Source organism: Medicago sativa, chromosome 3 (genome assembly GCF_051527215.1).
Source record: "Medicago sativa cultivar Bolivia chromosome 3, Bolivia_mono, whole genome shotgun sequence".
In the NCBI taxonomy this organism is placed as follows: Eukaryota; Viridiplantae; Streptophyta; class Magnoliopsida; order Fabales; family Fabaceae; genus Medicago; species Medicago sativa.
This window is the reverse complement of record NC_140751.1, coordinates 62,788,622-62,859,648: the sequence shown is the minus strand read 5'-3', so window position 1 is coordinate 62,859,648 and position 71,027 is coordinate 62,788,622. Positions and strand designations below refer to the sequence as shown.

At 36.3% G+C, this 71,027-nt stretch overlaps 3 protein-coding genes and 2 long non-coding RNA genes across 5 annotated transcripts; 2 read left to right on the top strand and 3 right to left on the bottom strand.

The window, feature by feature from the left end:
- Positions 1-10,466: 10,466 nt before the first annotated feature.
- Positions 10,467-11,587, bottom strand: LOC146939007 (uncharacterized). The gene is given in 1 exon segment (XM_085757889.1): positions 10,467-11,587. A coding segment is annotated over 1 exon segment (750 nt). The 5' UTR covers positions 11,366-11,587; the 3' UTR covers positions 10,467-10,615.
- A 1,217-nt stretch (positions 11,588-12,804) lies between these two features.
- LOC146939006 (uncharacterized) lies at positions 12,805-13,728 on the top strand. The gene is made up of 3 exons (XM_085749718.1): positions 12,805-13,317; positions 13,410-13,552; positions 13,638-13,728. The coding sequence occupies exons 1-3, from the start codon at positions 12,805-12,807 to the stop codon at positions 13,726-13,728; spliced, it is 747 nt and encodes a 248-aa protein (XP_085605844.1).
- A 27,932-nt stretch (positions 13,729-41,660) lies between these two features.
- On the bottom strand, positions 41,661-42,898 carry LOC146939005 (uncharacterized). The gene is made up of 2 exons (XR_015031516.1): positions 42,761-42,898; positions 41,661-42,092 (listed from the first exon to the last, which is right to left on the bottom strand). It is a non-coding gene; the product is annotated as an uncharacterized LOC146939005 (long non-coding RNA).
- Positions 42,899-42,989: 91 nt separating this feature from the next.
- LOC146939004 (uncharacterized) lies at positions 42,990-43,916 on the bottom strand. Its single transcript, XR_015031515.1, has 4 exons — positions 43,819-43,916; positions 43,661-43,717; positions 43,235-43,302; positions 42,990-43,077 (listed from the first exon to the last, which is right to left on the bottom strand). It is a non-coding gene; the product is annotated as an uncharacterized LOC146939004 (long non-coding RNA).
- A 3,351-nt stretch (positions 43,917-47,267) lies between these two features.
- LOC146939003 (uncharacterized) lies at positions 47,268-49,944 on the top strand. Its single transcript, XM_085749717.1, has 2 exons — positions 47,268-49,862; positions 49,933-49,944. Exons 1-2 carry the CDS (start codon positions 47,268-47,270, stop codon positions 49,942-49,944), a joined length of 2,607 nt encoding a protein of 868 aa, XP_085605843.1.
- Positions 49,945-71,027: the final 21,083 nt, after the last annotated feature.

Below are 71,027 nucleotides of genomic sequence, written 5' to 3'. Positions count from 1 at the left end.
TAAAATGAGTTGAATGCAGGAAATGACTAAAATACCCTTTTATATGAATTTCGCAAGTAATATTGAAATAAAATGCAGAGAAAGATGCAATTGATCAGAGACAGTTCAAATGACTTATAATGCAAGAAAAGAAGAATTGAGCTAGTATTTTTAGGTCCAAAATTAGGGTATAACAGCTGCCCCTATTTAAGTTTCTTTGTCCGGAGGGTCAAGAGACGAGGTCTTTGACTTGACGGGACGAAGATACTTAAATATTAACATTTGCACTGCTTTTGGACATAAAAATACGTTTTCAGATTTTCAAAAGTATGAATGCCATGCAGCATTTTGATTATGAATGCAAGACAAACGACTGGAGCCTATGGAACATGTCATGCCACTGGGGATTCAGGTGGACATTGACAGGGTAGGCGAACCAGGGGATAGAAAATAAGGTACAAGCTGTTCTTTGGATCGAAACAGCCACTTGACCAAGGGATACAAAACAAGAGATAGGTGCAAGCTGTTCTTGGGATCGAACTTGGCACTTGACCGGAAACATAGACATATAGGCAGATACAAGCTGTTCTTTGGATCAAACTTGACACTTGATTGAAGATACAAACAGATAGACAGGTACAAACTGTTCTTTGGATCGAACTGGCTGTTTGGCAGGAGATATAGACAAAAGGGTAGATACAAACTGTTCTTTGGATCGAACTTGCCGTTGGATTATCACCACATCATGTGGGTAGGTGCAAACTGTTCTTTTAGATCGAACTTGCCGTTTGACCAATAACAAAGCGTAAGCTGGGTACAAACTGTTCTTCAGATCGAACTTGTCGTTTGTCCGGAAGCATAGGTATATAAGCAGGTACAAGTGGTTCTTTTTGGATCGAACCTGGCACTTGACCAGTAACAAGATACAAATTGAAAGTCTGGTTTAACAAGATACCAATCGAGGGTAGATTGTCATTGACTTGATTTGAAAATAGACATGACCATTTTTGTTGGCCCAAGAGTAAATTGAGAGTGAATTGTCATTGATTTGAATTGAATTGAAAGTTGACATTGGCAGAGGGATTGAAAGTTGAGATTGAACAGAGACATAGACGTTGAATTGTTGAAATTGGCAGAGATATTGGAAATTGAAATTGTATTGAGACATAGACATTGACATTGAATTGGAGAGTTGCAATTGACATTGAGATTGGATTGAAATTGGAGATTGACATTGACATTGACATTGACATTGACATTGACATTGACATTGAGATTGGATTGAAATTGGAGATTGACATTGAAATTGAGATTGGATTGAAATTGGAGATTGACATTGAAATTGAAATTGAGATTGCTTCGAATTGACATTGAATTGAAATTGAGATTGCTTCGAATTTGACATTGAATTGAAATTGAAATTGAGATTTCTTCGAATTTGACAGTTGACATGATTTGGAATTGAGATTGGGAATTGAGAGTTGAGGTTGCATCGAACTTGACAGTTGAAATTGAAATGAATTTGACAGTTGGATTTGAAATTGAAATTGAAATTGAGTTTGACAGTTGGAATTTGGATTGAATTGCAATTGAAATTGGATTGAAATTGGAAATCGGATTGAATTTGACAGGATATGCAACATGTATGTATGGTATAACAAGATTATTAAATGTATGAGCACATAAAATGCATGATTATGCATGTATGAATGCTTGAAATGCATGATTGGTTTGTAATTTGGCAGAGAAGCTTCGCAGAGATAGACAAAACATTGGAAGATTGGGTACGTAGTGGCTCGTGCTGCAACATATTCACAGGGGAAAACCTCTTTGGAGAGATCGTCGTTGGGAGACGTATCGAAACCATGGCTGAGGGCAATAAAACTTGTAAAGGAGGGATCCTTGGATAGTTCTTGGATACAGGTCGCCGTTGCTAGGCGTGTCAGTGCTGGGTAAACATTGGATATTCGCATCTGTGGTCAATGCTTTTCAATATTTCATTCTTTCATTTTTCATTTTCAAACCCCATTTTTGCCTGAACCGCCCTTTCGGGTTTTCGATTCACCGGGGAATAGATTCTTTTTATTGCCCCATTTTTTGCCTGAATTGCCTTCATAGGTTGTCAATCAGCGGGGTGCTCCCTTTTGCCTAAGCTGCCCTTTCGGGTTTTCAACTTAGCGAGCTTTTCATTTGTATTTTTTCATTTTTCTTTTTTCATTTTCATTCTGTTTTTTCATTCTTGCCATTGACCACAGATCATCCTGGGGAGTAACCTGCTTGTAACATGTATTGAAATAGACATTGACACTCATTCATTCATGCATGTTTCATTGGAATGTACCCTATTGCTCAGGTTCGCTTTCAAAATAGACAGAAAAAGATTTTTTTAAATTTTCAAAAATGTTTGTTTCAGACATTGACATTATCAAATAGAAAAGAAATATTTTGTATATAGCATTGAAAGTAGAAAGAAGAATAGAGTTTCAAACAATAGCACAGGCTCAAATTGATGTAGAAGAGTGAAAGTCAGCCAAAGGCATGACTTCACGGATTTACAAAGCTTGGAAAATGGTAATTTTATTGGTTGGTGATACATTGAACATGATGACCGCTACATTTCATAGAAATTTTGAATTCACAAGTACAGAAGCCTCTGATGAAGAAAATCATTGACAGTTGTAGATGCCTCAAGGGGTGATGGTGATTTGCCAGATATAGTTACTTGTCTTTTATTGTCAACCTCATTTTTGCATGAACCGCCCTTTCGGGTTTTCGGCTCATCGAGGCGCTCATTCTTGCCTGAGTTGCGTACAATCTCAGCGAGCTCTTTCACATTCATTTTTTTTGTCCCTAACTTTTGCCTGGATCGCCCTTTCGGGTTTTCGATCCACCGGGAAGCGCATTTTTGCCTAGGCCGCCCTTTCGGGTTTTCGACCTACCACGTTGTTCTTTTCTTTTTAGACAAAGTATTTCTTGACTATATCGGCATTAACAGGATTTGGGAGTTCAACACCATCCATGTGTGTAAGAATCAAAGCACCACCAGAGAAAGCCTTCTTGACAACATAAGAACCTTCATAGTTAGGTGTCCACTTGCCCCTTGGGTCGGGTTGCTGACTTATCCTTCTTTTCAATACAAGTTCGCCTTCCTTGAATTCTCGAGGTCGGACTTTCTTGTCAAAAGCATTCTTCATTCGCACTTGATACAACTGTCCATGAGCCATAACATCCATACGTTTCTCTTCAATCAGATTCATTTGATCGTACCGACTTTGACACCATTCAGCCTCAGTTAATTTTGCTTCCATGATTACCCGAAGAGATGGAATCTCCACTTCCAGAGGGAGAACTGCTTCCATGCCATACACAAGAGAGAAAGGAGTTGCCCCGGTTGAACTGCGCACTGTAGTACGGTAACCATGCAAGGCAAATGGTAGCATTTCATGCCAGTCTTTGTAAGTAGTGACCATCTTCTGAACAATCTTCTTGATGTTCTTGTTAGCGGCCTCAACTGCACCATTCATCTGAGGTCTATAAGGAGAAGAGTTGTGATGCTCAATCTTGAATTCTTCACATAAAGCCTGCATCATGCTATTGTTCAGATTGGAACCATTGTCAGTGATGATCTTGTTGGGAACACCATATCGACAGATGATGTTATTCTTGATAAACTTGACGACCACTTGCTTGGTCACATTTGCATGGGAAGCAGCTTCAACCCACTTGGTGAAATAGTCAATTGCCACTAGAATGAAACGATGTCCATTGGAAATTCTTCCGATCATGTCAATGCCCCACATAGAGAAAGGCCATGGGGAAGAGATAACATTGAGAGCATGTGGAGGCACATGAATCTTGTCAGCATAAATTTGACACTTGTGGCATCTTTTAGCATGTTTGTGGCAGTCACGCTCTATAGTTATCCAGTAATAGCCGGCTCTTAACAGTTTTATTGACATGGTGTGACCCGAAGCATGGGTCCCAAAGGTACCGTCATGTACATCATGCATCAATTTCTCAGCTTCTTGTTTGTCAACACATCTCAACAAGACCATGTCGTAATTCCTCTTGTATAGGATTTCTCCGTCCAGAAGGAACTTACTAGCCCATCGTCTCAAAGTCTTTTTATCCCTGTTGGAAGCACCAGGTGGATATTCATGATTCTGCAAGAATTGTTTGATGTTGTAATACCAAGGCTTTTTATCATTCATATCTTCATCAGCCCGATCTGGTACATTTTCAATAGTAAACACATGAGCGGGTCTATCAAGACGCTGCACTTTGATTACGGGCACGTCATTCCAATGGTTCACACGAAACATGGAAGACAAAGTAGCAAGAGCATCAGCCATCTGATTCTCATCCCGAGGGATATGGTGCAGCACAACCTTGGTAAAATATGTCAATAGACGTCTTGCATAGTCACGGTATGGGATCAACTTCTCATGATGAGCTCCCATTCACCCTTTACCTGATTAATAACAAGTGCAGAATCTCCATAGATGTCAAGGTGCTTAATTCTCAAATCAAAGGCTTCTTCAATGCCCAAGATGCATGCTTCATATTCAGCTATGTTGTTTGTGCATTCAAAAGTTATTCGAGCAGTGAAAGGAATGTGGTGCCCCTGCGGAGTTACAATGATGGCTCCAATTCCTTTACCATAAGCATTAACAGCACCATCAAACACCAATCCCCATTTGCTATTGGGGTCCGGCCCTTCATTGATCAGTGGTTCTTCACAGTCTTTTGCTTTCAGATACATAATCTCTTCATCAGGGAAATCAAACTTAATTGGCTGGTAATCATCGAGAGGCTGACAAGCAAGATGCTCAGCAAGGATACTTCCTTTGATTGCTTTCTGAGCTTTGTACACAATATCATATTCAGACAACAACATTTGCCAACGTGCAATCTTTCCAGTAACAGCAGGCTTTTCAAAGATGTACTTGATTTCATCCATTCGGGATATCAACCAAGTTGTATGATTTACCATATAATGACGCAGGCGTTTGGCAGCCCAAGCTAATGCACAACAAGTCTTTTCAAGCATTGTATACCGAGTCTTACAGTCGGTGAACTTCTTGCTCAGATAGTAGATAGCATGCTCTTTCTTACCAGTCTCGTCTTGTTGACCGAGAACACAACCCACTGAATCATCTAACACTGACAGATACATAATCAAAGGCCTTCCTTCCACTGGTGGGACAAGGATAGGTGGTTCCAACAGGTATTCTTTAATGCTATCAAAAGCTTCCTGACATTCATCATTCCATACAACAGGCTGGTTCTTTCTGAGCAATTTGAAAATTGGTCCACAGGTAGTAGTCATGTGAGATATGAATCTTGAAATATAATTCAGACGTCCGAGGAAACCTCTGACTTGCTTTTCAGTTTGAGGGGCCGGCATCTCTCTGATGGCTCGGACTTTGTCAGGATCAACTTCAATGCCTCTTTGGCTGACAATGAAGCCTAGCAACTTTCCAGATCTTACACCAAATGTGCACTTGTTAGGATTCAACCGCAGCTTGTACTTTCTCAGTCTTTCAAACATCTTTTTCAAATACACAACATGCTGCTCTTCATCACTTGACTTCACAATCATATCATCAACATATACTTCGATCTCTTTGTGAATCATATCATGAAACAGAGTGGTCATACCTTTTTGATAGGTAGCACCGGCATTTATCAAGCCGAACGGCATCACTTTATAACAGAATGTTCCCCATGGAGTGATGAAAGACGTCTTTTCTCTATCTTCAGGAGACATTCGTATCTGGTTATAACCAGAGAAACCGTCCATAAAGGAGAATACTTTGGATTGAGCAGTACTGTCAACAAGCACATCAATATGAGGCAATGGGAAGTTATCTTTTGGACTGGCTTTGTTCAGATCTCTGTAATCAACACACATTCGAACTTTCCCATCTTTCTTTGGTACTGGTACGATGTTGGCAATCCACTCAAGATATTCAGCTGTCATGAGGAAACCCGCATCAATTTGCTTTTGTACTTCAGCCTTGATCTTAAGAGCCATGTCTGGGCGAGACCTCCTCAGTTTCTGTTTGACAGGAGGACATTCAGGCCTTGTCGGTATCCGATGTTCCACAATCTTGGGATCTAGACCCGGCATATCTTCATAGGACCATGCAAAGACATCTGGATAATCATGGAGAAGCTGGGTGATCTTCTTTTTCACTTCTGGCTCAAGTGTAGCACCGATCCTGATCTCTCGCTTGTTTTCTTCAGTACCCAGGTTGATAAGCTCAATCTCTTCCTGGTGAGGCTGAATGGCTCTTCTTTCTTGCTCAAGCAGTCGAGTGATCTCATACGGTATCTCTTCATCATCCTCCTCATCTTCAGCTTCATATACAGGGAATTCAAAATTTGGAGGAACCATAGGGTCACTGTGTTCAACGGGTTTATTATGGTTCAATCTGCATAATATGACTGGGATGATTTTTAGAAAAAGTTTTTCATGCAGATTTTTGAAATTAATAAGAAAACACAGATGTTTTGGTTTTTTCTGGCATTACCATTATTTCCAAGAAAAAGGCACTACAAAGTAAAAACAAAGAGTCGTGAGAAAAACGACAACTTTTATTGATAACGGCAATGCCGAAACAAACACGCCCTTACAATGACATCATCACTTTCGCCTTGGGCAGAGCGAAAGGATTGTTATTTTGAAAACAAAGAAAAACATGAGCAACAAGACACATTACATGGAAGCATGAATGACTAAAGGAACATCAATGGCCTCCCAATTTCTCACAGTGCCTCCTGGTATAACAAATGTAGGCACGTAACTACTTTCAGCAGCATCTTCAGTAATAGCATTAATAAACCCAGCACTGTAGAAAGTTCCTGTTGAAACACCAGAGGTTGGGGAGAATCCAAGGCCCTCTTTACGCTTGTTTTCCAGAATCTGAATCACTTTGCCCCAGCCAGCAGTTTGCCCTTCTTGAACAGCCTTCTGGGCATCTTTCAATGAAGCCATGCTAGTACCAGCCCTCCGGGGCTCTGCACCTTCAACAGTCAAACCTTGAAATGACGTCCCTTCAGCGGACCCTGCTTCAACACAAGAGAAAGATGACACTTGGCTAACCAGATATGCTTCTTCACCATGCACAGTGACAATCTTACCGTTCCTCATGAACTTGAGCTTCTGATGCAAAGTAGAAGTTACTGCTCCAGCGTCGTGAATCCACGGTCACCCGAGAAGGCAACTGTAAGAGGCATTGATGTCCATGACCTGGAAAGTGATCTGAAATGTCTCGGGACCAATGGTAATTGGCAAGTCTACTTCCCCAAGAACATCCTTGCGAGATCCGTCGAAAGCTTTAACCAGATAACTACTTCCCCTTAGAGAGATTCCATGATGACTCAACTGTCTTAGTGTAGATTCAGGCATTACATTCAAGGATGATCCAGTGTCCACCAGCACATTGGATATCATGTCAGACTTGCAGTGCACCGAGATATGTAAAGCCAAGTTGTGATGTTTCCCTGCTTCAGGGAGTTCATCATCACCAAACCCCAAGTTATTGCAAGCAGTGATATTACCCACTATTCCATCAAACTGATCCACAGAGACTTTATGATCAACATAAGCTTGTTCCAGTACCTTCATCAACACTTTCCTGTGGGCTTCTGAGCTCATAAGCAGAGACAAGATGGATATTTTCGACGGAGTTTGCAGCAGCTGCTCAACAATCTTATAGTCGCTCTTCTTGATGAGCCTCAAAATCTCGTCCAGATTAGACTCTTCGATGGGCTGGCCTGAGGGGCTGGCATTCTCTTCCTCAAGGTTAGCCATGTTTCTTCTCTTGTACAATCTTGTCTGATAAACTCTATCTGGTTGGTAAATCTTGCGAGCACGAGCCACCTTTCAGACTGCGGCAGAAGAACCAGGAGACAATGAGCACGGGAAGCCATTTGTGACCGATGAATGATGCATATGATGCATGATATGCAAATGCAAAAAGACTCTTTTTTTGTCAGAAGACTTGTCAAAGTGGTTGTGAACATCACGGAGAAACACGGTTTTATTTGAAGATCTTGAGCAAAACTAGAAGTTTAGTTGGGATGGTATCACTTGGTGTTCACATCCGTGATGTTCAAAAGATGACTTGTCTAAGTCCTCCGATAAATGCATGGAAAAAAGTTTATGCATGTATGCATGATCACATTCAAGTTCGGAGAAAACATGGTGGGTTTGAAGTTCAAAGTCGAGGAGTCATGGGTGGACACGGTGTCCGGTGAATCTAGGGTTTTAGGAGATAGTAACCGGGTTCTAAAAAGGTTCCCAAGTTGCAACCTCTCCGACGTATATCACGGTGTCACGAGACAAACACTCGCTCCATGATTATCCGTAAGAAGGTCTAACTTGAGTGTAGTATCGCATGACGACTAAAACTCGAGACAACACTTGGTTTAGCCTCCGCACTACATCCTAGAAAATGGCCATGGATGGGTTTGGTTATCTACGGTTCATAGCGTCATAGAACAATTAGAAGTAAAGTGCCTAAACGCGACAACACGCGCCGACAACATCACCCCTAAAATGCCTCAGCTATGTGGGATTGATCGCATAATCCAAAACACGAGGCAACCCCCAGAATGAATTGTCGACTATATCCCTCCTAAATCCTAAGTTCACTCAGCCCGGGTGCAGGACTTTTGATATTCTCACCCCACACGTTTGCAAGAAATTAAACATTTATTCACATAAGGAAGCAAGTAAAAGAAGCAAGTAAAAACGAAGCGCAAGCGTGGAAATAAAGACTAGGCGTAACTCTCGAATCTCCCCAGTGAAGTCGCCAGCTGTTTTATCTTGGTTTTTGGGTGTCAAACATTGATTACGTTTGAACCTTTTTAACCGGTGATATCTTATTTTTTCTTGGGAAGGGAAAAAGTAAGCAAAACCCTTGAGAATCGAGGTCCGGGAGTTGTTTTCGCTACGGGAAGGTGTTAGGCACCCATAACGACTATAGTATCCTATAGGAACCGTCTTTATTTTCTACGCGCGCGCTTTATTTTTAAATGCTATTTTGAAAGTATTTATTTAAACCTAAGAGTTTCTAAGTGAAGAATTGGAGGGAGAAGAATGTTTTTGAATTTTTATTTTAGTTGAATTGAAGGAATTTTGTTCCTTGCCTACGTACCCGTTTAAGGGATCAAATCCACCGTAGTTCTCTTCCAAAAATGTTTTTGTTTTTTGTTGGTTGATTTTAAGTTTGAAAATTGGAATTTTGAAGAATGAGAGAGAGAGGCCTCAAGGGCATGAGATTATGAAAAGAGTGAGATGGAATTAGTCAATTGCAAAAAAGGTCCAAGTATGATTAAGGTTCATTAAAGTTTGATTAAGAAAATAAAAGGAAAATCAATGGGGTTTTGACCCCAAGGTTTATTGTGAAAATGATTTGAGTGAAGTTTGTTCAAGTTTTTTGGAAAATTGATTTTTTTCTAAGTGTAAGGCCTAAACATTCATCTAAACATGCAATCCTAAACATACATCTAAACATGCATATTCTAGCTATGTACCTAAAGTGATGTGTGTGCATGTGTCGGTGCTTGTGTCGGTGTACATCATTAGAGTCCATTGTCCTTTACATCATTGGCCTAGATACATTCTATGGTCTTGCAAGAAATTAAAATTGCATGAAAGTAAAGTACAAAAAGTCCTAAGTATTACATTCTAAGTTTTTACATGAATTAAAGTGTAAGAAACGAAACTAAAATTGAAGGATGAAATATGCTCATGAAACATGAAAGGAAAGGGGTTAGTAGCACAAAAATATAGAAAAGAAATAGAGAGGATTAAAGCGACTAATAATTAACAAAGAGATAACCAAGAACTTAATCAAAAAAACATGATGAAATAGTACTTGAAAGATTACTAAAATTTTAAGGCAAAGCTAAGGCCTAGAAGCTTCACATCAATGGTAACATTTCAAAAGTTTTAATTCAATCATGATGTGAGAAATCAAGGGAAATTAGCATGCAATACAATCATAGTATCTTCAAGCCTATTTGAACTTTATTTAACACAAGAAAATCCACTTATTCACACGGTAAAAAGTCACAACAAGAAAAACACATCAAGCAGCAAACATACACCAAATCAAGAGGCAAATTCACTCAAGAATACGCACATCCAAAGTGACAAATGTATGCCGAAATCATGATCCAAGATCGCTCCAAAAATTACACAAAGTTTTGCAAAAGAAAGTGAACCAAAGGCACATAAAATATGGCACATAATTTTTGAAGTGAGTCTTAGCATGAATTCACATTCCACAAGCAAATGACAAGTATCAATAACTAATCACACAATACTCACACAAGCCTTGGAAATTTTTTAATACAAATGTATCAAGAATTGAAAGAAAACGAGGTCAACACAAACCGAATTATTTCACCTACTCTGGATCGAAATCAATATGCAAGATACGTCAACAAATCTCTAAAAAGGTACCAAGAAAGCTACGAGAAATTTTGTGGAATTTTTACATAAAAAAGGACATGCAGAGGGTGTAAGAATCAGTGTGCAGTATACAAATAGCAAGAAAATCCACAAAAATGAAATCAACCACACATGGGCCCGAGCCCATACCAAAGAGAGAAAATTGGGTTATATGGAGTTAATAGCCAGGGAGAGGGGCACTAACCGGGTAATCCAAGCTTGGCAATAGGTACTGATAAGAAAAGCACAATGAGCATCCATGGATGTATAAGCAACTTAACCTTCATAAAAATTCCTTGCATTTCAATTGCTCTTTCCAACTCGTGCACTCTGATCCACTTCGAAGCCAAGCCACTTCCACACAATTTCGTTCATCAATTCACGTGAAAGATCTTCACCATGGGACCTGTAACGCCTAGGATCCAGAATCGTACCAGCAAGAGAGAGGTGGAAGATGAGACAGCTGCCATGGATGCATAACTGCAGCGTGTCTGCGGGAGGATCAAGGTTGCCGGGAGTCCATTGAACGCCGAAGCCGACAACGCGTTTACAGTTACGGTTGCGGTGATTACGGTTACGGGAATTACGATTGCGAAGGTACTGAAGATGACGATGATTGAGCATAGTTTGGAGCCAGTTCGTTGTGACGGAAGCTGCGGTGGTAGCGGTGATCTCAATGTCGATTTGGCTTTCGTGAATGTAGGCACTGTAAGTGCGAAAGTTTTCATGTTGGCCACAATTGATGGCGGTGACGGTGTAAGCCATGAGAATGACGACGGTGGAGAAAGAATAGAAGAAGATCATGAAAGTCACAGCAAGAAAGAGTGAAGACACCATTGTTGGAGCTTGAGATTTTACGGGAAAGGAAAGATTTAAATGTGGTGTACTCTTATTGGAATTGATTATGAAATTTGCCATGGAAATTTGTGGTTGTGGGAGTTTGTTAGGGTGGTTTGTGGTGGTTGAAGGTTAGTTAGAGGTGAAGATGGAGGTGGTTAGAGTTTGTTAGGGTGGTGATGGAGGTTGTTGAAGATGAGAGAAAAATGGGAGAAAAAAAATAAGAGAAAAAAGCTTTTGTGAATTTTTGTGGACTTTGTGAAAAATAATTAGTTGGTAAAAATGATTAGATCCTTGACCTTGACCATGACTCATCTATTTATAGGTGATGTGGGAATGCTTGGACCAATGAAACAATGCCATGTGGCACTTGACTTGTAACAAACCTTGACTTTGACTTTAACAAACTTAAAAAGGATTAAAATGCAAATAACAAAAATACGAGGACCAAAATGAAAATTAAACTAAAATTGAACTGAAAAAGTAAATTGAAAATTAACGTAAAGCGAGACGATTAAAAGCAACAAAGCAGATTAAAATGAATCAGAGATTTTATGTGAAATGACCAAAATGCCCCTAGGGACTAAAATGACTCGAAACGACTCAAATGCAATTTTTAAAATGATTTTTTAACAAGGGATTAAAGCAAGAATTTATACAAGCGAATTAAAAGACTCAGAGACAATTTTTAGAATTTAAACAGGGTTTTATCACATGAAAAAGACTAAAATGCCCCTAGGGGCTAAACTGACTCAAAAATGACTCAAATGATATTTTTGGAATGGATTTTGACATAGAATTGAAATGAAGACTTATTCAAACTATTTGAAAGGACTCAAACAAATTTTTAAAAGATTGAAAGAGATTTTATCATGGGAAATGACTAAAATGCCCCTAGGGGCTAAACTGACTAAAAAAATGACTCAACTGATATTTTTTGAAATGAATTTTTACATGAGATTGAAACAAGGACTTATACAAACCAATTTAAAAGACTCAAACAATTTTCAAGGATTAAAATGAGTTGAATGCAGGAAATGACTAAAATACCCTTTTATATGAATTTCGCAAGTAATATTGAAATAAAATGCAGAGAAAGATGCAATTGATCAGAGACAGTTCAAATGACTTATAATGCAAGAAAAGAAGAATTGAGCTAGTATTTTTAGGTCCAAAATTAGGGTATAACAGGTTGGATGAAGGTGGGGAGGCTCGGTGGTTTAGGAGGGAGGTGGAGAGGAGAGTGGGAGATGGGAGGAGGACTTTATTTTGGAAGGATGCGTGGTTGTCAAACGTGCCTTTAAAGGATAATTTTCTGAGGCTCTACTCTTTAACTTGTGCCTCGGATGAAGTGGTGGGAGATGTGGGCCGTAGGGAGGAGGGTGGAGTGAGGTGGGTTTTTGGTTGGCGGAGGGAGTTGTTTGAGTGGGAAAAGGATCTTGTCAAGGACCTCTTGGTTAGATTGGAAGGGGCAGTATTGGGGGCTATGCCGGATGTGTGGGTTTGGAAACCGGGAGAAGATGGGTGTTTTTCCCGTTAAGTCTTGTTATAATATCCTTCATGTCCTATCTTACGGAGGAAATAACTTGAATGAGGTGGAAAAGGTTATCTTTCCGGAAATTTGGAGGTCTAAGGCACCGGCTAAGGTTTTAGCTTTTTCGTGGACTTTGTTGCTTGATAGAATTCTGACGAAAATTAATCTTGCTAAGAGAGGCCTCTTGCGGGAGGATGATTCTAAAAGGTGCGTGTTTTGTAATGAAGGGGAGGAATCGGCAACTCATCTTTTTCCTCATTGTAGGTGGGTGTCGAAGGTTTGGAGAGAGGTCATGAGGTGGTTGAATTTTAATCTTATCACGCCGCCTAATTTAGCCCTTCATGCCCTTGGTTGGTCTAGAGAGGTTAGTCCAAAGAAGCTTCGAAAAGGGGCTTGGATAATATGGCATGCGGTTGTGTGGGTGATTTGGAACTCTAGGAACAATTCGATTTTTAATAATAAGACGTTTGAGATTTTGGAAGTGGTGGATAGCATAAAGGTTTTGTCGTGGCAATGGTGTTTGTCGAGGTTAAATATAGAGACTTGTTTGTACTACGAATGGTGCTGGAACCCTCACTTCTGTTTGTGCAGCTGACTGATATTGGTGGGCTTCGTGTGCTGGTGTCTGCTGCTGTTGGAGAGCAGAGCGGCTGGGTGGGGATGGGCAGCAGCAGCAGTCTGTCCTGCTTCAGTTTTTGTTTGGGGGTTTTATGGCCTCTGTTGGTGGTTTTGAGGTAGCTGTGTGGACAGTTGCCGGCCAGTAGCAGACCTTTTGTTGGGGTGGTTTGTTTGTGGTTTTTCGGCTGTCTGTGGGTGCAGGGGTGCAGGGTCTGTTTTCGGTGTGTACTGCTGGGGCTGCTGCAATTCTGCTTTGGTCAGGCAGCTTCGACATCGGAGCTGGGTGTTTTGATGTTGTTTGGGGGTCTTTTACCTTTGGGTTGATCCTTTTGTTTTGGGTGGTTTTTTAAAGGGGTTTTTGTTCGAGCCTGGTGATTGATTGGCAACCGATTTCCCCTTATTGTATTTTTTTCTCCACCCGAGCTTATTAGTGCTCCTCGCACGGGCTCGTCGGTTAATATAATTATGCCGTTTCAAAAAAAAAAAAAGTAAATGCACTGTGTTATGATTGGATGGAACTATCCTTTTCCTCACATTATAAGGGGTAAAAAAATCTTTATATAATACAAAAGGATACTTCTATGAGCATAAGTACATGTGGCGCCTCATTTTGCTTCTAGCATTTAATGCTCCTCAAACAATTTTTTTGCAATACATTAGACCTTTGATCAAGAAAGTTGACTTAATTATGTATTATGTATCCATTGCATTTAATATTTTTATCAACCAATTAGAATGGATCATGACCCATAATTTTTTTTCTTAACCAATCAAAATAGATCATGACTCATTTATTTTTTATGAGCCAATCAAAATTGATCATGACATGATTTTTTTCCTATATATAGACAATCTGTTTTTCATTATCTTCATCTACCATCTTCCTCTCATAAAATAAAAGACATTTTGTGTCCATAATTTAGGTTTCGAGTATACTTTTTATTAGAGTTTTTTCATTGTGGTTGTATTTATGTGCTTTTTGTTATAGCATGTAGGTGTGAAAATTCTGTATTTAGTTTTCCTTCATTTTTTTTATCCAGTTCCTTTTTTTCTTCTTCTTCTAATTAACTATTTGCATTTTCAGGGTAACAAAATTCATGCTATTGTATGAAAAAATATGATCTATAAATTTGAGAAGGATTTGAAGGAAGGAAAGGTCTACTTTGGTGTTGCGCTACAAATCTTGGATCTTATCAAACAACGAAACATGACTACAAACAAAATTTTTAGTTTAACACAAAAATGAAATTATGCGGAGTGAATAGTGTACCTTCAGATATTTCAGTTCATATATTGATTTGGTGTTTCTTATTATGTATTTTATATGTATAATACTTTTATTTTGTTTGGATTAGTTTTTTCATCACAACATTATTTTCGATCTTAAAGAGGTAGTACAATCTATTTGGAGGCTTTGATAAACTTTTTTTTAAAGAATGAGGTTTTGATAAACTTGATCATTTGTTATCTACACAAGTACAAAAAAGCAACCATTTTTAGAAAACTCCAATATTGTTTTAAACAATTGTAAATTTGAAACAATTAATTGGACTCAAAGTGGTTAATGAGTTCTACTAAAAGATGAATTATTTAAGAAAAATAATATTTGTTAAGACTTTAATTTCCTCTTTGCTCGAATTACCCGGGTCCTTTTCCTCTGGGACCGGAGGGTTAACCCCAACAACAAAAAAACATATTAGATTTTTTCCACTATATTTTTAAACAAGTCTATGAATAACAAGATAAATGATACACATAAATGTATCAATCATGCAAGATAAATGTATTTTGTTACTAAATGATTAATGATACACATAAATGCATCAATCATGAAAGATAAATATGGAAGCTATTTCTTTGACCAAATAAATGAAGGATATTATTATGAATGTGTTATGAATAATTAAAAAAGACATTTGTACACCCTTCGGTCACTAATATAAGCAAAAGTTTGATTTTTAAATTCATTCATTAAATGACGCATGTAGTCTTTATTATAGACTACATACGTCATTTAATGAATGAATCATTAAACCTTTGCTTATATTAGTGACCGGAGGGTGTACTTTATATGTGTCATCACTTATATTATAAGTCATTCAAATGTTAACATATGTCAATGATAATTTCCAAGCCAAACAGATTCAAACACTTTAAAAAGGAACAAGATGTAAAAAAAAATAGCATTTATCTACAATATTCTTTTCTTTTTTTTCCGAATATTACAATTTTTTTATGGTAATCAATGTATGCAACAAAATAATAGTAAATGCAAAAAAATATATTTATATATAATCAAAACCGTGTATATTAATGTATATGCTCTTTGCTAAAACCATTTATTATTATTGAATGAATATGCATGCTTTTTTTTTGCTAACGAAATATTTATTTTGTTTTTTTGTTACTGCTAACGAATGAATATGCATGTTTGAACCCAAAAAAGTAGTATAGAATATGAAAGGCCTAGACATTTAAGAAAAAAATCGTATACTATCTATAAAAATGAATGAAATGAGCTTTCAAAACCTCTATAAAGGTAGTATTATAAAAAGAGAAATGATAGCAACACACACTTTTTAACATACCTTTTTTATTGGTTGCAATTGGCACGGGTTCCACTAAATCATGTGAAACCCATATAAATTTGGTGGAACTCAAGTGAGTTTTAACCAATCAAAAGAGTGTGTTAAAAAATATATATTAAAATGTGCGTTGCAAGCATTCCTCATTATGCAAAAGAAATGAAATTATTTTCCATGAAAACCGGTAAAGGTTATTGTCCCCTTTTTCTTATTTGATTTCTTCAACTTAATTGCAATCAACATTTGGTCTTCACAGTTTTTTTGGCCAATCATAGACATTGATAAAATCAAGTGTACGTATTTTTCAAATGGAAAGGAATTATTTAGGAAAAATCATGCATTGAATTATATCATCAGAATAAAAGTTGGAAATTAATATATTTTAATGTTTTTATAACAATAAAAAATAGAACAGGAAAAAAGCGCACCATACAAGTATGTTCCTTTTTTTACTCATATAAACATACTATCTTTTCCCCTAATAAAACATATTCGTTTTTTTAATAATTTTATTTAGGTGAGTTTTTTTTTGGTCAATATCTCTCTTTATTTAGGTGAGTTGAGTCCAAAGAGAAAACCTCAAGAATCAAAAAGAGATTACAATGTATTATCCATCGAGGATGTCCTAACGCTGGTATTGAGAATTATACTCACACTTTAATGGGGGCTGGAGTCAATTTATTATCAACTAAATCAACATACATCAACAATATAAGCACATTCTCAATCACACTACAGATCTTTATCTTTTTATCTTTATCTTTATAATAAACATTTGTCTTACATAACATATAAAGTACACATGACGGTCTCTCATTTCCTACCTCATTTCATGCTATGATATTTCATTTTTATAAAACAAAATATTCAAATAAATATTTAAAATTGTCCATGATGATTATGGTACCATTCTAAATTAAATGTTTTTATATCAGCATTTACACAAAAAACCAATTATGTCTATATTTTTTTTTTTGGGTCAAGTTATGCCGATATATGTTAATTGTGGGTGTTTACTAATTTGTTAAATAAATGTCTTTCAAGTGGTACTGACATGTTTTCCTAATTCAACTTTCAATTTATGGATTTCTCCCATTTAGTATCAAAAACATATATTCTTGCTCAATGAAGATTTGGTTCAATTGTCGTGAGTTTAGCTTTTACTGCTAACGTGAAAACTTCTTGATGGGTGGTACGTAAGTATCTCGATTAGAGCTCGATAAATCTCAAAATCTATCCTAATTCAGATGAGTCCTTGGAGTCTGACTCACTAAACTTTCACTTATAAAAAATAAATAAATTAAAAATAAGAAGTTTTCTTTGTGAGAAAAACATCCGCAATGCAAAATATATTCTTTTATTTTTTTTTCAAATATATTTGGTAGTTTTGAATATGTCCACCAACAAGCATATTTTTCTTTTGATGAATTTTAATGGAATGCTTACTAACAAGTATATATACATCATCGTTCATAAAAAAATAAATAATACACATTATCGTAAATATAGATATTTTCTTCAGTTTGATGTAAATACGATTTATTTTCAATTTAAATGACTGAATAAATATACCACTTCTTTTTACGATCACACCCCTTAATTAAGGGAATGTTTAATATGACGTTTCTTTTTACCATTTCTTTTTTACTTAATTAAAAAATATCACATCATTTAAAATGTTAAATAAATATGTAATTTATCAGCTCAAGTAACACATCAATATTTTTCCATGGTTAATTTCCAGCAAATACCAAAAGTCCTCTCATGGATAATCACAGTAGGCTAAGAGTAACCACAAAGATGAAATTGACACCACATCTCCGTCCTAATCTTTAACACACTAGGTATATAAGTCATCTCATTTATATGTTTCTCACCACATACTCTTGCATCCAATATGAAGTTTTAACTCATATATGACATATTAACATATCTCCTTTACGTGTGAAACTTTGTACATTTGTAATTTGGTAACATAACCAAATAAGATTAGAGAAAACATAACATGCTATAAAAGTGGGTTGGTAGTGATTTAATGGATGAATGTTTTTATTCTTTTCATTCATGAGAAGAGAGAAAGTAAATTAGAAAAAGATAGAAGACAAAAAAGCAATTCAAACATGAGAGAGATGATAAGAAAAAAAAGAAATGTTTGTGCTTTGTCTATGAGAGCATATAGAATAGAGTGAATTCCTGGTGATTTACAAGTTTGTTGAAGGAGTTCAAAAAATTTTAGTATATATTTTACCAAAAAATTAAACTAAATAAAAAATGTCACATTGTTTTAATAATAAATACAACAACCCTTTATTTTTGTCAAATTAGCAAAACACATGCAATTTTTCATTGTCAAATCCAACCAAAGATCAAAAGTGAATGAATTTGAAATAATAGAGGTTAAATAAAAGATATAGCATGAAAGTGAATAACAACCAATAACTAAAATTTAAGATAAAAAAATTAACAAATGTCATCCAATACCTAACAAAGTAGTTTATCATAATTTTGGGATAATGTTCAGACTTTCAAATGAGCCTACATTGAGTTAGATCGCCATATTAGGTCAAAAGCAACCATATAAGTGAGATTGCCACACCACATCTTCACAAAAAATCTTAAGTCATTAAGTATATGTGTCATCTCACTTATATGTTGTTCAAAATCTACTATTTTATCCTATGTAGAACGTCAACTCACACTTGATACATTAACATATGTTAATCAAGTGTGTGACTATCCACATCCGTAAATATGTGACATAGTCAAATAAGGTCAATCGTAGGCACATCATGTTCAAAAAGGTAGTTTAATAGTGATTTCATGGAGGCAAATTTATGTTTATTTATTTCATGTTTATAGAGAAAGGAAATTGAAAAGAAAAAATAGAATACGAAAAAAGAATTTGAACATGATAAAAATGATTAGGGAAAAAAATATATGTAGCATGTTTTATCCGAAAAATTATTGGGAATAAACTGAGTTGCCGGTAATTATATGAGTTTGTTGAAGGGGTTGAAGATTTTTGGGTAATTATTTTACCAAAAAATTAGACTTAATTAAGAAAGTGTGACGTCATTTTCAAATGTCTAATAAGGATGTGCTTTGTCAACTAACATAACACATATGCATTTTTACATTGTAACATCCCACTAAAGACCAAATGTAAAGTAATTTTAAATGATAAAGGTTGAATAAAAAATGGCATGAGAGCGAATGACATCCAAAAACTATATTTAAGTTAAAAAATAAATAAACAAATGACAGCTAAACACCAGCAAAATAGTTCATCTTAATGTTGGGACGACACAGGGAGCCTATATTGTGTTTGATACTCATATTATGCAAAGAACAATCACACAATGGAGATTGACACCACATATCGACTTAAAATATCTAATGAGCTTATGAGCATGTATTTTTTTTCAACTCAGCATAACACTTCTACATTTTTCAATTCTTAGATCCCACCAAAGACTAAAAGTAAAATGGTTTGAAATAATACATATTGAATAAAAAAAACAGCATCAAAGCAAATGACATATCCCTAAACTATAAATTTTAAGATGAAAAAATATAATAAATGATATCAAAAACTAACTAAATAGTTCATCATAATATTGTGTCTTCTGAGGGAGCCAAATTTTTTTTTTTTTATATATAATTGGTTTAGGCTAAGATCAACCACAAAAGTAAGATTCAAGCCACATCTTCATCTAAAATCTTAAGACATTATGTACATAAGTTATCTCACTTATATTTTCCTCACCATCTACCATTGAATTCAATGTGAAACTTTAACTCACATATGACACATTAACATCTCTCTTAAATGTGAGACTTTTTGCATGTGTAATATGGTGACATATCCAAATTATAAGGACAAACTGAGACCTAACATGAAAAAGGAATTTTTTACATGAGATAGATGGTAAGGAAAACAAATAAGGGGTGTGTGCTTTAACCTTTAAAGTATAGCAAATGGATTGAGTTGCTTGCAATTTTGTAGGTATGTTGAAGGATTAGGAGATTTTGGGGTAATTACTTTACGAATGAAAAAAATAGACTCAATTAAAAAACGTCTCATCATTTTAAAATTTCTAATAAGTATATTTTTTTGTAAACTCAAAATAATACATTTATCTTTTTTCATTATCAGAATTCACAAAAGACCAAAGTCAAATAATTTGAAATAAGTAATGCTGAATAAAAAAACAATGAACGTGAATGAAATTCAAAAACTAAAATTTAAGATAAAAAAGTTAAACAAATGACATATAAAAACTAACAAAACAGTTCATCATGATTTTGGGACTTCTAGGGGATTATGCATAGAGTTTGATCACCATCTTAGATTAAGAGAAACCTCACAAGTGAGACTGATATCATATCTTCGTCCAAAACCTTTAGGTATCAGGAGTCATCTCACTTATATGATGTTCAAAATCTATTATTCCATCCAATACAGAACTTTAATACACACTTGATACATTATCATTCAACTATCCACCTCCGTAATTACATGACGTATTTAAATATGGTCAATTGAAATCACAAAATGTTCAAAAAATTTGGTTGGCGGTGGTTTCATGGAGAGGGGTTTGTGTTTCTTTCTTCCATGAGAAGAAATAAAGAAAATTAAAAGCAAAAAAAAAAAAAATCAAAAAAGGAATTAAAACACAAGGAAAGATAGGCGAAAGAAAATAAGTATTGTGCATTTTTTTTTTTGTGAGAGTAGAGAGAATAGTGTGAGTTGCTGGTTATTTTATGGGTTGGTCGTAGGAGTCCGAGATTTTTGGGTAATTATTTTACCAAAAAAATTAGATTCAATTAAACAAACGTCATTATTTTACCAAAAAATTAGATTCAATTAAACAAACGTCACATGATTTTTTTAAGGAAAACGTTACATGATTTTAAATTGTCTAATAAATATATATTTTTGTCAACTCAACATAACATATCGACAATTTACCATTTTCACCTGCCACAAAAGTCCAAAAGTGAATAAATTGAAATAATAGATGTTGAATAAAAAAAAACATATGGAAGAGAATGCCATATAAAAACTAAACTTTAAGATGAAAATAAACAAATGACATCCAAAAACTAAAAAACCGGTTGATAACAATATTGTGATTTTCGCATAATCCTACATTGAGTTTGATCATCTCAACATACAAAGAGAATCCACACAAGTGAGTTTGACACCACATCTTAAACTAAACCTTAAGAAATTATGTATATGGATCATATCACTTATATGTTGCTCAACATCTACTCTCACATCCAATGTGAAACTTTAGCTCACAGTCAACACATCAACATATCTCACTTAACTATAAGACTCTCCGCAGCCGACATTTGTCATTGAGATTCACCCATGCTTCATTCGCAAAGTCGAACCGAGTTATAATATCATCATTGGACCTTATGGAAAGAGCCAGCACTGGTGTTAATCTACTCATTAGACATAGAGCAACCACATAAATGAGAATAATATATCTTCATCCAATGTTTTAATTACGACGATATTCTTGCCCGTGCTTGGCACGGGTGTCCATACTAGTTTATTAGATAAGCACAAATAAATGAATACTGTTTACAAAGAGCAAGTAGATGCAATCAAAATAATTTCCAAATTGACATACTGCGAGGACACTGCTGAGGTTCTGCAACATTTGGACGACCATATAAACCATCAAAACCCATTCAAATTTTTTAACTTCAAAAACCCATTTGGTTTTGTCAACGTTTGTTAAATATCATATTTTTAGTTTTCTCTGTCATTATGGCACTGCCGCGTATGCATAAAAGATTGACAGAACGAGCATGTTTTCGAAGTTTGAAAATTTCCAGAGGATTTTTGCACGAAGTTACAATTTCAAAGCGGAAAATGATCATTTAATTGACTAACTTTTGTTTCAAAAAGAAATTTTCCCTTTAATTTAGCATAACTTTTGTTTACTGCTAATTCAATATAACTTAAATTTGTGGAAACTAATATTTTGGTCCAAATAGAAAATATACACACTGCAATCCTATACCTTCATGATTTTTTTATAAGTGTAAATTAACGTTCGACTATATATGTGTGAGCCTAATTGTAACAAAAAAAATATGTGTGAGCCAAATTGATTAAATAAAAAAAAAATATGTGTGAGCCTAATTGATTAAATAAAAAACTATAAGAATGATATCCAAAATCTACGAGGCCGATTGGTAAACAGATGTACTACCACATGTTCAGACACTACGAAAAATTAAGTACTTATTTTCTACTTGGTGGACAGAAACCCGCTTCCGACCCGAACCCGAAGAACCGAATGGGAAAATTGACAAACGGGCGGTGTAGGATCGGGTTGACGGGTCGACATTTTTGGTTTAGCCTGGATAGTAACAGTCGAGAGCGGATGATGAAAATACATCCAACGGAAACCGAAAACCGACCCGACCTGTCTTATTTTAATTTTTTATTCAGATATGAAGGGTGATGTGAGGACTCATTCTCGAGACCCACACACAGACTGCACAACGGTCAAACTGGTACTTGGAAAAGTGCATTTAATTATGTTTTTATACTAAAGCTGAGCTGCTTTAATACTCTTTCTCCTGCAACACGCTGCCAAGTACTACCATTACCATACCAACTATCAATCAATTTCCTTTTTATTTTTTATTAATAATAATTAATAAATTCCTAGTAAAGTGTATCATTAAATATTAGTTACTACCAATAAACACATGTCTCCCTTGAAAAGAGATTTGCGATTTTTCAAGAAGTTCTTCTCTCATCTCTCATCTTGTTGTCTTCTTTTCATCTCATTCATCTAAGTCTTTCCCCGGTTTTTTTCTTCTCATTTCATTTCTTTGGACAGCACATCAATATCAGTATACCACCATGAAATCTTCTTCCCTCCCACTTTTAATGTCTGAAACAAGATGAAAGATTTGGAGATCTGCATTCATTCACATAAAATTAAAATCATCTGCACTGTATTTTCTGTTTTTATGGTGAAGTTTATGATTTTGATTATTGATTTTCTTATCTGATTGAATTTGTTCAGAAACCGAATACCCGAACCGCAAACCCGTTAAAACCGAAAAACCGCAACCCAACCAACCCATAAGACTGAACGGTCGAGATTGGATTGGATCTGCATATAACACCCGCGGGTTGTGGTGGATTGGGTGTTTGGGTCCGAACCCGCCCGGACCCGCCCGTTTGTCCACCCACATATAACAATTGTTGTTTGGAGATAGAAAGTAGAAAGTAATCAACAAATTTTTACTATTATCTAACACATTTTAGTAAACCTGTGTTTCCTTCGTTGAAGGTATTTTTGATTAATAACTGTGTTAATAATGTTATACTCCGTAACGGATTACATTCCTTCCTTGTCTGGATTTCAAATGAATGCAATGTTTACTAATTTTCCTAGTTGTGAGGAAGTGAAGTATTTATATGCTCCGTAATTATAATTTAATATATTGAGAAACTTGAGTTTGACTACAAAAATGTTCATTTTATAAACTCCCTCTTCTCATAATAATTGACCTGTTTGCAATTACTATAATTTATCCCAAAATAATTTAGCATTTCATTTTCAAGATAACCTCGCGATTTTCCCACACCAAAATTTATTCACTCAAAAAAATTGGGTTCTAATGTGAATACCCTGATGGATGATTGTAGTTGAATTTAATCCACAAACTACAACCACCAATACGAGTGCAGATTGTGCAGTGCTCATGGAAACTAGGGATGGTTCAAAAAGACATGCATTCAAATGATCACTCTCTGACATTGTCTTTGCTAATGTGTACATCTCTTTAGCATCTTTAAATGCTTGGTAATTTAGAACTCCGTCGGACTTGGTGATGCAAAGAGCAACAACCTCAGCACCTGCATCAAAGCATACAAAAGTGAAAACTAGTTTAAGTAGAAAAAAAAAATAAGAATCTTACAATCATGTTAAAAAAGAATTAGGGAAACTCAATTTTTGGTTAAACCAAATTGTGCAAGATGCAGTATTTTATTGACTTTCCTTAATAATATCATAGTGAACTTGGTCCAACTTTGAAATCTCATCAAAATCCCAAAAATCATTTCCGTCCATTTGTTCCTAATTAGCCTAGATAAAATAAACATATTAGTAATAACATGAAAACAAAAAATCAACGCATAGAAAGACAAGGTACATCGCCTTCAACCAGTGATGCCTAAGATGACTGATATTTGAAAGTATTTTGGTCCACTTGTGACCATATCTTTACGATTACAAGTGGACCAAAATAAGTTCAAATATCACTACAGGGTTACCTAGTCATCTTATGCATCAATTCGTTGAGGTTGATGTACCTAGCTTAATTCTAAGTGTTCATTTTTTATTGTTTTAAATATTATTACTAATATGTTTATTTTATCTACACTAAATGGAATACCATGCAAGTAAGTGAATTTTGGAAATTCGATAAAGTTGCAGAGTTGGAAGATGAATTTGTTAAAGAAGATGATTATGTTCACCATGGTGAATTTGTGCTTGTGCTATTATTAAGAAAAATCGGGGAAAAAAAAAACTCATCTCGCATTCTTTAGTTTAACTTTGAATGGAGTTTCCCTATTTTTTTTATCATGATCGTAAGATTAATTTTTTTTTTCTTATTAAATAAATGAGGTAACAAAACCAGAACACGCAAAGGAAAACATAACATTACAAGTATGAATAAAAGAATGCATTTTCAGTAGATATGTTAAATGAAAAAAACAGTTGATACTGTTAACAGGAAGTAGCAAGTTCCATGTATTTGGTATTAGAATATGACTCATAGATGGTGTGCTTTAATTTTCACAATAAAATTTCAAACAAACAAGATTCAATTAAACATGTTGATTTCCATAAAGTTACATATTACCTTAGTGCTTGCATTGTCAATCATGTCACCATTTGGAACAAACGAGCGTTTTTGCAGAAATTAACGATTATTAGTTGTTTTCGCTACTTCAATTGTTAACTGGCTACGTTTGTGTAAAGTGTCATTGTTTAGAATGAATGATTTTTCAAACAGACTAAGTGTTGTGAAGAAAAGGTTGAGAAAGGTTGAAGAGGTTTCGAGTTTGTTTTCAAAAAGGGTGAAATAGAAAGTGATAAATTGAGAGAGGAAGGAACGGGGAGAGTAAGTGAGTCGCCACTCTTCCCTAAGGAATGGAAAAAATAATGGAATGGAAGTAGTTCAGGAGTTTGTGGGAATGAAATGTGGTTTTGGGGTGACAGGTCTATTTATGGTTCGTGGGAGAACACATGCTCAATGTGTGATCATTTGGTATATAGGAGACAATTAATACTCTTGACTTGGCTGTTAAGTCCCAACTACCATCTAGCCTAATTAGTCGTGGCTCCCCCATATGTACCAAAGGCACTATATATGTACTAACAATTTGTTAGCATCCCAATAGCTTCACTGCTATGCATGTGAGAGAGAAAACTAATAGATTTTGTTTTTGTGTCTATCATTTTTTAATTAGTTTTCACTCAATTTTAGTTATATGTTAATTTAGACCACTGAAAAATGAGTGGTACAATTTAAATATTTAGTTGGTCTGAGCTATGAAGCTATTTGTATTTTCCTAATTCAAAATTTATCATCTTGTTCTCAATGGATCATTGGTTGTTTAGGCTAATACTCATTTTCCTATTATGTAAAAGTAAGTATAACTCAATATAATATACGCTTTTATACCAATTTAGCTCAATATATAATTTTGCTCTGATAACAAATTATTTGGCTTCCTTTGTGTGGGATGGGAACATTTAGTGGATGTTTAATATTATTTTTGGAGTCGAAATTAATTTTAGAAATGTAGAAAAGATTTTAACATGTTTCGGTGATGTTGATTAGATTTCAGTGATGTTGATTAGAATTGATTTTGTCTTTAGAGTTTATTCTAACTTAAATTTACAGTACTTGATTTTAAACATGATTTTTAAACTCAAATGTATTGTTCTGCTTAATGTAAAGAAGTGTATCCAATTTACCCCCAAAAAAAAAAAAGTGTATCCAAAGTTCAAACACAAATTATTTTAAGGCCAACTCGATTTTAGCTAAAATTAATTTCAAGGACAAAGGTAATTCACCTTGTGACCTAAAGCAATGACCTTGATTGCTTGAAAATTGGATTTGAAAAAAGGTGATTTTCAAATCTTTTTGTTACATAGAATATTGGACGTGAAACCAAACAACCACCAAATAGTTTACAAAGAGAAAAGGAAAACAGTGGATTAACTTTTGTTTCAATTGAAAATTACAGTTTAATTTAACATGAGTTTATTTTTAACGGCTAATTTAACATGGCCTTCATTATTTTAAAGGGAAATGCTAACCGGTGCCCCAGGGCACTGGTTAAGGATATGAAAAATGAAATTATATAGTAGATAATGCATTAAAATTGTGTAATTAATATATAATAAAGTCAAAAACAGTTTCCCTTTATGGTAATAATTCCTTTTTATGATATGCTTCACCAGTGCCCCGGGGGCACCGGTTAGCAGAACCCTATTTTAAATTAGTATAAATTAATACTCGACTATATAAATGTGGACATAGTTGATTAAATAATATTATGATATCCAAGAAAGTTATTGAAGAAGTCGGTTTCGTAAATAAATGCACTATCAAATGTCACAAAATAACAAAGAGGTGCTGATTATTTTCTAATTTCTATTTCCACCTATGACAATTATCGTTAGTCCCCTAAAAATAAAGAATTATTGTCTAGAGATAGAAAATAGACATTAATCAACAAAATTTTGTTATTATCTGACACTTTTTAGTAAAATTATTTTTCTCAAATCAACCTCTCCAAAAAGTTTATGGATATTCTACTTGTTGAATAATATCAATGGTCAACTATATTTCTTGTTGTGCAACCTCATCCTATGTCCTATTTAACTCTCATAGTACTCCCTCCGTTTCAAAATGAGTGTCGTTTTAGCAAAAAAAAATTGTTTCAAAATGAATGTCACTTTCAGTTTCCAATGCAATAATAACTTTTTCTTTTCAATTGTGCCCTTCAATTAATACTATGTTCCACTACTTCCAAAGTATTATTTTTTCTTTAATGAAAAACAAACCAATAGTTGATTAGGATAATTTGGTAAAATTGCTATGACATTTGACTACTTTATTGCATTTCTTAATATGTGTGCAATTGGCTAAAGCAACACTCATTTTGAAACGGAGGGAGTATAAGGTAACATGATCAATCATTGAAGGAGGAATTGGAGGCTGCACAAAAATAGAGGCACAAACTTCAAGACAACAGCCACACAACCAATCTAATAGAAAGACCAAGTGTTGTTTGGAAGGAATGATTTTTTCAAACAGACCAAGTGTTGTGAAGAAAAGGTTGAGAAAGATTGAAGAGGTTTCAAGTTTGTTTTCAAAAAGGGTGAAATAGAAAGCGATAAATAGAGAGAGGAAGGAACGAGGAGAGTAAGTGAGTCGACACTCTTCCCTAAGGAATGGAATAAATAATGGAATGGAAATAGTTTAGGAGCTTGTGGGAATGAAATATGGTTTTGGGGTGACAGGTCTATTTTTGGTTGATGGGAGAACACATGCTCAATGTGTGATCATTTGGTATATAGAAGACAATACTCTTGACTTGGCTGTTAAGTCCCAACTACCATCTGGCCTGGTTAGTCTTGGCTCCCCCATATGCACCAAAGGTACTATGTACCAACAATTTGTTAGCATTCCAACAGCTCCACTGCTATGCATGTGAGGGAGAAAAACTAATAGATTTTATTTGTGTTATCATGTTTTAATTGGTTTTCGCTCATTTTTGGTTATATGTTAATTTAGACCACTGAAAAATGAGTGGTGCAATTTAAATGTTGTTAACTAGTGCCCCGGGGCACTAGATAAGGAACCAAAAACCATCTGGCCCGGTTAGTCCTGGCTCCCCCATATGCACCAAAGGTACTATGTACCAACAATTTGTTAGCATTCCAACAGCTCCACTGCTATGCATGTGAGGGAGAAAAACTAATAGATTTTGTTTGTGTTATCATGTTTTAATTGGTTTTCACTCATTTTTGGTTATATGTTAATTTAGACCCCTGAAAAATGAGTGGTGCAATTTAAATGTTGTTAACCAGTGCCCCGGGGGAAGAAGAATGAGGAGGAGGAGGAGGAGGAGGAGGATGAGGATGAGGAGGAGCAAAAAAGTGAACATTATTTTCTATGTGGAAATATAGTGAATATGTAGTAACATGTACCCTTAGGGCACATGTTAATTAGCATACAAAAAATATATATTCTATATTGAAAAATTTGTGATAAATATTTACTATTTGTGGAATCTCATAACATGTATCATTATATATAATGTCAATATTAATCACTATTGTTGGATTATGGTTCTAGTATACAGTGATAGTTACATGTCTCTTAATCAAGGCAATTTGAGATTTTTTACTTATCCGAGTTTTTTTAATACTTCAATGTTAAGGTTACTAGTTCAAATTTGATACAAGTTTATATTTTTTGAAAATTGGTTGGAAAGGGTTCTTATCTGTTAATAGGTTTTTGGTTCACACGTCATATTGGGATAAATGTTTAAGAAAAAGCGTTTGTAACTAATCGTGTGGAGAATTTAGGTTTATGTTTAGGAATTTTAGGTTTTTATTGGATAACGGGTGGTTTGAAATTTCGGAATTTATTTCAAATACTCAATAACTTAATTAATGCATCAAAATTTATGTTGCACAACTTAATGTAGTAGTAGTAGGAATAATTTATTTATATCTCGCAGTATCAATGGTGGCACTCATTATTAATATCTGACATTAGAACACAAAACAATCATGTAATTATACTATTTTTAAAATTAAAAATATATTAATCATAAATATTAATTTATCTTTTTTTTAAAAAAAAAATATATGAAAGATTTCTCCATTTTCTCCTACTATATTTGCCACCCCCAAAGTCATCCCTTCCCCTCCCTCTCTCTAAACAAAGCATAAATGTTCCGAAGAAGAAGTTAGAAAGGTTGAAGAGGCTTGTGTCAAGTTTGTTTTTTTGAGAAGGTTGGAGAGGCTTTTATATTCCCTAAGGAATATAAAAGAAAATGGAATGAAATTTTGTGGGAATGAAAGGTTGTTTTTAGCGTCTATTCATGTTTGAAACTTGGGGATAGAGAAGAATCAGTTAATCCTTCTATGGTCATGCTCACTGTGAGAAATTAGCAGTATGCAAATTTGTTAAAAAAGCAAGTCTGGTTTCAAACCCAAGATAATATATAGGGGACAGTACTCTTGGCTTGGCTCCCAAGTCCCAACTACCCAATGGCCTTGTCTTAGCTCCCATGCATGTGCATGAGTACTACTTAGCATGTGAGGGAGATGTTTACTAACGTTTTTGGTAAACAATAAGATTAGTTGTAATATACTTACTTGCAGGATCAAACTAGAAACCCTAGAACATGGTGTGCAATGATTTTCCAAAAAATGTGTGAATGTTCATCATATTCACGAATTTGCTTATGAACAAGATGAATAAGATTGTTTTAAGGATGAAGATAAATTGCATTGCTGAAACGAAAATGGTTGAAACGAAAATAAAAGACTTTAAATTTGAAATCAAAAGTAAAGTTTGAAATCAAAGTCTTTTCGACAAAAATCAAAAGTAAAGTTTGAAATTAAGTAATAAAAGACTTTAAATTTGAAAGGCAAATAAACTTAACATAAGGTAAATTGCATTGCTGAAACGAAAATGGTACGCCAAATCATGTTACATACATTCTGACTCTCTTCTCTTTGTGTACTTGGATAATTCGAGTGTAAGAACTTTCGATATTTGTGACCAGTTTTTTCTACGAAAAACTACTGTATATACATAAGGAAAATAACTAACTTACTAACGGCTAGAAACTAAATCTTTTCGACAGCTTTGACATGCTTTACTCTGTTGTTGAGCAAAGAGATCATGATGGATCCTTAAACAAGAGGTCGATGGCTTAAATCTTGGAAACTAACATACTCACCCCACCGACTTACTGATATTTTTGCCTATCCAAAAATAAATAAATAAATAGAAGAGTTGTTGTTACGCCAGTGAACTAAAATAAATCTTGTGATTGTGAACGACCAACTCTACCCTAAAATAACGTTGCTATATATAGTGGCAAATTATCTTTGGAGAAGCTTAACCTACAACCCAATTTTATGCTTGCTTATGCAGCGAGTACTTAAACATTTGTATTTAACTATTACTAGTATGGATACCCGTGCCAAGCACGGGCTAGAATTCAACCATACTTAAGTGAAAAAAAATGTTGTATGTATCAAATGTAAGTTACATTTCAACATTGAATAAAAGAGTGGAGGTTGGACAACATATAAGTCGGAACACTCGTATACATAATGCCTTAAATATTCGGTGAAAATGTAATATCGTTCTCACTTGGATGATTGCTCTATAGGTCCAATGGGTCAATCCACACCAACGTGAGTTCCCCCATAAATTCCAACGGTCGTAACAAAACTCGGTTCGACTTTGTAGCGGAAGCGCGAGTGGGAGAGTTGTTATTGTGTCAGATGTGAGTAAAAGTTCAACATTGAATGCAAGAGTAGACGTTGAGCAACATAATATACCTAATGTCTTAAGATTTAGGGTGAAGATGTGGTGTCAATATCACTTATGTAGTTTCTTTTAGTCTAAAATGATGATTCAACTAAATGTATAATCCCCGGTAGTAAGAAAATTATGATGAACTATTTTATTTTTTAGTTTTTAGATGTCATCTGTTTAATTGTTTGATCTTTAAATTTAGTTTTTTATTGTCATTATGTTTTTTTGAGAATTTTTTCATTCAACCTCTATTATATTAAATTCCTTCACTTTTAGTCTTTAATGGCAATATACAATTAAAAATTGTAGATGTGTTATGTTGAATTGACAAAATACATGTTTATTAGACATTTTTTTAATTTACTCTAATTTTTGGGAAAATGGTTATCCAAAAATCTCCAACTACTTCAAAAAAACCATAAAATTATGAACAACTTAAACTATTCTCTATATTCTCACGGATAAAACACATAATACTTATTGTTTTCCCTTATCTTCTCTCATGTTCAAATTCATTTTTCACATGCTTTATTTTTTCTTCTAATTTTCTTTCTCTCGTAAAATAAAGGAACATAAATCTCCCTCCATGAAACCACCACGAACCAACCTTTTATAACATGTTGTGCCTCCACTTTATGTTATTTGACTATGTCACAGAATTGCAGACGCGGAGATGCAAACACTTGATTAAGATATGTCAATGTGTTAAGGGTTATTTAAAGTTCTATAGTTGATGGAAGAGTAGATTTTAAACAAAATTTAAGTGACATGATCCATATATCTAATATCTTAAGATTTTGGGTGAAGATTGCGTGTCAACCTCACTTGTCTGGTTCTCTTAGTCAAATTTGATTATCAAACTTAGTGTATGAAAATGATAAAAGGAAGCATGAGAGAGTGGCTTTTGCTCATAGTTCTATTATTGTTCGTAAAATAAAGGAGCAATAATAGACTCATGTCATCTTATTTAAACGTTTTTGGGTTAATGATTATTTATTTTATATATATCATAAAATATATAAAATTTACTACCTTTTTTACTTCTTTATTACAAATTTTGTACTATTGTATATTTACATATCAAAATTTAACTTATTAAATGTAAATTATGAATTTATTTCTAATAAAAATTAGCTTTAATTTAATTAGTATATTAATTCTTGATTCATTATTTCAAACATTAATTTTAAATGAAACATGAGTTAAATTTGTATGAATAAAAGCTCTCGCCAATTTGAGATTTTGAATGAGTCGCTTATACACATTACTCATTTATTTTTGGCTTAAATATGTGTCCAGTCCCTGCAAATAGGCCTCAGTTGAATTTTAGTCCCTGTACTTACTAATCCTCCCAATTCGCCACTGCAAATATTAATCACTTAAAATTTGGTCCAAATTAAGTTAATCCGCCTACGTGGCAGGTGATTAGCGACGTGACGCTGATGTGGCGTGTGGTGACTGGGTTTGTGTCAGGCTGACTCAGCTTTTATGACGTGAACTGCCCATTTTGCCCTTAATGAATCTGGGAACGCGCAAAAAGACCATTTTGCCCTTCTATCTTCTTCCCTCATTGTTACGTTTTTTCTTCTTCCCTACCAAACACCATCACCACCACCAAACACCATCACCACCGACAACTACAACAAAATCTCCTACCTAGAAACTACAACAACAACTCTTACTCATAGATCACTTCCATCAACACCACCAACACCATCAATCTCAATAAACCCAACAACAACACCATCAATCTCTTCACCACTCAAAACATCCAACTCGGCAAACACCACCCTCCGATTCATATCCATCCAAACATCAACAAACAACGATTTTCACCCCTTAGAGCAAGGAAGAAGAAGAGGTGCAGCCAACCCAACCTTGGAGTGCAGGACGGCGGTGACAGGAATTAACGGCAGCAACCTTCAACACTTTTAATCTTCATGCCCACTTTCTTTTCAAAACTCAGCATTTTACATCTACTGCTTTTAATCTTATGAAACAACCTGACAAATTTTCAAGTTCCATCTAAGGCCACAAGCAAATCAAATCCAGAAATTCAGCATGCTTTCACAATTTTAACTCATACCATAAAGCAAATAATTATTATAAAAATTAAATTTTCTGCAATTCTTCACTCTATGTTCCCCCCGTCTTCTCCGTCACTGTTGAACAGTGTGAAGGCAGTGTCTCCGTTGTGGACGGCCACTAGCCGTCACCGCCGTCGCCAATCGGAGCACCATCACACACAACTTTCTTCTCTGTCAAATCGGAACTGTGAGCACCACCGTGTTCTCCGTCGTCGACAAAGGGAACACGTCAGTTAAGGGCTGTCTCTGTTGTGGCATCAGGTTGAAGAGAAGTCTTGTTCAGGTTGAGAGTGATGAAGGAGAATTCGAAATTTGCGAATGGGGTGGGTGAGAAATTCGATCGGGAATGGGTAAGTAGAGTTAGGGTTCATGTAATTGGAAATGGGGAGGGAGGGAAATGGGGAAGAATAACATGATTCTGAAGAGAGAAAAGGAGAGGGGAGCGGGAAGAGTCAAGAAAGAAATCAGGGGTATTCTCGTAATTTCTCACGTGTCTTGGGTCATTAAGGGTAAAATGGGAACTTCAAGTGGTAAAAGCTGAGTCAGCCTGACACAAACCCAGTCACCACACGCCACATCAGCGCCACGTCGCTAATCACCTGCCACGTAGGCGGATTAACTTAATTTGGACCAAATTTTAAGTGATTAATATTTGCAGTGGCGAATTGGGAGGATTAGTAAGTACAGGGACTAAAATTCAACTGAGGCCTATTTGCAGGGACTGGACACATATTTAAGCCTTTATTTTTTAATAATAATACTTAATAAGAATGTAATTTCTTCAACAAATGAGTTCCACAAATAACTATATTGTTATATTCCAAAACACTCATTTATTTTACAATAATTTATTTAATTAGATCTGTATGAGAGTCGTTTCATAAACATTATTCTCTACTAGATCCCCTACCCGTGCTGACGCACGGGCATTTATAGTGTGTAATAAAAGAAAGCAGAATATAACATATAATATCTGTAGATGTCGGAGAAAGTCAAGTACAAAATAAACTTTAAGGCTCTGATATATAGTGTCTAATAAAATAAAGCAAAATATGACATATAATATCTGTAGATGTCGGAGAAAGTCAAGTACAAAATAAGCTCAAAGGCTCTCATATAGTTTAGATATTTATGCATTTTGGAATACTTCCTTGTATACCCAAAAATTTCTTATACTTGAGGAACCTAAAAACCAACCATCCTAAAAATTAAACCGGAAACCAATTTTCTAGCCCCGAAAGAGGCCAAAAAAACAGAACAGCAGCAGAACAAATGGAGCTTGAAAACCACCCAGACTTCTCACTAAGCTGCTCATTCAAAAAACAGCAAAAACAGACCGTCCAAACCCAAAAACAGCAGATCATATCAACCTGCCAGCACAGAAACAGCTGCTGACAGAAGCATACACACAGCTAACAGCCGCACCAAAACATTCAAACCCACCTGAACCAGCCAAAATAACAGACCTGCAACCAAACAGATCTCGACTGCATATTGAAAGCAGCTAACAACATATTGCAACCAATATTATAGTATTACTCTGCTACTCACTTGTGCAGATTGGAGATGCTCCGATTGAAAACTAAGCTTTGAAAGAGGAATTGTCGCATATGTACCTAAGCAATTATTGTTATAAATAGGAAAAATAACAAAAGTAATGTGGAATAAATTAGAAGCAACGGAGCAAGGTAATCATCAAACACAAAATATCAATGAAAGATTTATGTTGAGACTTCAATATAACCAGAAGCAAAGTACACAACAAACTAATGTTAATAAAGAGAAACAAATTAGTGAGTTAGTATAATCAATTAACTAAAAACAACTCAATGCACCCCAATGTAATTTCAATTGACTTATTCACTTTCTAAATCTACCTTTTGAGAAATCATGATTAATTGAATGAATATATTTGTAAAAACATTTCAATTCATTATAGTAAACTTAATGCTAGGGTGTGCAATGGGGTAGTCAAGACTACTTAACATAAACTTAATGCATTCTGAGTCATTAGAAAATTATTTTGCAATGAGATGAAGCATTCAAATCATGATTCAATAAAGAATAATCAGGGAGAGTGCAAAACACTGATATTCAATTGGATTTACCTTGTTAGCTGCAAGTGTTCTAAATTTGACCTTCATCTCATAAAGATAAGCATCATTAATTTCCTCTTGAACATGCTCCTAAATAAACGTGCAAGATCACCTATAGGCAGTTATAGCTAATATTGATGAATTTTCTTCTCCAATGAAATTTGCAAGGCACACAACTATCTACATTAATAAATGAAGTATCACTGTGTAGGATTTTTGTAAAAAGAACGTGCAACATATAGAGTCATAGTCACATATAACATATAACATATCCTCCAAATTAATCAGAGTGAATTGTACTACTTTCTTCAAGGGAACATTGGATGTAAGCAATACAGATAAAATTGATAAAGTTTTAAGATAGAACAAACATCAAAGCCAAGATATCAAGTAGAACAAACAAAACAACATTTCGCCTAATATGCCTTTGATGATCTCTAAGAAAAAGTACGATAATTCAAAATACTACTAAACCATAATTTGAAGTTCAAACACATCAATACTCAAAACAGACACAAACTATCAAAAAATAGTGAAACAAACATGGATAATTTTCTAGAAACATTGCAACACATTGTAAAAAAGAGTAGGTGCACCATTGCTTGCTGATGGAGGTAGTTTTGTTCAAATAACCAACATTGGAGGTGCCATAAGATATATCAGTGTTGTTAGCTTCAGCTGTTACTCCAAGCTTGATCCATTCACCTTCTTTGAACTAACATTCCTTGCAAACTTCCAGCCACGCACCAGAAAGATTGCAGGTCATATCTTTAGTCAAGCTGAATTTCAATAAACATTTCCAACTAAACATATCAGGAATAAATTAGAAGCAACGGAGCAAGGTAATCATCAAACACAAAATATCAAGGTAGTTATCCACGAACCAGCCAACATATTGTAGAAATTTTTCAATCCATCCAAACTATCTGTAAAATGAACTTTCCAATTTTTCTTTTCCACAACAACCTCAAACTCATTTTGGCTTGGATCACAGAGGATAACATAAGGAGCAACTTGTAATCCAAACATTCTTGCAAAACATGCAGGTAGCTTCCCCTTTTCCTAATTATAAAGATTATAATTATCAGATTAAGAGTAATACAATAAGAATAACATACATTCAAAAAGCAAAATTATTTAGTAAAAATAGAATACTTGAGAATCAAAACAGTATAGGTGCATGAAGATAAAATACACTTGATAATAAAATTCACAAACGTTGGAAATCTGTATCAGTTAAGACCATCTGTTTTATTTCCAAAAAACTAACGTAAGCATGAATTCGAATTCCAAAATTTTAACATAATAATTTCACATTTGCGTAATTGAACATTTATAAAGATAAGTGGGCCAACAACAATTCACAGTCGGATATTAATAACAGGATATAATGAAAAGATTAAGCAAACCTGATGATTCCGTTAATCGCCGAAGAATCTCTATCAGGTTCCAATTCTTTATCTCTGCCGCATCAGCTCCAGTCGTTCCCACATAGCACAACTGCCACGATAACAAAAGAACGGTGGCAAAGCTTGGTGCCGGCCAGACGAACCATGAACAGGAGGAAGCTCTGTTTCCAAACCCAACCAAACCACTAACAGTAGCGTCTCTCTCTAGGAATTGTTAGAGATCGGTTTTGAAGAACCGAATGAGATGAGATGAGTGTAGGTTGAAGATGATATATGGAAAAATGATGTTTCCTTCCTTGGTAATGAACATAAACACGATACCCCAAATACATGCAGAGAGATCATAAACTATAATAGTTTTTTTTTGGCTACATAAACTATAATATTAGAGTACATGGGAAACACAACAATGCATGGGAAAATACAAACTCATTAAATTAAATGAGAATATGGGTATTAAAATTTGAATTTGAAATGTCTATTGTGATGCGTGTAGATTATCATCTGGAATCAACGGTTGCGATTAGCATAGATTGAAATCAACGGCCACCATACATTGGCGCCCAAAATCATTAGGATTAGGGTTGTGAAGTTAGGCTTACAATGTATGTTAGGATTAGATATAAGTAAGATTAGGCCCACCACTGTTTATTATGGTGTTAACCCTATGGTTTTAAAGGTAAAGGGGTCCTAGTAATCTTAAGTTAAGTCGGGAGGTTAGTAAAGTTTAACCAAATAACTGTTCCACCTAGAATCAAACTCATGTTCTCCATAATAATTCATTGTTGATGGAGTTAATTAACCACTTGAACAAAATTTCTTGTTTTATTTATTTATTTTTTAAATTAACATCGTCGTAATTTTATTTGAATCTACAACAATTACTAATCAACATTTATTTATCCTCTAAAAAAATTAACATTTATTTATTCAATATTGTTATTAGCGTTTTCTTTCTATTTTCATGAACTCCTAAAACATACAACACTCATGACATTCATATTTAAAAATGGTTTTTATAATATATCCTTTCCATTTATATAAATTAGAGGAATTAGAGAAATATAATCATGAGATTTTTTGTATTTTTTCTCTCAAGTACTCTTGCGGTTAAATTCACACAATGAGGGGTATAAGTTTGAACATTGACACCTGCTTATCAATGTCAATGGAGCTTCCAACCGGGTTGCAATGACAGGACTGTAAAATTCATTTGAGCATTAATATAATTTATGAAATTCGAATTATTTGAAATATTTTTACTAAAAAACATTGATTGTGATGTGATTGAACTCAAGTGGTTAGTGAGTTCCAAATTAATCAAGAAATTCGAGTTTGATTTTTCAGTAGAACAATCCTTCGATCAAACTCCGGTAGACAAAGAGTCCTTTAAAACAAAAATATATTTTTTTTCTACAAAGAAAAAAATTTCTTATTTTGAGAGGTAAAAAAATTAATTACTTCACAAATATTAATAATTTAAATTAATTTCAATTGAATACCGGTATTAATCATCTTTATGTCGTTAAAGGTCACTGCATGAAATATATTAACAATATAAATATAAATTCCATATTAATAAAAATGGGAATACACTCTAAGGTTAATTTTAAAGTAACTTTTTAAAAATTAGTAAGAAATTTGCTTAATTTTTTTTTTACACCCATTCTCATGGTCCAAGACAAAAAATTGTAAATTATAATTAGTGACGATGGTGCTATGAATAAGAAACTTCTATAATAAGCTGAAAAAAATTAATGTATATAGTATAGTATTTAAGTCCTTAGTAAAATAATTAAGGCATTTTTTTTTTACAGAAGTTTAAGGCATTGTTGTATACTTAGAAATATTTTATCGCAAATTAATTTTAGCATATTTGGTCATATCAATGAACAAAGTTCATTTGATTAAATGCCATAATATTTTCAAATGAAATTCAAGATGATAAAAACAACGATTGGGACAAAGACTATCACTGAAATGAATAGAAAAGACTGTGTTGGTTCTTTTTCTGGATTCAATTTATGTCCCCAATTTTTTATCGGGTTAGATTTACATCCCCTACTTCTTTTTTTCCATAAATTTTTATCTTAAATTATTTTGTTAGCGTAGATCCTTAAAATGTCAATTATTTTCTATTTTTAATTTGCAAAATATTTTTTTTTGACGGAATTTGCAAAATGTTTTGAATAATATTTAAAATGAAAGACATAAGGTTTTATTGATTATCATAGTTTAAAAGTTATATATTTAATTAAATCTAATTGGTCAAAAATTAAGACAAAGGGTGCATGAATCCATTTGATTGGTTGAGAAATCAAACAATGATAATAATTTGATGGTTGTCATTGAAACATGTTTTTTTTTTTGAGGGGGCAAAGTGCCATTGAAACATGATTAATAAGTAATCAAAAATTCATTTAATTTTGTTATTATAAGACTTTTACAACTTTCCGTTTATAAATAAGGTAATTAATAAAAATATTAATGCAGTTTTAAAGCATATGTGGTTATTAATTTTAATAATAGAATATATGATGGATACAAAAATATGACGTTGAATAAAACATTAATATTTGTTCACTTAAAAAACATAATAATTTAATAATATTTAATTAGGATATTAATTTTAATAATAGTATAAACTCATTTAAATATTTAATTAGGATGAAGGAAATAAAATATAAATGACTGTAAGGTTTATTATTTTTTTGAATTCGCACTTAAAATTTTAGGGTAGCACCTTGCTCCCTTTTAGTTAAAGAAAAAGGAACTTTTTGACTCAAAAAACAAAAACCAAAGGTGCCATAAAATCGATTTTCTATTATGTATTTCTTATCTTTTTCACTCCAAAGTTATCGATTCAATCAATTTTGTGAAAATAGGACGCTATTCTTCTTGTCTATCGACAGGTTTCCATCTCAAGCATAAAGTAGCAAAAAACAAAAAAATCAAAAACCAAAATAAAATATTAAAGAGCAAGATATTAAAAGTAAAATAACAACATAAGAAACTTAAGAAAAATTAAACAAAAAAGAATAGATAGATAGAAAAAGTTGTGAGTATTGAGGGATTAAAATAAAACAAAAGGGGGATGAAAGTGAGTATATTTGAACGTGGTAATAGAAATCCTTCATATATATTCTAATTTATATGTGACCCGATGTCCACCCCTACCTCAATGTGTTATAAATTGGCACTGGCAGTGTGCAAAATTTTGCAACTAGCAGACTGAACAATTGAAAGTACGTCTGATTTCAAACAAACATGGTATGTATATAGGGGGACAATACTCCAGGCTTGGCTCCCAAGTCCCAACCACCCTCTGGTCTAGTTAGTCTTGGCTCCCACGTGCACTACTAAAGGTACTATGTACTGTAACAATTTGTTAGCATCTCAATAGCTTCAGTACTATGCATGTGAGGGAGAAAATAAAATGGATTTTTGTTTTTGTGTGTATCATTTTTAATCGGTTTTCACACATATTTAGTTATATGTTAATTTAGACCACTAAAAAAATGAGTGGTGCAATTTCAATTTTTAGTTGGTCTGACTTATGAAGCTACCTTAAGATGCATTTAGCAAATTCATAATTTATCATCTTGTTCTCCATGGATCCTTGGTCGTTTACATTTCGATACCAATTTAGCTCTGATATCAATTTATTTGGCTCTCCTTGTGTGCGATGGGAATTCTATTTTTGGAGCCAGATTTGATTTTAGAACTGTAGAAGAGATTTTAACATGGTTGCGTGATGTTGATTAGAATTGATTTTGTCTCTAAAATTGATTCTAACTTAAGTTATAATTTATTATCTTTTACTCCAAACATGATTTTTACACTCAAATGTATTGTTCAACTCAATTTAAAGAAGTGCATCACAAATGTTGTGACCTAAAGCAATGACCTTGATTGCTTGAGAATTAGATTTGAAAGAAGAAGAAAAAAAAAAACTGTGACTTTCCTCGCAGTAGCTAATTGGTTTCTTTTTTTTCCCTGGTTTAATTTCAGCAAACTTGATATACTTTTTCTTCATAAAACATATGAAAGCAAATAGCATAACATCGAAAAAAAATATTATTCTTGCGATTAAACATGTTCATTTAAACAAAAATCGTTATTCTAGCAAAACAAATATTATTCTAGCGAAAAAACATACATCACCAATGTTTTTTCCTGTTTTTATATCACTGCAACAGAGATTATCTGCCATCAGACATCTAAACACACTCAAAAGCCATGAAATTAACTGGTTCTCAAAACTCTGCATATGTTGTACTTGTACGTTAGACCAATGTTGTTTGGACATGATTTGATATAGATGCCGTATTGTTGCTCTAATCAATTTGAAATCACTTAACAAAAACAAGAGTCAAAGTTTTGCGTTTTAACAAATCCATTCACTCAATAAATTGGCAAACTAATAGGGGTGTGGCAATGCATTGGTTCTAATGTTTGTGCCAACAGAATCTGGGTTCAAATCAAAATTTATTCGCCAGCGCTTTGTGCAAAAAATTCGAAGATATATATGGTATCAGGAAATTTTCCTAATCTCGCCGTGTGTGCGTGTAAAAAATTATGTGAACTTTTTATAATGAATCTACTGGGTGGATAGCACAACTTTATCCATTGATCCTTCTAGTCAAACTGACTCAAAGGATCAGCCAGCTTTGTAACAAAGTGTTGTGTGGATCAGTCGACAACCCTACATTGCAACAAGCACACCCTAGGAATTATCAAAGTAATGTGTTGTGTGGAGAAATTAGGAAGAAAAAAAATAACCAGGAAATTTAAAATAAAATACACACATTCATGTAGGTACAACACTGTTCACGTATGTAAACAAATTAATTACAATAGGTAAGCTGCTCAGTGAGACGTCCTAGGTGGAGTCTCAAGAGCACTTTTAAGAAGTAAATGAATGATACACTGTTTTCACTATCTGTTATCTGTCCCATCAAACATCCAAATGTTCCCTTTTTATAGTGCTGGTCTAATGGGCCTTTCTCTGATCATTCAAGGCCCATTAAGTTGTGATCCAGAGCCTTCTATTGGTTGCCTGTTTTCTGTACGGCCGCGCGTGGACTATAGTGCAACTCATCCGTACCAGGCGCGTGGAATCGAGATGCGTCGATCATCCGTGCTGAGCTGGCCATCTTGACTTGAACAATCAATCCGTCGTTGACTGAAGTCGTGCTGAGCTGGCCGTCTTGACTTGAACAATCAATCCGGCTGGAGTCGTGCTGAGCTGGCCGTCTTGACTTGAACAATCAATCTGTCGTTGACTGAAGTCGTGCTGAGCTGGCCGTCTTGACTTGAACAATCAATCCGGCTGGAGTCGTGCTGAGCTGGCCGTCTTGGCTTGATTTAAACAGTCAAAGGAATGGTCTATCCATGCCAGTCCAAACACCAATAACATCTTAAGATTCTTAGGCATTAGCCTACCCTAGGAATGCAAATCTAGACAAACACTTGAGAACTAAAACAGAGTTAAATGGTCTAAGGGAGTTATTATACACCCTAAACGTGCCAAGATCTATGTTTGCTTGAAGTTACAACAGACAAAGAGCTTGGCCAGAATAGGTACCTAATGTGTATGTCAATGTCACAGCTCTAACTTAATATAAATTCCAAATTAGTAATCTAAACTTGGTACAGAGTGTACAGACACAAACAGTTAATAAACCTGCAATTAGCTTGTATGCAATAAGCTCAATCAATCACTCTCGCTATCACTATCAGCATCCAGAAAGTTATACTCTCTCCATCCGTCGAGTTTGATCAACACAGTTCCTCGGTTCTCTTCTCTCCATTCAATTGACTCCTTATCTAAAAGGTTAGTAACCTGTATCAATCAAATCATAAGGAATCATCATGTAGAACAATTTTGTTCCCTTCAAAAAAAACAAGTTTTTAGGATTCAAGAAAAATTTTAGAATTTGGGTTGGGCCTCTCTCAACCTTAGAAAACCAGTTTGTAAGGTAAGGACTGCCCAAGCTTTATTAACACTACATGGGCAATATCTCTAGGCAATGTAGGAATAAATCCACTCCTTCACGGCCAACACAGAGGTGTTGAAGGTTACAATGAAGGAAACCCAAATTCTGTAACTAGGAAGGGGCGAACTACAATTAAGGAAAAATATTCAACATACTGCCTCACATCTAGGCCACAATGAGCCTGAACGGTAGACGACGCAGGAAGTCCAACAACAAATCTAACTCAACCTAACGAACCAGCTAGTAAGGTGAAAGCTGCCCACAGTTTATAAACACTACAAACGTTATGTCTTTAGGCAATGTCATAATAAGGCGTCTAGGGGAGGAGCGGAACATAATGAAGCCGAAATTTCCAACAAAGTAAATATTAATTCAAATATAAAACATTAGTCAAAATCCTTGTAACAGAAGTTCTGAAAGCCTAAGTCAACGTGTATGTATACATGAAACATTATGTTGAAATATATATTGGAGCATAAAATATTTGTATAGAAGGGGGTGGATTATATCGTACCGATTGTTTCAGCTTGGACTTCCCAAAACCATGTGATCCACATCCTGTGATGACCCTTATCATCTGAACAGCTAAAGTAGACATAAAAAGACAATCAATTAAAGTGAGAAAATGCAAATACAATTCAATAAGCAACGCCATTTTAGTTTAAATGTCCCAAGAAAGGAAAATGTAAGAAGCTAGATGCTTAGAAAATGCTTACAAGAAACATATGATCCAAACAGAAGGTCAGAAGGTGAAGTTTCAGAATTCTCATTGCTGGTTTCACATGCTGGCCGTTCAAATCAATAGTTATCACATTTTCTATATCCTTGTTTCTGCATACGACTAACAATAGGTTAAAATAGGCAATAATAAATAATGGATAAGGAAAATGTGAAAAGGGAAGTTCTGCGATCTTTCTTCTCTATTTCTATTTGACAGAATCTTAAGAAAGAGGATAAAATTTCAGTCGAGCTAAAGAAATCGACCGACCTAGCAACAAATATGTCATGGCTTGCCTTAGTGTCTGCTTTCTAAGCTATTTTAGTTTGTTCTTTACCCTAACCACACGGAAATAGTTAGCATATTATAACAAGGTATATATCCTATTATAACAAGGTATATCCACCTTCATGTCCCAAAAATATAAAGAAGAGTAGTTAATGTTTCACCCCAAAACCAAAAAACATTATCTAGAACGTTATTCTTTAAAACAATGGACATTGAAAAAGAATGAACAAGACATAATCATACTTGGATCACATCTCCACATTTAAAAACATAGAATGATAGAAAGGAGAGAGAGAGAAAAAAAACAATATATAGAGGAATTGAGAAAGCTTGGTTTTAAAAGATAAGTAATATGAACAATCAAGTGCAAAATAAAGTATCACATTTTTTACAGACAAAATCATGAACCTGATCAGAAAGATAGACGGCATATCCTCGATCTCCATTAGTATGTGCACTTGCAGCCTGCAAAATCATTTTTTACTGAACTGACATCTGAACCTCAAATCAACTGGCTTCAAGAACAGAAAGTTAAAATCGAAGGAAAACACCAAATGTGAACTTACTTTCTGAAAGTAACCTTTCACTGAATCCCACTGCTGTCTTGCATCTTGCCTAAAGGCGTGATATTCCTCTCCTTTAGCTGCAAACCAGAAAAGCAAGTGAATGAATAGTCATGATTCAATTTGATAACATCAAAGGAAATCATCAAATTCAAGCATACGAAAAGAAAGATAATCTGAAAAACTCAATAAATGTGGATATAGAAGTAAATGCACTGTGTTATGATTGGATGGAACTTTCCTTTTCCTCACATTATAAGGGGTAAAAACTTCATTAGATAAGCACAAATAAATGAATACTGTTTACAAAGAGCAAGTAGATGCAATCAAAATAATTTCCAAATTGACATACTGCGAGGACTCTGCTGAGGTTCTGCAACATTTGGATGACCATCAAAACCCATTTAAATTTTTTAACTTCAAAAACCCATTTGGTTTTGTCAAACGTTTGTTAAATATCATATTGTTAGTTTTCTTTGTCATTCTCGATGACATGATAGTTACCTGCCTACATGGCACTGCCGCTTATGCATAAAAGATAGGTCATGTAACCTATGCATACGTGGAAGTGTCACGTAGCCAGATAACTGTCACGTCATTCAAGAAGAAAACTATAAGAATGGGGTATTTGACAGATGTTTGACAAAACCAACGTGTTTTCAAAGTTTTGAAAATTTCAAGAGGATTTTTGCACGAAGTTACAATTTCAAAGCGGCAAATGATCATTTAATTGATTAACTTTTGTTTCAAAAAGAAATTTTCCCTTTAATTTAACATAACTTTTGTTTACTGCTAATTTAGTATGACTTAAATTTGTGGAAACTAATTTTTTGGTCCAAATAGAAAATATATACACTGCAATCCTATACCTTCATGATTTTTTTATAAGTGTAAATTAACATTCGACTATATATGTGTGAGCCTAATTGATTAAATTAAAAACTATAAGAATGACATCCAAAACCTACCAAAAGAGGCCGACTGGTAAACAAATGTACTACCACATGTTCAGACATTAAGAAAAATTAAGTACTTATTTTCTACTTTCTATTCCCACATATAACAATTATTGTTTGGAGATAGAAAGTAGAAAGTAATCAACAAATTTTTACTATTATCTAACACATTTTAGTAAACCTATTTTTCTCAAATCAACCGCTCCTAGAAGTTTTTGAATGTTATACTTATTGAATCACATCAATTATGCTCATGTGTTTATATACACACACACTAAGTAAATGATTTAAATAAATATTCGGAATTTTGCTTTTGGACTATAAAAAAAAAAAATCACAGTTTTTAGTGCTGTAAAGTTGTCTTTTTGTATTTTTAGGAACCAAGCAATGCTGATTGAAAATTGTACAAGATAAAAATTATGAAAATTTTTATATGGATTAAAAATGTTGACGGAAGATTTTGCAATATTTTGTAGTGATGAAAAATGCAATTCTAGATATTTATAGAGACCATTTGCTTAATTGACCTATATGAAATTTTAGTTGTTTGTTTAAGTTGTCACTTTAAATACTCGATATGAGCATATGGTTTATTTGATCAATCACAACTCTTTTACACAACTCATGGATCTTGTGTTGTCTTCATATGTTCAAATTTAGAAAATTGTGCCAATAAGGATGCAAAACCTCATTGTGTTGAGATGAGGTGACAAGATTTTAGTGACCAAATTTCCAATTTCGTGAGAATGTCCTATAAAGAGAAAAAAAAAACACAAAAAGATTAATGAAATGGTTGTAGAAAAACAACAACTAATTATGGATGCTTCCTTCAATAGGAAGTTTAATGAAAAACACATTTGATACTGGTTTTAGAATATGACTCAGAGGGTGCTTTGATTGCCACAATAAAATTTCAAAGCAACTTGGTGCGTTCTTACGTTGCCAATCTTTTTAGTTACATACAGAAAGTTAGTTAATAGTTTCCCAAACAGACCTTAAGTGTTGTGAAGAAGAAGTTGAGAAAGGTTGAAGAGGTTTGTTTCAAGTTCGTTTTTAAAATAGAGTTAAATAAGAGAGAAATTGAGAGAACGAGAAAAGGAACAAAGAGAGTTCCTGATTCACAACTCTTCCTAAAGAATGGAAAAGAAAACAAAATGGAAGTAGTTTAGGAACTTGTGGCAATGAAATGTTGTTATTTGGGTGACCGGTCTATTTATGGTTGAAATGTGGAAGAAGAATCAACTCATGCACTGCTGCTCCAATGCATGCAATGTGTGCTTAATTGGCAGTTTGCAAAATTATACAAAGAGCATACAAGAAGGTGTATATGAGCCTAGTTAGTCTTGGTTCCCATGTGCATCAATGGTACTATGTAAATAACAATTTGTTAGCATCCCAACAGCTTCAGTACTATGCATGTGAGGGTTATTTTTTCGTTGTGTGTTATTGTTTTTTGACAAATTTAAAGTTTCATCTTGTCTCGATGGATCCATGGACATTTAGACTATATTTATATTTCCAACAAGTAAAAGTAATAAGCAGAACCCATGGTTTCAATTTAGTGTATGAGACGGAAACACTTAAAGTATGTTTGGTTCTGGACTGGCTTGGATCGATCAAACAGAGAACAAACGTCTACGCCTTAACAGGCTTGACGCTTGGTGGACTGTGGACTGGCATGGATAGACCATTCCTTTGACTGTTTAAATCAAGCCAAGACGGCCAGCTCAGCACGACTCCAGCCGGATTGATTGTTCAAGTCAAGACGGCCAGCTCAGCACGACTTCAGTCAACGACAGATTGATTGTTCAAGTCAAGACGGCCAGCTCAGCACGACTTCAGTCAACGACGGATTGATTGTTCAAGTCAAGATGGCCAGCTCAGCACGGATGATCGACGCATCTCGATTCCACGCGCCTGGTACGGATGAGTTGCACTATAGTCCACGCGCGGCCGTACAGAAAACAGGCAACCAATAGAAGGCTCTGGATCACAACTTAATGGGCCTTGAATGATCAGAGAAAGGCCCATTAGACCAGCACTATAAAAAGGGAACATTTGGATGTTTGATGGGACAGATAACAGATAGTGAAAACAGTGTATCATTCATTTACTTCTTAAAAGTGCTCTTGAGACTCCACCTAGGACGTCTCACTGAGCAGCTTACCTATTGTAATTAATTTGTTTACATACGTGAACATTTGGCGCCCACCGTGGGGCTACGGTAAAACTTTCCAACGACCTAGCTCCATTTTCAACAAACCTATCGTCATGGTACGACGCGGACAAACCCGGACCTCGTCCGGATCCGAGCTGGAAGACGACGCCAACCCCCAACTAGCCCAGCTGCTCGAGGAAGTGCGTGAGCTTCAAGAGCGGAATGTCGAGCAACAGAGACAAAATGACGAACATCAACGTCTGCAGGCATAAGCCCTTGCTCGGGAGGCCGAGCTGAAGCAACAACTGGAAGATCGAGAGCGCGAGCTCAGACATCAGATGGAGGCCAGAGAGAGGGAGCTGAGGGAGCAGCTTGAGCTCTTGAGAAACAACGTGACTGGAGCTGAAACCACCAGATTGATGCCTAAAGTGTTCCAACCATTCTCAACGGAAATACAAACGGTGGAAATCCCTCGTCACTTTAGGGAACCAACCATTGACTCATACGATGGGACGAGTGACCCACATAGTCACGTCTCAACTTTCCAAACGCAGATGTTCATAAGCGGAGCTGATGATGCATTAAGCTGCAAAATTTTTGCTGGGACCTTGAAGGGTGTAGCACATAAGTGGATAGCAGGGCTGCCTGCCAGATCAATCACAAACTTTGAGGACTTGGCCACTCGTTTCGTTGCCCAATTCGCAGCAAATACCGTGAAGCCTTTCCTACTGGCAGATTTGTTTGACATCCGCCAGCGCCCCACCGAATCCTTGAAGAGCTATCTGGCTCGGTTCAACAACGCCACTCTCATGGTGACGGAGCCGAATGAGGATATTTTTGTTATGGCATTTGAGAAGGGTCTGAACTCTGGAGCTTTTAGTGAAGCTTTGACGTTGCGCAAGGCACATTCCATGAATGAGATTCGGATGAGGGCGGAGAAGCACATTGAAGCCGAGGAGATAACAAGGGAGAAAGGATCTAGAGAGATACGAGGCAGAGACCGGGCTAACGAGGATCGTCGGGAAGGAGTGATGAAAAGGCTAGGGGGAGAAAGGTTCCCAAGAGGTGTCCCACTGGATCGAGGAGGCCGCCCAGAGCGTGAAGTCCCTACCAGAAGGAACCCATGGGAGGAAAATTTCACTCCTCTCAACAAGGGAAGAGCTCAAATACTCAAAGAGGTTATGAACACTCAGATTATCAAGCGACCGCCTCCAAACCCTCGTCCTATGGGGAGTGAAGCAGGGTTGTGGTGTGAATACCATCGCACCCAAGGACACGATACCGACAACTGTCGTACCCTTCGAATGCACATTGAAAAGTTGATACAAGAGGGTCACCTTGGGCGCTACGTTCAAGGAAGGGGTGGAGGCTACCATGACAAAAGGGCTGCTCCTAGTAGAGATTCAAGTCGATCCCCGAAGCGAGGTCGTGGAAATGAGAAGCTTCATGACAAAGAAGCTGAAGGAGGGCACGAAAGGAACAACAGAGGCACGGTCAACACCATAGCGGGGGGATTTTCTGGAGGGGGATCAACTAGCTCGGCCAGAAGAAGATATTCACGGTCCAACCAATCTTGCAATATGGTGGGAGTGTATGCTTTTAAAGAGCACCCTCAATTAGCTTTTACCTTCAAAGATTTTGAAGGACTGTATCCTCATGACGACGATCCTTTGGTCATCTCCGTATCCACGGCGGGTTTCCAAATTAAACGTACAATTGTGGACACCGGTAGCTCGGCGAATGTGTTGTTTTGGGAAGTATTCAAAAAGCTAGATCTTCCCAAAGAAGTTATGAGGGAGCACCGAGGATCTCTGCTGGGATTCGCGGGAGAATCCGTCGAAATCATTGGATACGTAGACTTACGTACCACATTTGGGGAGGGGGAGAATGCAAAAACTATAGTGGTAAAATATATTGTGGTTGACGCACGATCCTCCTACAATATCATTTTAGGAAGACCAGCGTTGAATGGCTTGGAAGCAGTTACCTCAACCGCACATTTGTGTATGAAGTATCCGTTGGAAAATGGTCGTGTGGGAGTTGTCAGAGGAGATCAAATCGTCGCCAGAAAATGCTATGAGGATAGTTTGAGAAACAAAGGAGCTGAAAGGAGAAAGACACCTGAGGATTTGCGTTGCAACTTCTTGGACCTGGACTTGGACCCAAGAAGTTTTAGCAAGGATGAAGAGGAATGGCATCCAAGGCCGGCAGAGGAGGTGAAGGAAGTACAAGTGGGGGAGGAGCCATGCAAGAGGGTCAGGATCGGCACGAACTTGTCAAAAGAAATGGAGGAGGAGCTGGTATGTACACTAAGGAGGAACTTGGATGTGTTTGCATGGTCAGCCAAAGACATGCCGGGAATAGACCCAAATTTCATATGTCATCGGTTAGCCATTGATCCAATGGCGAGAGTCGTACAGCAAAGGAAGCGTAAGATGAGTATGGAGAAACAAAATGCAGTACGAGAGGAGACTCACAAACTGGTAAAAGCAGAATTTATTAGAGAGGTGAAGTACCCGACCTGGTTGGCCAACGTGGTGATGGTGAAGAAGCCTTCAGGAAAATGGAGAATGTGCACGGACTACACCGATCTAAACAAGGTGTGTCCCAAGGATGCTTATCCGCTGCCGAGCATAGATCAACTGGTAGATAATGCCTCAGGGTATGACCTTCTCAGTTTCATGGACGCTTATTCGGGCTACAACCAAATTCGAATGCACCCAGAGGATGAAGAAAAGACAGCTTTTATGACAGACAAGGCTAATTACTGTTACAAGGTTATGGCGTTTGGGTTGAGGAACGCCGGAGCAACTTTTCAAAGATTAGTGGATAAAGTCTTCAAGAGTGAGATAGGCAAGACAATCGAGGTGTATGTAGATGACATGGTTGTAAAATCGACAAAAGAAGAGGACCATCAAGGAAGTCTCAACAAGGTATTCGACTTGCTTAGGAGGCACAATATCAAGCTAAATCCGGAAAAATGCTCGTTTGGAGTACAAGCAGGAAAGTTTTTAGGCTTCATGCTAACCAAGAGGGGAATAGAGGTCAATCCGAAAAAGTGCAAGGCCATCATGGATATGAGGAGCCCAACTGATGCGAAGGAGGTACAAAAGCTAACTGGGAGGATTGCTTCGCTCACAAGGTTCTTGTCATGCTCGGCTGACAAGAACCTACCCTTTTTCCAATTGCTGCGAAAAAATGAAAAGTTTTGCTGGACAGAAGAGTGTGAAGGAGCGTTTCAAAAGCTAAAGGAATTTTTGACAACCCCTCCCATCCTTGTGAAACCTAAGCTAGGCACTCCCTTGATACTCTACCTGGCCGTATCTGAGAATGCATGCAGCTCGGTGTTAGTTCAAGAAGTAGGGAAGGAGCAAAAGCCAGTGTACTTTACCAGCAAAGTACTCCATGGAGCGGAAATACGATACCAGAAGATTGAAAAGGTGGCATTAGCTCTAATATCGTCAGCCAGGAAGTTGAGGCCTTACTTTCAAAGTCATACCATAATAGTTCGGACCGATCAACCCGTTCGGCAAGTACTGCAAAAGCCGGACCTGGCAGGAAGGATGGTAGCATGGTCGGTAGAGTTGTCTGAGTTCGACATTGCTTTCGAACCAAGGGGAGCAATAAAAGCGCAAGTTCTGGCAGATTTCCTGGTAGAAATGACTACAGAAAAAGGAAGCATGGAGGCAGCGAAGTGGGTGTTGTCGGTGGACGGTTCATCCAACCTTAAAGGAAGTGGGGCAGGAGTGGCATTGGAAGGACCAGACGGAGTATTGATAGAGCAATCTTTGAGGTTTGAGTTCAAAGCGAGTAACAACCAAGCTGAATATGAAGCTTTGTTGGCTGGAATGCGTTTGGCTCTGGAAGTAGGAGTTAAGGAGCTGGAGGCAAAAAGTGACTCCCAGCTAGTCTTCGGACAGGTCACAGGAAACTTCCAGACAAAGGATCCTCAACTCTTGGTGTATCTTGAGAGAGTCAGACACTTAACTCAAAAGTTTGTAAGTTTCAAATTATTACATGTACCTAGAGAGCAGAACAGTAGAGCAGATTTGTTGGCTAAGTTGGCTAGCACTAAGCGACCAGGAAATAATAGATCAGTGATCCAAGAAACTTTGAAGCGACCGAGCATTGAACAAGAGGAATTGCTTTTTCTTACAGAAGATTTCGAGTCATGGATGGGAGATATCATCCGTTATCTAAGGGATGGTCAACTTCCAAGTGAGGAGGAGCAAGCACTTAAGGTAAAAAAAAGATCGTCCAAGTTTGTGGTTATCGCTGATCAACTCTTCAAGAGGGGATTCTCTAGCCCGCTCCTGAAGTGCTTGGCTCCCCAGCAGGCCGAATATGTAACAGCTGAGGTCCATGAAGGGGTATGTGGAACTCACATCGGGGGCAGAGCTTTGGCAGCAAAAGTACTTAGAGCAGGATACTATTGGCCGACCATGAAAGAAGATTGCTCCAAGTACGTCAAGAAGTGTGACAAGTGTCAGCGGTTCTCTAACCTCCATCAAGCTCCTCCTGAATATTTAAGCTCAGTGATTTCTCCTTGGCCCTTTTTCAAGTGGGGAGTGGATATCCTAGGTCCTTTCCCCTTAGCACAGGGTCAGGTGAAGTTTTTGATTGTGGCAGTGGACTACTTCACGAAGTGGATTGAGGTGGAGCCGGTGGCCACTATTACGGCAGATAGGATCAGGAAGTTTTATTGGAAGAAGATTATATGCAGGTTTGGTCTCCCCGCGGTTTTGGTTACTGACAACGGCACTCAATTTGCTAGCTCATCTGTGGCAAATTTCTGTAAGGAGTGGGGAATACAACTTAATTTTACCTCGGTCGAGCATCCACAATCAAATGGTCAAGCTGAATCAGCAAACAAGGTGATTTTACAAGGTTTAAAGAAGAGATTGGAGGCGGCCAAAGGATTATGGGTAGAGGAGTTACCAATGGTGATGTGGTCATATCACACTACCCCGCACTCGTCCACACAGGAAACTCCCTTCAGGATGGTGTATGGATCAGATGCTATGATTCCAATTGAAGTCATGGAACCAAGTGCAAGAGTCCTTTTCACACAGGAAGGAGTGAACGATGGTAACCTACTGAACAACTTGGACTTCCAGGAAGAGGTCCGAGCACGAGCTCAGGTGAAGGAGGAAGCTTGTAAGAGAAGAGCGGCACGGAGGTATGACTCAAAGGTGAGAAGGAGAAGTCTCAAACAAGGGGACTTAGTACTGAGGAAAAAGCCAAGAGGAGAGCAACCAGGAAAATTGCACGCACACTGGGAAGGACCTTTTAGAGTGAAGGACGAGGTGGGAAAGGGAGCTTACCGTTTGGAGCGCCTGGATGGCAAGAAGGTGCCACGCACCTGGAACGCAGCAAACCTTCGTTACTACTTCAGCTAAGGGGAGCACATCGAGAGAAATGGCCAAGTCTTGTGTTTATTTTATTATGGATAGTCTAGTATGTTAAAGAGCAGAGCTCTGATGAAGGCATTATGCTAGTAGTCGTCTAGTAGGTTAGAAGTAGAGCTCTAACGAAGGCATTATGCCAATAGCCGTCTAGTATGTTAGAAGTAGAGCTTTAATGTTATTGGATCTTTGTATTGTACTCCTATCTATTTCTTATAATATTGAATCAAGGCCATTTTCCTGCAGGATACACCGAATCAACGTTGTAGGGAGAGATCCGTTAGAGACTCTCATTGACGTCTCAATAAGGGTGGTCGGGTAGAGCCACGCCTTCAAGACCTAAGCGAGTATCGGTATAGACCCGACCCTTAGGCAAATCTACGTTATAGGGAGAGATCCGTTAGAGACTCTCCTTGACGTCTCAATAAGGGTGGTCGAGTAGAGCCACGCCTTCAAGACCTAAGCGAGTATCGGTATAGACCCGACCCTTAGGCAAATCTACGTTATAGGGAGAGATCCGTTAGAGACTCTCCTTGACGTCTCAATAACGGTGGTCGAGTAGAGCCACACCTCCAAGACCTAAGCGAGTATCGGTATAGACCCGACCCTTAGGCAAATCTACGTTATAGGGAGAGATCCGTTAGAGACTCTCCTTGACGTCTCAATAAGGGTGGTCGAGTAGAGCCACACCTTCAAGACCTAAGCGAGTATCGGTTTAGACCCGACCCTTAGGCAAATCTACGTTATAGGGAGAGATCCGTTAGAGACTCTCCTTGACGTCTCAATAAGGGTGGTCGAGCAGAGTCATGCCTTCAAGACCTAAGCGAGTATCGGTCGTGTAGACTTGGACAAATTTACGCGGTAAGAGAAATGCATAGTAAAAGAGAGCATGCTGAAGTACACAACAATAACAAGAGATACCATAGCAATCCGAAGGTTAAATAATACAACATAGTTTGGCCCAAAAGTGACCTAATGCAAATGGCCGAAATGGCCTTACAGGAAAATAAAATAACATAAGTCCGAGTACAACACAATAAATATCAGCTATCCAACGACTCCACGACGTCCCCACTAGTCTGGACGGATCTCATCAAGATCAAGGTTGGGAAACTTAGCACGGACCTGGCCAAGAGCTTCACGGAAGCCATTATCGTACTCAGTTACCCCCTGGCTTGCAAGTTCGGAGATCCTCATCTGCAGCGTGTCTCGCGCTTCCTGGGCGGCAACCAAAAGAGTTTGAATTTCAGATTTCTCATTCCTTAAAGTTTGAAGCTTCCTATTAGAAGTTCTCAAGTCCGTCTCAGCCTTCTCCAACTCCTTAGTGGCATGATTATACTGACCTTCCAACTCTGCACACCGTCTCTCAAGTGTATTGACCTTATCTTTCAATGGTTGTAAATTCTTGAGCAAATAATCAAACTGGCGACGACAAAGATCCTCGGTGGAGTCTCAAGAGCACTTTTAAGAAGTAAATGAATGATACACTGTTTTCACTATCTGTTATCTGTCCCATCAAACATCCAAATGTTCCCTTTTTATAGTGCTGGTCTAATGGGCCTTTCTCTGATCATTCAAGGCCCATTAAGTTGTGATCCAGAGCCTTCTATTGGTTGCCTGTTTTCTGTACGGCCGCGCGTGGACTATAGTGCAACTCATCCGTACCAGGCGCGTGGAATCGAGATGCGTCGATCATCCGTGCTGAGCTGGCCATCTTGACTTGAACAATCAATCCGTCGTTGACTGAAGTCGTGCTGAGCTGGCCGTCTTGACTTGAACAATCAATCCGGCTGGAGTCGTGCTGAGCTGGCCGTCTTGACTTGAACAATCAATCTGTCGTTGACTGAAGTCGTGCTGAGCTGGCCGTCTTGACTTGAACAATCAATCCGGCTGGAGTCGTGCTGAGCTGGCCGTCTTGGCTTGATTTAAACAGTCAAAGGAATGGTCTATCCATGCCAGTCCACAGTCCACCAAGCGTCAAGCCTGTTAAGGCGTAGACGTTTGTTCTCTGTTTGATCGATCCAAGCCAGTCCACAGTCCACCAAGCGTCAAGCATGTTAAGGCGTAGACGTTTGTTCTCTGCTTGATCTTCTCTGTTTGATCGATCCAAGCCAGTCCACAGTCCACCAAGCGTCAAGCCTGTTAAGGCGTAGTCGTTTGTTCTCTGCTTGATCTTCTCTGCTTCATCTTTTGGGTGAGCGGTGGAACATCCAATGTGCCGGACCATCAAGGAAGTCTCAACAAGGTATTCGACTTGCTTAGGAGGCACAATATCAAGCTAAATCCGGAAAAATGCTCGTTTGGAGTACAAGCAGGAAAGTTTTTAGGCTTCATGCTAACCAAGAGGGGAATAGAGGTCAATCCGAAAAAGTGCAAGGCCATCATGGATATGAGGAGCCCAACTGATGCGAAGGAGGTACAAAAGCTAACTGGGAGGATTGCTTCGCTCACAAGGTTCTTGTCATGCTCGGCTGACAAGAACCTACCCTTTTTCCAATTGCTGCGAAAAAATGAAAAGTTTTGCTGGACAGAAGAGTGTGAAGGAGCGTTTCAAAAGCTAAAGGAATTTTTGACAACCCCTCCCATCCTTGTGAAACCTAAGCTAGGCACTCCCTTGATACTCTACCTGGCCGTATCTGAGAATGCATGCAGCTCGGTGTTAGTTCAAGAAGTAGGGAAGGAGCAAAAGCCAGTGTACTTTACCAGCAAAGTACTCCATGGAGCGGAAATACGATACCAGAAGATTGAAAAGGTGGCATTAGCTCTAATATCGTCAGCCAGGAAGTTGAGGCCTTACTTTCAAAGTCATACCATAATAGTTCAGACCGATCAACCCGTTCGGCAAGTACTGCAAAAGCCGGACCTGGCAGGAAGGATGGTAGCATGGTCGGTAGAGTTGTCTGAGTTCGACATTGCTTTCGAACCAAGGGGAGCAATAAAAGCGCAAGTTCTGGCAGATTTCCTGGTAGAAATGACTACAGAAAAAGGAAGCATGGAGGCAGCGAAGTGGGTGTTGTCGGTGGACGGTTCATCCAACCTTAAAGGAAGTGGGGCAGGAGTGGCATTGGAAGGACCAGACGGAGTATTGATAGAGCAATCTTTGAGGTTTGAGTTCAAAGCGAGTAACAACCAAGCTGAATATGAAGCTTTGTTGGCTGGAATGCGTTTGGCTCTGGAAGTAGGAGTTAAGGAGCTGGAGGCAAAAAGTGACTCCCAGCTAGTCTTCGGACAGGTCACAGGAAACTTCCAGACAAAGGATCCTCAACTCTTGGTGTATCTTGAGAGAGTCAGACACTTAACTCAAAAGTTTGTAAGTTTCAAATTATTACATGTACCTAGAGAGCAGAACAGTAGAGCAGATTTGTTGGCTAAGTTGGCTAGCACTAAGCGACCAGGAAATAATAGATCAGTGATCCAAGAAACTTTGAAGCGACCGAGCATTGAACAAGAGGAATTGCTTTTTCTTACAGAAGATTTCGAGTCATGGATGGGAGATATCATCCGTTATCTAAGGGATGGTCAACTTCCAAGTGAGGAGGAGCAAGCACTTAAGGTAAAAAAAAGATCGTCCAAGTTTGTGGTTATCGCTGATCAACTCTTCAAGAGGGGATTCTCTAGCCCGCTCCTGAAGTGCTTGGCTCCCCAGCAGGCCGAATATGTAACAGCTGAGGTCCATGAAGGGGTATGTGGAACTCACATCGGGGGCAGAGCTTTGGCAGCAAAAGTACTTAGAGCAGGATACTATTGGCCGACCATGAAAGAAGATTGCTCCAAGTACGTCAAGAAGTGTGACAAGTGTCAGCGGTTCTCTAACCTCCATCAAGCTCCTCCTGAATATTTAAGCTCAGTGATTTCTCCTTGGCCCTTTTTCAAGTGGGGAGTGGATATCCTAGGTCCTTTCCCCTTAGCACAGGGTCAGGTGAAGTTTTTGATTGTGGCAGTGGACTACTTCACGAAGTGGATTGAGGTGGAGCCGGTGGCCACTATTACGGCAGATAGGATCAGGAAGTTTTATTGGAAGAAGATTATATGCAAGTTTGGTCTCCCCGCGGTTTTGGTTACTGACAACGGCACTCAATTTGCTAGCTCATCTGTGGCAAATTTCTGTAAGGAGTGGGGAATACAACTTAATTTTACCTCGGTCGAGCATCCACAATCAAATGGTCAAGCTGAATCAGCAAACAAGGTGATTTTACAAGGTTTAAAGAAGAGATTGGAGGCGGCCAAAGGATTATGGGTAGAGGAGTTACCAATGGTGATGTGGTCATATCACACTACCCCGCACTCGTCCACACAGGAAACTCCCTTCAGGATGGTGTATGGATCAGATGCTATGATTCCAATTGAAGTCATGGAACCAAGTGCAAGAGTCCTTTTCACACAGGAAGGAGTGAACGATGGTAACCTACTGAACAACTTGGACTTCCAGGAAGAGGTCCGAGCACGAGCTCAGGTGAAGGAGGAAGCTTGTAAGAGAAGAGCGGCACGGAGGTATGACTCAAAGGTGAGAAGGAGAAGTCTCAAACAAGGGGACTTAGTACTGAGGAAAAAGCCAGGAGGAGAGCAACCAGGAAAATTGCACGCACACTGGGAAGGACCTTTTAGAGTGAAGGACGAGGTGGGAAAGGGAGCTTACCGTTTGGAGCGCCTGGATGGCAAGAAGGTGCCACGCACCTGGAACGCAGCAAACCTTCGTTACTACTTCAGCTAAGGGGAGCACATCGAGAGAAATGGCCAAGTCTTGTGTTTATTTTATTATGGATAGTCTAGTATGTTAAAGAGCAGAGCTCTGATGAAGGCATTATGCTAGTAGTCGTCTAGTAGGTTAGAAGTAGAGCTCTAACGAAGGCATTATGCCAATAGCCGTCTAGTATGTTAGAAGTAGAGCTTTAATGTTATTGGATCTTTGTATTGTACTCCTATCTATTTCTTATAATATTGAATCAAGGCCATTTTCCTGCAGGATACACCGAATCAACGTTGTAGGGAGAGATCCGTTAGAGACTCTCATTGACGTCTCAATAAGGGTGGTCGGGTAGAGCCACGCCTTCAAGACCTAAGCGAGTATCGGTATAGACCCGACCCTTAGGCAAATCTACGTTATAGGGAGAGATCCGTTAGAGACTCTCCTTGACGTCTCAATAAGGGTGGTCGAGTAGAGCCACGCCTTCAAGACCTAAGCGAGTATCGGTATAGACCCGACCCTTAGGCAAATCTACGTTATAGGGAGAGATCCGTTAGAGACTCTCCTTGACGTCTCAATAACGGTGGTCGAGTAGAGCCACACCTCCAAGACCTAAGCGAGTATCGGTATAGACCCGACCCTTAGGCAAATCTACGTTATAGGGAGAGATCCGTTAGAGACTCTCCTTGACGTCTCAATAAGGGTGGTCGAGTAGAGCCACACCTTCAAGACCTAAGCGAGTATCGGTTTAGACCCGACCCTTAGGCAAATCTACGTTATAGGGAGAGATCCGTTAGAGACTCTCCTTGACGTCTCAATAAGGGTGGTCGAGCAGAGTCATGCCTTCAAGACCTAAGCGAGTATCGGTCGTGTAGACTTGGACAAATTTACGCGGTAAGAGAAATGCATAGTAAAAGAGAGCATGCTGAAGTACACAACAATAACAAGAGATACCATAGCAATCCGAAGGTTAAATAATACAACATAGTTTGGCCCAAAAGTGACCTAATGCAAATGGCCGAAATGGCCTTACAGGAAAATAAAATAACATAAGTCCGAGTACAACACAATAAATATCAGCTATCCAACGACTCCACGACGTCCCCACTAGTCTGGACGGATCTCATCAAGATCAAGGTTGGGAAACTTAGCACGGACCTGGCCAAGAGCTTCACGGAAGCCATTATCGTACTCAGTTACCCCCTGGCTTGCAAGTTCGGAGATCCTCATCTGCAGCGTGTCTCGCGCTTCCTGGGCGGCAACCAAAAGAGTTTGAATTTCAGATTTCTCATTCCTTAAAGTTTGAAGCTTCCTATTAGAAGTTCTCAAGTCCGTCTCAGCCTTCTCCAACTCCTTAGTGGCATGATTATACTGACCTTCCAACTCTGCACACCGTCTCTCAAGTGTATTGACCTTATCTTTCAATGGTTGTAAATTCTTGAGCAAATAATCAAACTGGCGACGACAAAGATCCTCGGTGGAGTCTCAAGAGCACTTTTAAGAAGTAAATGAATGATACACTGTTTTCACTATCTGTTATCTGTCCCATCAAACATCCAAATGTTCCCTTTTTATAGTGCTGGTCTAATGGGCCTTTCTCTGATCATTCAAGGCCCATTAAGTTGTGATCCAGAGCCTTCTATTGGTTGCCTGTTTTCTGTACGGCCGCGCGTGGACTATAGTGCAACTCATCCGTACCAGGCGCGTGGAATCGAGATGCGTCGATCATCCGTGCTGAGCTGGCCATCTTGACTTGAACAATCAATCCGTCGTTGACTGAAGTCGTGCTGAGCTGGCCGTCTTGACTTGAACAATCAATCCGGCTGGAGTCGTGCTGAGCTGGCCGTCTTGACTTGAACAATCAATCTGTCGTTGACTGAAGTCGTGCTGAGCTGGCCGTCTTGACTTGAACAATCAATCCGGCTGGAGTCGTGCTGAGCTGGCCGTCTTGGCTTGATTTAAACAGTCAAAGGAATGGTCTATCCATGCCAGTCCACAGTCCACCAAGCGTCAAGCCTGTTAAGGCGTAGACGTTTGTTCTCTGTTTGATCGATCCAAGCCAGTCCACAGTCCACCAAGCGTCAAGCATGTTAAGGCGTAGACGTTTGTTCTCTGCTTGATCTTCTCTGTTTGATCGATCCAAGCCAGTCCACAGTCCACCAAGCGTCAAGCCTGTTAAGGCGTAGTCGTTTGTTCTCTGATGGGACAATACATGATAAATGACATAAATTTGAATCAAACTAGTGTTTATAACTTGGTCACGAATTAGTTACTTGTCGAACTGTGGACTGTGGACTGGTATGGATCGATCAAACAGAGAACAAACGACTACGCCTTAACAGGCTTGACGCTTGGTGGACTGTGGACTGGCTTGGATCGATCAAACAGAGAAGATCAAGCAGAGAACAAACGTCTACGCCTTAACATGCTTGACGCTTGGTGGACTGTGGACTGGCTTGGATCGATCAAACAGAGAACAAACGTCTACGCCTTAACAGGCTTGACGCTTGGTGGACTGTGGACTGGCATGGATAGACCATTCCTTTGACTGTTTAAATCAAGCCAAGACGGCCAGCTCAGCACGACTTCAGTCAACGACAGATTGATTGTTCAAGTCAAGACGGCCAGCTCAGCACGACTCCAGCCGGATTGATTGTTCAAGTCAAGACGGCCAGCTCAGCACGACTTCAGTCAACGACGGATTGATTGTTCAAGTCAAGATGGCCAGCTCAGCACGGATGATCGACGCATCTCGATTCCACGCGCCTGGTACGGATGAGTTGCACTATAGTCCACGCGCGGCCGTACAGAAAACAGGCAACCAATAGAAGGCTCTGGATCACAACTTAATGGGCCTTGAATGATCAGAGAAAGGCCCATTAGACCAGCACTATAAAAAGGGAACATTTGGATGTTTGATGGGACAGATAACAGATAGTGAAAACAGTGTATCATTCATTTACTTCTTAAAAGTGCTCTTGAGACTCCACCTAGGACGTCTCACTGAGCAGCTTACCTATTGTAATTAATTTGTTTACATACGTGAACAGGTTCCACTTTTGGAAGAATCATATTTTAGAAGTGTAGAATTAATTTTAACATATTTGGATAATGTCAATTGGAATTGATTTTGCTTCTAGAATTGATTATAACTTAAAGTTAGAATTTGCATCTTTTGACTTTAAACAAATTTTTACACTTAAATTTTCACTTTTATGGAGGTATCTAAACGCAAACCATTTTTCACTCAAGTGGATATTTTCCTCATCTCATTACTTGCTGCAACTAATTGGTGTTATTTCCTCATCTAAAACCAAAGAATCTTCAAATTACAGGGTTGAAATCTAAACAATTTTTTTAACAGGGGGGTAAACCGGAAATCGCTAATATTACAGGGGGTGAACATGTATTAACCCTTATTATTGTTACACACTAAACACCTAGACAAGCCATGAGATTGGGAAGTGGGAACAGTTTTTTTTTCTTCTAAAGTGTGAAATTATATTCTTAGTTACATATATATATATTGAGTAAAGTGATGACATAATAGGTTTAGAATGTATGGAAATTACAAACAAAACAAAAAACTAAGCTTCATGCATCATCTATTAGTCATTTTAATCACTGAATGTGTATGTGCTGTTTTTTGTATTGTTATCCAGATCACAAAATTTTGCATATGTTGTTTGGACATGATTTGATGTAGATGTTGTTGTCTTGCTACTCTAATCGATTTGAAATCTTTTTACAAAAACAAAAAAGAGTCAAAATTTTGAGTTTTAACGAATCCATTCACTCAATAATTTGGCAACGAATAGGGGTGTGACAATGCATTGGTTCTAATGTTTGTGCCAATAGAATCCAGGTTCAAATCAAAATTTATTCACCAACACTTTGCGCAAAAAAATCAAACATAGATATGGTATCATTTTCCTAATCTCACCGTGTGTGCGCGTAAAAAATTATGTGAACTTTTTTATAATAAATTTACTTGTTGGGATAGCACTACTTTATATGTTGATCCTTCAAGTTAGTTTCACTCAAAGGATCAGCCAGCTTTGTAACAAAGTGTCGTGTGGATCAGTCAGCCAACCATATGAATTATCAACGTAATGTGTTGTGTGGAGAAATTAGGAAGGAAAAAATAACCTGGAAATTTGAAATAAAATACACACATTCACGAAAAATTTAGGTGTTGCCAAAGCATTCACGATAAATCACACACTTGAAATCGTTTGCAAGCTTCGTCTTCTATTACAAAAATTTCTCTCATGCTTTTGTCTCTGATTCTACTATTTTGTTCTCTATGATTTTTTTGGTTATAGTTTTTATCAAATTTACATTGTTCCTAATTTAGATATGTTTGCTATGTTATTGATGTTATTTCTATCTTACATTACAGTTCTGTTATTCTTAATTTTGATTTGTGTTCTTGAATTCCATTATAGTTTTGATATGTGCTTTTTATTTTTGATGTTATGCATAAAACTAAATGTTCTCTACTACTTCTGTTTCATGCACTTTATACTTTTGATCTCTTCAAATGTTCCTTTACTCTTATACATATTAGTTTATTATTTTGGTTTTACTCTTCTTCACGTACATAGATGAGTATGAGTGAGTGTTGTTATCAAACAAATACGACTGTTATTAGTAATTCTGCTAATCTTGCTCTTGTTCTATTTTTACTATTCTTCAAATTTTCCTAACTTGTCGGATGGTCGGGAAAATTGAGTTCTGAAAATTTGTCATTTACATCAACTTTACCTATCATATTCCAAATTTGGAAAAGTTGAAGACACGTTAGAAAAATCAGTAATAACAAATGGCAACTTTGATGATAGCAATATTCATATATATAAGTAAACAATAGTAAAAACAAAATAATAAAAACAATGTCTATCAGAAGAGAAAAAGTTGAAAACATGAAAGGTATAAAGTACATAAAATTAAAATAGTTGAGAAAAATTAGTAATAAGCATTACATGAAAAATAACAAAGCATATACCAAAACTAGAATGCACTTAACGGATCAAAATTAGCAACAACATAACCAAAATGTAATATGGCAATAACATGAATAGAAATAATATCCAAATTAGCTAGCAATAAGGAAATGTACTTTAAGAACACAGACACAACAAAAATAATAACAGAAAACCATAAAAAGAACAAGAATAGTAGAAGCGGAAACAAAACCATTAAGATGAAGTTTTTTTGTGTTAGCAGACGAAACTTGTGAAGATATTCCATTGTGCAACGATTGAAGAAGCTTGAGAAGGTGTTGACACGGTAGAAGGGAGACACAAGTTTGGATGGAAAGAATAAGTGAGGGAGAGGAAGTGAAGTAGTGAAGGAGAATAAGTGGAATGGAGGAGCACAAAGCCATAACAGTGAGAAGTGAATCTAGGATATTTTTTTCAACTTAATACATTTATATTTCAACACTCTTTTTGGCGGTCATGAATATAGAGGTCATTTCTAGCTCCTATAGACTTTCTATGGAGGACATTCAACAATGGACCGAACAAAACTCTTTAATTCATATGCCTATAATAAGATCAATTCACTTGGACCAATGGTGAAGGTGCATTAGCTCATAGAGAAAAAAGAATAGATAGAACAACTATTTGCCTAGGATTGGTCTATGAGTGATACTATATTTGCCTCCTCTTTCAAATTTATGAAAATGTGGAATTCTCACTAGGATTGCATTTATGTATGTTCACGACAGAAAACTTAAAATCTTGCATTTATGTATGTTCACGACTGAAAACTTAAAATCTCAAAATCGTACTTAGGGATTGAAATAGAAATGTGTTTGGCAATGTGTAGCCTAATGTCAAAGTAGTTACTATGCTTAGGTAATATTCAACAAAGAATTGATTCTCTTGGTTATGTTGAAGAACAAAGAATTGATTCTCTTGGTTATGTTGAAGATTTGCAAAAACAAAAGATCTTCCTCTCTCTTCTCTCCTTCTCAAACCCTAGCCGTCACCCCTTTCTTCTTCTTCTTCTTCTTCTTCTTCTTCTTCTTGTGAGAGGGGTGATTTAGGGTCAATTTTGACCCAAAAATCACCCCTCTGAGTTGTTTTTCCTTTTATCCTAATTGAATTAGTGATTTCACATATTTTCTGTTTTTTTGTTTGTTTTTGTGATTTCGCTGTATCTGAACAACTCTGTTTGTTTTGATTTCCCGTCTTTGTGCGGTGTGTTTTTTATTTCCCGTCTTAGTGCGGTGTTTATTTGATTCAGGTTGAAAGATTAGCTTTGAGCAAGTGCAGATCCCATCAATGACAATAACTTTGGCATTGTCAACGTTGCAGATCCGGATACATGAGTTTTCCGGAGACTTTAATATAGTCATATTAGTCATATTTGTAGGCATAGATACTTTGTTGTTTTATGCTGTTAACATGGATGTTGTGAGCTTGTTCACAGATTCATCCTTTTTGTTTTTAGCGAATTTGAATTTGTATTGTATCGATGTACTCTATCAATTTGAATGAATAAATATCGTTTACTTTTGTAAAAAAAAAAAAAAAAAAAAAAAAAAGAAGAAGAAGAATGTTGAAGCTAAGTTGAAAGGAGCGCTTTTGTTTGAGGAGGAAATTTGGCACCAGAGAAATCGAAAGTCAATCGGCATACTCAAGGGCACATAAAGATTTCATTCTTTCACAAAATGTCCATTATTAAATTGATGCATGAAGGCAACCTTGTTGAAGATCCATTTGAGATTGAGAAACTTTGTTTCCTTCGTTGAAGGTATTTTCAATTAATAACTAAGGTTAAATATGTTTTTGGTTCCTATAAATATGTCAAATTTTCGTTTTAGTCGCTCTAAAATTTTTGTTAGATTTTTAGTCCCTCAACAAAATTTTCATCCCTATTTTTTGTTCTACTTTTTAGTCAATTGATGGGATAAAACCGCAAGTGCACGGTTTACCAAAGTAGTAAAAAGAGAGTATCGTTCCAACAGTGAGTTATGAATTCAATTAACTTTCAACAATGATTAGATGAGAGTTTGAGATTAAAGTTTGATTTTTCTTTAAAAGAGAAATAACAATAATAATAAAGAGATGCCTTGAGATTATTGGTTCGTCATAACGACAAATTCTTCACAATCTTTCGTATTTTTGTCTTCAATCTTTCGTATTTTCAACCTGAATCAACTCCTAATCCTCTTTCTTTTGCTCCAAGACTCAATCTATCAAATATTCGTTCCTGAAATATAATAATATGCAATTGAAGTAAAATAGTTCTAAAAGGAAATAATATTTAAATAAAATAAACTTAAATCTAAATAAAACGAAACCAAATATTATATAAAAACTACTAATTAATGACTCATCATCAACTCATGTTTAACCTTCATATTTTTAATAAAATTATCCAGAAATGACAAGTGAATACTATAACAATCGCTGCAAAAAAAAAAAATTATTAGAATTTTTTAACAAAACATGAATTAAATATGAATTTTTAAGTACCAAACACATAAAAGATTCATATTTAATTCATGTTTTGTTAAACAATTCTATTTTTTTTTCTTTTGAGAGATTGTCATAATATTCTACCCATTTCCGAAAAATTTCATCAACAAAATGAAAGCTTGACATGAGTTGACTAAAATTTTAGAGAGACTAAAATGAAAAGTTGATATATTTATAGGGATTAAAAACATGTTTAACGCTAATAACTATGTTGATAATGTTATAGTAGCGGATTGCATTCCTTCCTTGGCTGGTGTTCAAATGAATGCAATGTTTACTAATTTTCCTAGCTGTGAGGAAGTGAAGTATGATGTGTTTGGGATGAACAATGATGGAGCGCCAGGTTGTGATGATTTTGGTGCTTCTTTTTTCAAAATTACCGGGGTTTTATTTGAACATAAGTCTTTAATGTTTTGCCCCAATTTTTCATAAATGACTATTTACCCCCAACTACAGCTTTAATAATGTGGTTTTGTCCCTAAAAGCTGAGAAGCCATTATGATTTGGCTAACTTCAAGTTCAAAACACTAAGAGTGGTTCGTTCAAAATACAGACTTGCTAAAATTATGCTGCAAATCATTTATCCTAATAAAAAGTGGTTCGTTCAAAATAGAGATGCATTATAGATTGCATGTAGCTTGCTTTAGAAGCTTCGATCTTTTGCATCTTATGTCTTTTGGAGCCAAATTCTGCTATCAAGACAGAAATTAGAAAGGCTTCTTTTTTTTTTTTTTTTTTTTTTAAGGAATTAGAAACACTTTTGACACCATATATTGGAAATTTCTAATCAACAAGGTTCTTAGTGGTTTTGGATTCAATGAAAAATTATGCAACTGGGTTTATATTGTGCTCCGCAAAACCTGTAGGATTATAATGCTTATTTGTATTATAATCCTAGCAACTTCCTTTGGCAAAAACTATCTGTATCTGGCACCAGCACATTCAACCTTCTAAATCTCAACTTTTCTAGAAGCCGTCTCCCAATAAACTTCCTTCTTAATGACGACCTTATGAATAGAGGTAGTTCCATACTTTCTGGGTAATCAATGTCATAATTCTTTTGAAACTAGTTCTCATCTTTTTTTGACTTGCAAGTATGTCCATAATATCTAGAAATGGTTAGGTTCTTTGTCGCTACAAACATTGCTCCTGCTTCCACTGTGCCCTGCTTGATCATAGCAATAGAAGTTTGTAAAAGCAATGTAGTGATCTTATTCTAGCTAGGAATGTACTCTATGTACATGAAAATTGATTTTCCAAAAATTGACCGATTCAAATAAATTTGTAGTGGGAAAGACGTGGACGTTTCTATGTATGAAGAGTAGGAAATTAGCAAACTGATGTAATGAAACCCAACATTAAACTAAAAATATATGGCATAATATTATCTGCATGCTTGGTGGTCTCATATTCATACTATTCATCAAGAAATCAAATATAAAAAGGAAAATAAAAAAGTGTGTTATTGAGGACTCACTTGGATCTCAAATCTAAAGCAGTAATAGTCGCATTTATCTAAATTTTTTGGAGTTTCTTTCACCATTTGGCCATAGCTTGTGTTCAAGAAACAGTATCGATTTTAATAAAAACAGAAGCCACCTAGAGGAAAAGCAAAACTCAAACATTATCACTTCAAATATACACTTTCTATCTAATAGATATATGCATTTTCATATATACATTTGGGGAAAAAGCCTCTCAAATGTATATAGATAGATATAAATAGATATAGATAACAATACACAAAATATAAATATTAATTACACAATCAGTTTTTTTAATATACCTTTCAACGTATTTCTTGCTTCTATTCTATATTTTTTCTACCATAAACCTACAGTATACAATATATAATTTATACTCTCTTTCAAAAAAAAATATATATAATTTATACTCCGTACTCCATAATTATAATTTAATACCTTGAGAAACTTTTGTTGGACTACAAAGAAATTCGTTTTATATACTCCCTCTTCTCATAATAATTGACCTGTTTGCAATTATAATTTATCCCAAAATAATTTAGCATTTCATTTTCAATATAACATGATTTTCCGCACCAAAATTATTCACTAAAAAATTGGGTTCTAATGTGAATACCCTGATGGATGATTGTAGTTGAATTTAATCAACAAACTACCACCACCAATATGACATGCATCCAAACGATCACTCTCTGACATTGTCTCGGCTAATCTTTAAATGCTTGGTAAATTAGAACTACTTCAGACTTGGTGATGCAAAGAACAACAACCTCAACACTTGCATCAAAGCATACAAAACCACCTTCATTAGAAAAATAATAATAATCTTACGGTCATGTTAAAATAGAATCTAGGAAAACTTAATTTTTGGTTAAACCAAATTGTGTAAGATGCAGTTTTACTAGCTTTCATTAATAATATCATAAGCATAAATTCGCCATAGTGAACATATTCCAACTCTAAAATCACATCAAAATCCCAAAAAATTTCCGTCCATTTTTCTTAATTAGCCTAGATGAAATAAATATATTAGTAATAACATTTAAAACAACAAAAAATAAATACACATAAATGCAAAGTATATCACCTTCAACAAATGAGGTTTAAGATGACTGATATTTGAAAGTATTTTGGTCCACTTGTGACCATACATTTACAATTACAAGTGAACCAAAATAATTTCATATATCACTATACTTAGTCATCTTAAACGCCATTCATATCCCAGTTCATATACCTTAGTTATTTCTGAATGTTTTTTTTTTATTGTTTTAAATGTTATCACTAATTTGTTTGTTTTATATGGACTAAATGGAAGAATGTGAATTTTAGAATTTTGGAAGATGAATAATTTGTTAAAGAAGATGACTACGTTTACGCAGGTGAATTTGTGCTTGTGCTATTATTAAGAAAAATCGGAAAGAAGAAAAAACCATCTCGCATTATTGAGTTTAACCTAGAATGGAGTTTCCCTATATTTTTATCATGATTGTTTTAAATAAATGAGGTAACAAAACCATAACATGCAGAGGAAAACATTACAAGTATGAATAAAAGAATGCTTTTTAAGTAGATACAGTGGCGGAGCCAATTGGGGACAGGGGCTGGCCATGGCCTACCCATTAATTACTGGAAATTACTATTTTGCCCTTGCCTTAACATAAAAATTACAATCATGCATGCCACTTTTTCTAAAAAACACGTAAACTTTTCTCCTACCTGCATGTGATTGCTTCCTCCCTTCCATTTATTTGAAACTTTTTATTAAACCATATAAATTGGTTAAAAGTGCTTCATTAAGAGTCTTAGCACTATAATTATGAAAGTCTTAGTACTTCTTTAACCCAATTAGAAGTATTGTTACTAGATATAAACTGCAATTATGAGTTATATTATATATATCTTTTTGATAAACTTGTTTTTGTTTCTTTGCATCAGAACAGTTAACACGAAGAGTTGAAGAATTGATTCCTATTTTAAGAGGAAGGTCGATGATATCGAAAGAGACGAAGAAGTTATAATTTCTTCATCTGAACCTGAACCCAATAATTGGAGAAAATGAGCACCGTCCTTCAAAGCTTAATAGAGTAAACCCGGATGACTTTGAAAATTCTTTAGGACGTGATCCTGGAAAATGTATTCTAATTTGGCAATATCCACCAAATCAAACGAATGCAATACGAAGAGCGTATCTAAATTGGGGTCCTAATTATCAAATGCATTTAGAAAATCATCCCTTGTTCGACAACGATGTTTGAGGTAGGAACAATATTACATCAACACTCATTTTTAAGTCTGGCTCCGCCACTGAGTAGATATGTTTAATCAAAAATCAGTTGATACTGTTAATAGGAAGTAGTAAGCTCCATGTATTTGTTATTAGAATATGACTCATAAACGGTGCTTTAATTTTCACAATAAAATTTCAAACAAACAAGATTCAATTAAACATGTTGATCTCAATAAAGTTACATATTATATACCTTAGTGTTCGCATAGTCAATCATGTCACCATTTGGAACAAACGAGCGTTTTTGCATAGATTAACGATAGTTAGTTGGTTTAATGGTTTTGCTACTTCAATTGTAAAGTGGTATTTGGGGAACATCTTTTTAACTGGCTACGCTTGTGTGAAGTGTAGTTGTTTAGAATGAATGGTTTTTCAAACAGACTAAGTGTTGTGAAGAAAAGGTTAAAGAGGTTTCGAGTTTGTTTTCAAAAAGGGTGACATAAATTGAGAGAGAGGAAGAAACAAGGAGAGTAAGTGAGTCGCCACTTTTCCCTAAGGAATGGAAAAAATAATCAAAAGGAAGTAGTTTAGGAGTTTGTGGGAATGAAATGTTGTTTTGGGGTGACAGGTCTATTTATAGTTGGTGAGAGAACACATGCTCAATGTGTGATCCATTGGTATATAGCCTGGTTAGTCCTGGCTCCCCATATGCACCAAAGGTACTATGTACAAACAATTTGTTAGCATCCCAACAGCATCCCTGCTATGCATGTGAGGGAGAAAAACTAAAAGATTTTGTTTTTGTGTTATCATTTTTTAATTGGTATTCACTCATTTTTGGTTATATGTTAATTTAGACCACTGAAAAATGAGTAGTCCAATTTAAATATTTAGTTGGTCTGAGTTATGAAGCTACCTGTGTTTACCAAATTCATAATTTATCATCCTGTTGTCAATGGATCCTTGGTTGTTTAGGCTAATATTCATTTTCCCATTATGTAAAAGTAAGAATAACTAAATATATTTTACGCTTTGATACCAATTTAGCTCAATATATATATTTTGCTCTGATACCATATTATTTGGCTCTCTTCGTGTGGGATGGAAACATTTGATGTATGTTTAATTATATTTTTGGAGTCGAATCTGATTTTACAAGTGTAAAAAAGATTTTAACATGTTTGGGTGAATTTGATTTTAGAAGTGTAGAAAAGATTTTAACATGTTTGGGTGATGTTGATTAGAATTGATTTTGTCTCATGAATTGATTCTAAAAAATTAGAATATATAGTTCTTGACTCTAAGCATGATTTTTAAACTCAAATGCACTGCTCAACTCAATTTAAAGAAGGCATCCGAAGTCCAAACATAAATTATTTTACGGTTAACTAGATTGTAACTAAAATTAATTTCAAGGACTAAGACAATTAACCTTGTGGCCTAAAGCAATTACCTTAATTGGATTTGAAAAATAGTGATTTACAAATAAAGTTGTTGCGTAGAATATTGGACGTGAAACCAAACAACCACTTATGAAGAAAAAACAGTTTTACAATAGATTAAATTTTGTTTCAATTTTAAATTGTTGCGTAGAATATTGGACGTGAAACCAAACAACCACTTATGAAGAAAAAACAGTTTTACAATAGATTAAATTTTGTTTCAATTTTAAAATTACAAAATTATCCTTTAATTTAACATGACTTTCTTTTTACTACGGCTAATTTAACATGACCTTCATTATTTTAAATAAGTGTAAATTAATAGTCGACTATATAAATGTGGCATAGTTTATTCTGTTAGCGGGTCACTCTATTCTAGGCCCAAAAGAATGATCCAGAAGCCCACTTATTTGAAAGACTTTGTTTAGAGACCCACTCTTTTGAATTTATTTAAGTCTTATTAGTTATGTTATTTCAATTTCCCTAAAAATGTCAGATGTTGACACTTGTATGGTTGTGAAGAGTTGTACCATCACAACCCTAGCTATTTAAGTTGTATTGTTGAACCTTGAAGGATACGAAAAATCAGAATGCAGTTTTTAATTCTTCTTTATTTTCCTGCCCTAGTTCTTCTAGTTTAATTCTAATTTAGTGGTAGTTGCAGAACCCAGTATCATTGGTGCTTTCATCTTGTTACTCCATGCCTCCTAAACCTACCAATCCCTCCCCAAAAGACCTTGATGAGGCCATTCAGGCCACAAATCTGCGTTTGGATGAAATGGCTCTTCACAACAACCACACCCAAGCCAACAATGAAGATAGGATGAAGTCCATGGATTCAAAACTGGATGCCATCACATCAATGCTTGAAGCCATGACAACCAGATCTGTACAGCAAAACCAGTCTCCTGCTGCCATAGAGGTTACATCTGCACAGCAAATCCAACCTACTGCTGCCATGGAGGTCAGATCTGTCCAGCAAGTTCCAGTTTCTACAGGTATTCCCATTTCCCATGGTCCTGACATTACTAATACTACAACACCCCTCATTATTCCTATACCCAATACACTAATACACACCAGCATAAGCCAACCTACCCCTAACCTAAATGGACAACCACCACCTCCACCTTTTCCACCGCCACATTCTGGATCCTATAGCCAAACAACACCATATTTCAACCGTAACTCTCCACAACAGTCTAACCTTTTCCCTACTTTTATGCAGAATCAACACACACACTTTTCCCAAAATTACCCTCAGCCATCATTTAGATCCCCAAAAGTAGATCTGGGAATTTTTGATGGTACAGACCCCTTAGAATGGTTATTTCAAGCTGAACAATTTTTTTCCTTTTAT

Excerpts from the sequence above, each read along its gene's own strand:
- LOC146939006 (XM_085749718.1), top strand. The coding sequence starts at position 12,805 with ATGGGTGTTTTTCCCGTTAAGTCTTGTTATAATATCCTTCATGTCCTA. Across the intron at positions 13,318-13,409 it reads AAGTGGTGGATAGCATAAAG|CTGACTGATATTGGTGGGCT; the intron begins GTTTTGTCGTGG and ends CTGTTTGTGCAG. Across the intron at positions 13,553-13,637 it reads CCTCTGTTGGTGGTTTTGAG|GGGTGCAGGGTCTGTTTTCG; the intron begins GTAGCTGTGTGG and ends CTGTGGGTGCAG.
- LOC146939003 (XM_085749717.1), top strand. The coding sequence starts at position 47,268 with ATGGAGGCCAGAGAGAGGGAGCTGAGGGAGCAGCTTGAGCTCTTGAGA.